This window comes from Patiria miniata, unplaced genomic scaffold, assembly GCF_015706575.1.
Source record: "Patiria miniata isolate m_02_andy unplaced genomic scaffold, ASM1570657v1 HiC_scaffold_6, whole genome shotgun sequence".
NCBI lineage: Eukaryota > Metazoa > Echinodermata > Asteroidea > Valvatida > Asterinidae > Patiria > Patiria miniata.
The window spans coordinates 11,043,108-11,115,196 of NW_024037073.1; the positions used below are offsets into that span (position 1 = coordinate 11,043,108).

The 72,089-nt window shown below is 41.2% G+C and overlaps 1 protein-coding gene across 1 annotated transcript; it reads right to left on the minus strand.

Annotated features, from left to right (window-relative positions):
- Positions 1-33,208: 33,208 nt before the first annotated feature.
- On the minus strand, positions 33,209-34,654 carry LOC119742856. Its single transcript, XM_038219070.1, has one exon. The coding sequence runs from the start codon at positions 34,652-34,654 to the stop codon at positions 33,209-33,211; it is 1,446 nt and encodes a 481-aa protein (XP_038074998.1).
- Between the last annotated feature and the right edge of the window lie 37,435 nt (positions 34,655-72,089).

The window sequence follows — 72,089 nt, forward strand, 5'->3', positions numbered from 1 at the left end:
CCAAAGCATCAAATCTTGGGAAAAAACTGTAAACAGGTTTCTGAACACTGCCTCACCCAAGCTCCTTAAAAGTCGTAGGGAATTGCTATTCTTGCGATTACCCAAATATAGTATAGGCCGTACAGTCACGATGGGATGGCATTAAATCCAAACGTCACAATTACAACCTTTGTCTTCGGCATTCATACATCATTATGCAATAGCATAGCAAAATAATGCTTATAAGACTCTGAATGATGGCTTGAATTTTAGCGTGATCTGTCTGGCTCTATCGGATGTAAAAACACAACAAAATGTGCAAGCTACTTGCTTATGCCTATTTTTGTTATTACCTCTCTGTGCTTCACAAACCAACGATCCAATAAATCTAATTAATGAGTGTTAATTAAACTGGAATTCGGTCTTTTGGCCGTGAACATTTACTAAACTAAACTATGAATAATAATGATAACCAAATTACTTACCAAGTTACTGACAACTGATGTTGCTTCCAATGACTTGGAAATGGCTGTTCAGGTTGTAGCAATGCGTAGGCTTACAGCAACGCATTCGGTGCTACGTTTGATCCACAGCTGATGTCAGCAGGTTTGCAGAAATAACACTGTATGTGCCAGCTATCAACAGATTCCTTCCCTCGCTTGAACTTGCTTCTTCGTTGTTGTTTGTTGTTTGTTTACGGTTGTGATGAAAATGAGAGTAATTATGAAATATCATCAACACAGTTTGATAAGAAAATTCCTCTGAACGAACTTCTCGCACAGCGCGGTGAAAAATGCAGCAAATTACCACTGCGTACAGCTCTCACGATGTTGCGCAGTAGGGTACGTCCGCATACACATTTGTGTATTCACTTGCCAAAGCCAGTTGGATGTGGTTGGCAATGTTTACCACCTTCCCATGGTCATGCTTGAGTAAATACATGCCGGGTTTCCCGATTCTGGCAGCAAGACCCGGGGAAAACCCCAATCCACGCAATTATTAACAAAGCCGAGCCGTACACATCGACCAGAGAAGAGGAAAAAGCAATTAAGGTTGTGAGTGCTGTTCTTGTAGATGTTTTCCTGCAGCTCCCTAGAAAAACCGATGTCCTCCTGCTAACAACTTAGTGAAGAAAACTAAATGCTTTTTATACACACTATGTTCTCCTTTTTCTTATAAGCCTGGGTTAAATTGAAACTGCATGGTATGTGCCAAAATGACAGGGGAAAAGTTACATCATTTCTGAACCTGAAGCATTTAGCAAAGGAATTCAGTCATTTTTTTTCATATCAGAACATAAATTGACAGTATAGAATGCTAATGCAGTCTTAGTACAATGTACACAAAGCTAAACAATATGATCAATATACGTGAACAGTGTATGTACGGTGAGCAGCGTTAGTGTTGCTTATGCTACCCTGGATAGATCATTTGTAATCATGTTGCATATTCTCCTTCGTCATGGCAATATGTAAATATCAATTGGGGTCATGTATTATTCCTAAGTGGCGCAGTGGTTTCCCCTTTATGCAAAGCTTGCGACGTGCGACCTATCTCTGATGACCAACACTCCAAAAGGCCAATTCAAAATGTTTATAAACTGTTCACCATACGTTAGTTTTTACTATAAAAGAAATATGAGAGGCTGTTGTATAGATCATTATGTTTTGGTTGTGAGTGTATAATTGGCCTGAAATTGGTGGTAGGGTTGATTGGTAGGTTCAGGTCAGATGTGGTAGGTGGGTGGGTAGGTGAGCCACTGGCCGAATTGTTTGTCAGGTTTTGCCAGCAGCATGACTTTTTTTAGGGGGGGGGGGCGATGTTATTGGACCTGGGTCCAACACGGAGATTTTGCAGGAAAACCTTTCACATTAGCAACAATCTAACACGGCTTTCGTTGGTCCAGCACCATACATGAGTTAAATCAAACCCTGGTCGGTACCCAGCCTCACCCCAGGGCCTACTATATTTTCAATCATCCAACAAGGAATATATTTTTTGCATTCGGCAGTCATCTTTGAAGGGTGTTTTGTTATGTTGATTAATTAACAATGAATGTACAATAGTTTCTATTCATGCGTATCGCCGTCAAACAAAATCACACGCCTCAAAGATGACTGCAGTGCAAACCAATGGGCGGGCCGCGAAATATGTTTTCCCAAACTAGTCTGGTTCCCAGACCTGACAATTATTCCCAACGCTGACGTCTAAATTGTAGTTCAGGCAGCCTCCGTGGCTAAAAATAAACATGACGACATTAAAGGCCCTTTTTCAAAGCTCGGCTTCGTTTCCGAACTCGCTTTATCACTTATAGCTTTTAATGTTCCGACCAAATTTTTAAATAAATCACGTGCTTTATATAGTTATGATATACAGTTTAATATTTCTGTCAGAAAACATTGACTAATGTTGACCTGGAATCTTCGAAGTAAGGCACCCAAATAGCACCATTATCAGTGGCGTAGCACGGTCATTTTTATTCCAGGGCGTAAAGAAAATTTGAAAAGGCCACTTGCACATCCGTGGTGAAATGTAGACACGTTTTTTTTCTCCGGACAATTGGCCTCTATAAAATCAAAAGGGGGGGGGGGGGGGCCTGGTACCATCTGTCGATGGGGGCGCTGTTCAAAACCAACAATTATGCACACTATCGGACAATATATGGTGCTTTTCAGGGCGGTACATGCGTGAAATTAAAAAAAAGGCACCCGGAACGGCCAATGGCACACAAAAAGGGCACCACTTCTTTTAAAAAGGGCAATTGTTCAGAAAAAAGGCACTTCTTGAAAAAAAGGGCACTCTTTACAAATTATTGGGGGGGGGGGGCTACGCCTATGGCTAGCAGGCGGAGCCGAGTGGAAACCACGCCGAGTTTTGGACGCAACAAAACGTTCGCCTCTCGTATACGATCCGAGTATACTTGATGCACAAAATCGTCGGTGAATTCCACGTTTTCTAAATGAAAGCAATTTTATTAATTATCAACTTAATTTTTTTAAGTTTTTAATAAGCAACTAGCAGTTAACAAAACCTTTAGTATACTCGGAAATACTCGGGCGCCATTCGACTGTCGACGAAATGAATTCTGCAAACTTCGGATATTTTCGGAAAAAGGAGCAATTCCTTCCGTTTTAGTCACGTGACATATATTTGTAATACAATGTATTACAGACGGATACCTGACCTAAGTTTCATCAGGAATAGTCAGAATCTTTTGGTCTGGGAACCAAACTATTCCCAAACGAGATCGGACAATATAAAAAGAGGGCGCTCCCTCTGCGTTATGCATATTCATGATGTCCAGGGCTTTAGAGAATAAGTTATATAACAAGGAATAATGCTGTTTTAATCACCAACAATTGGCAGCTCATTCGTGGACTGGTTGGAGGTAGTCCTGACTTCTAATCAGGTGATCCGAGTTCAAATCTCGGTGATCGTTTGTCACTTCTTCTCAATTTACCTTTTAAATAACTAAAGGGAGGAAGGAACATTTGTCACAAGACGTAAAGCCTATCTTTGGTTTGTGTTGTGAAGAACAAGACATTAGAAATGCCTGTAATGGAACAATCAGAAGATGGTAAACGGATGTCGTTCTGGAAAAAAATTCGCCGCCAAGTCAAACGCCACATGAAGCCTCACTGTATTGACTCCCGGTAATTTTCAAAAAAGTTCCCCAAAGTTTTGGTTTTCTTCGTATAAATTAATGCGGGGAGAGTATATATATCAATACTCAAATGGCGGTTGTTAGGTGGTGGTGCTTTCATTTCACTCATAAAAAAGAACTGTTGTTGCTTCAAACCTTAAAGTGCTGCGCAAGGATCACAAAACTCGTGAATTAATCGGCATATGCAATGGGGGGGGGGGCGTTTTGAACTGACTTGCAACCTCTTAAGTACATAATATCTTATAATACTCATAAGTAACATATCTATTCTGCTTCAAATGACATCATTGATCTGCTCACAGGTTGCATCAAAATCGATACTGAGGCTGTCCTAAGTTTTGTCAACAAAGAGTCATTATCACGATCATGTTCAATCGGGCATTATCATCATCATGTTCAATCGAAATATTTTAATCAACATAGCAATTGTTTCATAAAATAGCGCTGCGAGGCGAGGATTTGCCATACGGACGAATAATGACGAACGCCTTGACCAAGGCTACATCTTACCCCGCCTGAAACGGGTGTTGTTGTTTTCCTGGATGGACTGCGAGTAAGAAAGGATTTGCGCCTCCATCGGCAGTTTTTGTTGTAAACAGACCCCTACAATGTGGTATCACAACTGAGGGCATGTCTTTACTCCAAACACTCTCTCTGTACGGAAGCAATGATCGCTCTCACCGGGGACATATGTAGGTAACTGGATCTTGTTCTTCTATAATAATAAATGCACGAATGGATACCTTGAATTTTCTTTATCACTTATTTAATAACAAAATCTGTTCCTCAAAATTCGCATGCACTCTCTTTCAAAGAAGAATGGACAAGGAACTGAAGATTCATGTTAAGAATGGACGAGGAGAAGCCGATTCCCTCTTGCACGAATCTACAGTTACCAGGGTGACCGTAAGGTCAGAGCCACACTTTGCTAAATTCACATCAAAAATCTGTCAGATTTATCAAAAATCTGCCAAATTCCCCAGAATTACTTGAAATACACTATAGTACAGGCATTATGTGAAAAATTAAGGGGTAACCTCAAACAAATTGCAACAGAAACCATTTAAAAAGGTTATTACTCAGAAAAATCTCCTCTATAACATATTAAAAGTCTTAAGAAATCCGAGTGGTGGAAAGTAGTTTTCTAATGTGTTTCTTAACCACACCCAGTACCACTTTTTTTGCTACTTTATAATGGAATATTTAGTGATGCTGCAACAATATATTTAATATTAAACACAGAGAGTTGATCTTAATTTATTATTGAGATGCCCATTGACTTCAGAAAAGATCTGTAGATGATTTATATTCATTCTGCTGATGAGTGCCTTATGGTACGAAACAGTCTGTTCAGAAAGAGAATATTCTGAATTTATTGCATGTTTATAGCTCTACAGAGATGTATCGAGCACTGTGAATTGTGATAGAAGACGATTTCATTGGAGATATATATATATATATATATATATATATATATATATATATATATATATATATATATATATATATATATATATATATATATATATATATATATATATATATATATATATATATATATATATATATATATATATGCAATAAATTCAGAATATTAGTTAAACAAACTTTGGCATATCTCTTTCTGAACAGACTGTTTCGTACCATAAGGCACTCATCAGCAGAATGACGAAAAATAGAATACAAGTAGCATCTTACCTTATTTCGAATCAAGCGCGCGCACGCGTTACGCGCGTTACGTCATTGAAGTTAGTACGCGTTTACGTCACTGAAGTAAGAACACATCTGTCTCGATGCCTGCACTTGGAGACGATTTCGCTTCTCTTATTCAGTGTACCTAGATCTGGCCTACATATGATTATGTACTTCTCTGCTATACACAAATTGCATCTCTTGTTTACGTTAGAGTATGGCAGTGCTTTCAGAACTATGTCCCATTTGATTTCATAGTCTTTCCCTTCGTCCTTTAAGTCCCATATATGTTTACTTAGCTCTGTTTGCGCCCTCTTGCTCTCGGATCTGAATGACTGCTTGTGGTTCGCCAGTCTCGCCTTGAAGGTTGTGGACGTCAGCCCGACGTATGCCTCCTTCCTGCCTTCGCTCGTGACGGTGGCCTGGTACACTATGTTCTTGCTGAGGCACTCCCCGTTCAGCGGGCATTCGGCATTGCGGGGACAACTGCATGTTCTACCACCGACGTCGTCCTCCTGTTTTACCTTCCGTTTGTTGATTGACTGGATCGTTGCCTTCATGTTCGGCATGCAGCTGTACGATAACTTTACTGTGTTCCGGTTGAGCACTTTGTGAAGCTTATGTTCCTTGGGGAAGCATTTGTCTATTATCTGAAGGAATTTCTTTCCAATGTTGGTACGTACGTTCTTGTTGTATGGCGGGTTGTACCATGTCACCTCCCTTTTTCTAGTCCTTTTCCTGGTGTTATTGCCCGGTGTGTATGTCAACCGATACTTGTGCCCGCTTTTTTGCAGAGCCTCCTGGTAGGCCGGGGCAGCTTTCTCGAATGCCTCCTTGCTCGACGAGATGTTGGAGAGTCGCTTGTTAATTCCCTCTGGTATCTGTTTGATGACGGCGGGTGGATGGTTTGACTGGACATGTACATAGAGAGGTACATTACCTGGTTTCATGTATGGCTTGTACCCTCCCGTTCGCAGGTCTAATGTGATGTCAAGGAAGTTTACTGTTGCCTTGTTGGCTTCGATCGTTACCTTTAAGTCATTTTCCCGGAATACTTGGCATATTTCCTTCTTGATGTTTTCTATTTTCTTGGGGGTCTCTTTGAATACTGCCAGACCGTCGTCCCTGTATAGTCCCACTCTATTTCCGTACTTTGGTTTCAAGATCGACAGTAGATATGCTACGACCAGCTCGCATGACTCCGCGCCGTCGAAACTGCCCATCGTGACATCGAATTTGCTGTCTGCATTACGCTTTTTCCACGGTACCTGGTCGTTGAATACCACTGTCTGTTTCGCGTGGATGATGATGTCTTTCTCCTTGCTGCTAATGTTCTCGTAGTTTTCCGCGAACCCTAGGGCCTTCAGGAGAAGCTTTTCCGTTATCGAGGGGTAGAACTCCACAATGTCGAAATTTATGAAGCTCGATTCTTGCTTGTTTGGGATTTTCTTATACCAGTCCAGTACGGCGTCCGTGCTTTTCCACAGGTTGAATCCCGTCGCGCTTATGACTTTACCGACGATTCTGTCGAGGATCACTTTACTTATATGTCCTATCTCTGATTTGGTTGGGCTGATTAGTCGACATGATGGTTTGTTATCGAAGTTGTCCTTGTGGTCCTTCAAAGTAATGAAGACTTCCCTCTCGGCCAATTTATCTATGCGGTCGCCCAGTCCAAGACTTTTAGCAATTCTTTTCGCTTCGCGATTGATTTCCGCTACTTCCTTTTGCTCGGTTTTCTTGTATGTTTTGGTGACATTCGCGCTGACAAGATTTACATAGTCATCTTTTTCCATCTTGTAATAATTTGTAGTCTTATCAGCCTTGACGGTAAGCTTATCATCATTCCTAATCGTATTTATGTCTTCGTTTAATTTGCGTTGGAACTGGCTAGTGGTCTTCTCAAATTCGACGTTTTGAATCAGACTCACCAAATTGTCTTCGAATTCTCTCAGTTCCGGAATGACTGGTGGTGTTTTCCGCGAGTTAAATCCGTACGTTTCCTCCTTCTCCGCCTTGTCTTTGTTCAGCTCCGGATTCAGAAAGAAGAATGATCTCCATCTAATCCTTTTGATGAACATTTCCGTTTTCTCGATCAGGCGCTTGAGGTATGCTGTTCTCATTGGAAAGAAATTCCTTCAGATAATAGACAAATGCTTCCCCAAGGAACATAAGCTTCACAAAGTGCTCAACCGGAACACAGTAAAGTTATCGTACAGCTGCATGCCGAACATGAAGGCAACGATCCAGTCAATCAACAAACGGAAGGTAAAACAGGAGGACGACGTCGGTGGTAGAACATGCAGTTGTCCCCGCAATGCCGAATGCCCGCTGAACGGGGAGTGCCTCAGCAAGAACATAGTGTACCAGGCCACCGTCACGAGCGAAGGCAGGAAGGAGGCATACGTCGGGCTGACGTCCACAACCTTCAAGGCGAGACTGGCGAACCACAAGCAGTCATTCAGATCCGAGAGCAAGAGGGCGCAAACAGAGCTAAGTAAACATATATGGGACTTAAAGGACGAAGGGAAAGACTATGAAATCAAATGGGACATAGTTCTGAAAGCACTGCCATACTCTAACGTAAACAAGAGATGCAATTTGTGTATAGCAGAGAAGTACATAATCATATGTAGGCCAGATCTAGGTACACTGAATAAGAGAAGCGAAATCGTCTCCAAGTGCAGGCATCGAGACAGATGTGTTCTTACTTCAGTGACGTAAACGCGTACTAACTTCAATGACGTAACGCGCGTAACGCGTGCGCGCGCTTGATTCGAAATAAGGTAAGATGCTACTTGTATTCTATTTTTCGTCATTCTGCTGATGAGTGCCTTATGGTACGAAACAGTCTGTTCAGAAAGAGATATGCCAAAGTTTGTTTAACTAATATTCTGAATTTATTGCATGTTATAGCTCTACAGAGATGTATCGAGCACTGTGAATTGTGATAGAAGACGATTTCATTGGATATATATATATATATATACATGTATATATATTCTATCTGCAATATGATATATATATGAATCTATATATAACATATAGGTTCAGTCTATTCTGCTACCATTGGTTTCACGCACACGCACACTGCGTGGCGATCATCAGGCAAATTTACTCATTATTCTAGACCTTGGTATGTTTCCCAAATTTGCGATGTGCCGATAAAAATTTGCATAAATGCCATTTATTAATTTGCATAGATTAAAGTTAAAATTATGGCTGTCATGTGTGGACATGTCACAATAAAATTTTCCCTGATAATCCAAGTCCAGTTCAGTAATTTCACACCACGGTGCATTGCTATAAGGTTCCTTAAAAAAGGAAAGAAATCCAAGTGGTGGAAATATGCCTAATTTGCATAAATTCAAAATGGCCACTAATTACATAATTTTTGATTTGGCCATAACTCTTGTCCTGCATTGCTTTTTGGAGTACTTTGAACAACAATTTGTCCTTTGACATTGATTTCATCATCATTCCAGTCCGAGGTACCTTATGAGATCCTATGTTTCCTATGGGGTATAATATTTTTTGTTAAGGTTTCTAGCTCTTGTCAAAGTTGGTATAAGTGTTGGAAAATGTGATATCCCTGTGTCGCAGAGCGAACCCTTGCGCCGCTCTACTCGGACCAAAAATCAAGGAATAACTCAAGAGAACAGAGGATTCAACACAGGAGTTACAAATCACAAAAATCAAATTATATATTACGGGAAAGAAATAAACCAAAAAACCGCAAATCTCAATCCGAAAATACGTGGGCGAGGGTTTTATACCCCTCCCACTTGGGCGCAAGCCCGGAATTGGTATGCAAAGGGAAAAGGAATTACGATTTGCATAATTCACCTAGCACCCACCTCCGAAGTTACATAACACTTTACGGCCGTAAAAAAATTAGTGATTGATGAATTAACTCAGAAAATAAAAGGAATAATTTTAACAGTCTTGTGACACCCTGTACATAAACACATTCTAGGGACAAAAAATCCCTACTTTAAATCCACTAGTACACTGCATAGGGATATCACATTTTGCAACGCGTATGCCAACTTTGAGATGAGCCAAAACCGAACAAAAAATATCGTTCCCAATTTTTTGTAGCCAACATCTTGGGGTTTAATTTTCATCCAAGTTTGTCTCAATGTCGGGTGATCCACTAGGTCAAATTCAAGGTCAAATTAAAGGTCAAAATGTCATTATACTTAAAATAACCCCGACATGAAAAAACAATGGTAAATTTGGATTTCTCAAGATGTAACCTTTCAAAAGAAATTAAGATTAACACATTTGGCTCACAGATTATAGAAATATGGTCATTTAAAAATGGCAGCAATGTCCATTTTGACCAAAATTGCCTGGGCGGTAGCGCGAAAAACTGTTTGTCCGATGGTGCTAAAACTTAAAATTGCGACTTTTCAGCCGAAATTACCCCATAAACTAAATATGATCCAATTTGAAGAGGTTGGGGTTTCAAATTTGAAAGTTTTGGGGGGTCATTTGACACTGAATAGCCCCAATGTCAAATGACAAAATGTTGTTAAAAGTACCCCGAAAAGCAACTTAGGACGAGAGTTATTACTAGATAGCATATTATGTCATATTTTTGGCCACTGCATTTTTCTTTGCTGAAGAAGGAATTTTTCTCACAATTATTTGGATAGACTTTACCTTCCTAAGCTGGAAATCCATTGGTAACATTTTTTTTCTATCTACCATGTGGCGGTCATCTTGGAATTCAAAATGGCCGCCATTTCGAGCCTAATTTGTATCTAACTTCGGACCTGATTGTCATATGAAGTTCAGTTTGGTGGCAAACCCCATGTTTTTGATACCAAGGAACCCACGAAAATCATTGTTGATGGGGTATACTCCCAGTGGAGTACCCCATCAACAATTGTTAACTTGGGTTCCTTGGTATCAAGAACATATGCAGTTTGCCACCAAAATGGACTTCATACGACATTCAGGTGCCACCTTATTATTAAATGAAATCAAAGATGGCCGCTATTTTTGAATATCCAATATGGCTGCCATCCATTTGGGATGCCTAAATGTGCTAATTGGATTCCTTGGTATCAAATTTATGGGCTTTGCCACCACCAATAGTGACTTCATTTGTGACGACATTGAAGTCCAAATTTATTATGCAAATAGTTCGAAATGGCGGCAATTATGAAATATCAAAGATGGCTGCCATCAACTGTAAGTACCCCGTCCACAGTGATTTACTTGAGTTCATTCAAATACATGGACTTCATAGGACATTCAGGTGCAATGTTATTATAAATAAGATCCAAGATGGCGGCTATTTTGAAAAAAAATCCAAGATGGCTGCCATCCATCTGGGATAGATCATCAGCAATGGGTCATTAAGATTACTTGGTATCAAATGTATGGGGTTTGCCACCGAAATTGACTTCGTACGCCATTCGAGTCCAAATTTATTATGCAAATAAGCCGAAAATGGCGGCCATATATTTGAAATATCCAAGATGGCTGCCATCCATTTGGAGTACACCATAAACAATAATGTACTCAGGTTCCTTGGTATCAAAAACATGGGGTTTGCCATCAAAATAAACTTCATGTGACAATCAAGTCCGAAGTTATGATACAAATTAGGCTCGAAATGGCGGCCATTTTGAGATCCAAGATGGCCGCCACACGGTAGTTGGGAAAAAATGTCTCCAATGCATTTTCGGCTTAGGGAGGTAAACTCTTTCCAAATATGGCAAAAATTACTTCTTAAACAAAAAAAAACAAAAGTACATAACGGCCTATATACTATTATGGCCGCGCCAAATCATATGAAAATCATGTAATTAACGGCCTTTTGAATTTATGCAAATTAGGCATATTTTTTTACCACTTGGATTTTTAAACAACTTTTTTAGGGACCTTATAGCAATGCACTTTGGTGTGAAATTTGACTTGGATTATCAGGGAGCACTTAATTGGTCCACACTGGTCCAAATTGGTCCAAATGTCCACACATGGCATCCATTATTTTAACTTTAATTAGGCAAATTGATATACGGCATTTATGCAAATTATACGGCATTTGGAAAATTTCGGAAACATAGGGATCTTGGAATTTACCTAGGACTTAAATAATGAGTAAATCAATGTAAAAGGACTAAAACTGTTGTTTAAAGTACCTCTAAAATCTACCTAGTATGAGAAATATGACCAAATCAATGCGAAAGTCCTAACATATGCGGCCATTTTGGATTTATGCAAATTAGGCATATTTACACCACCTCGATTTTTTAAGACTTTTAGTATGTTATTTGAGGGACCTTATAGAAATGCACTGTGGTGAAAAAAATTCTGTTGCAATTTGTTTGAGGTCAAACCTTATATTGCCTGTACTACTATAAACACTAAAAAGCACATGCAGATTGGTGGTATTGCCTTAATAGACCGCTTGCAGACGCGTTCGATAATCGACGCGCGAAGGCGCGCGAGGCCATGTTGTGGGTCAAGCGTATATCTATCCATGCACATTTTGTCCCACAACATGGCGTCGCGCACCTTCGCGCGTCAATTATCGACCGCGTCTGCTAGCGGTCTATTAAGGTTCAAATTACATTGTAAACAATCTATAGTCACATTAAGATGTTATGAAATTATCGCCTAAAGTTCGGGCAAAACGCGGATCCGGCCAAGACACAGTCCGTTTCCCAGTGAACCTCGGCACCTAGACAAGACATTCTGTCCCATTACGCTAGGGTTTGTTTGAAAAGAATTGAAGCTTTTTTCAAACAAATGTACCATTTGTTGTTCAATTTTGCTATTTTTCTGTCATATAACCATTTTTGCAGAAATCTGCCAAAAAATCCATTCTGTCAAATTTTGTCAACTCGTTTTTTTAACAAAAAATCTGTCAAAGTTAGCCGAAAATCGGCTAAAACGGTCACCCTGACAGTTACGAGTCTCTTCTTCGACTATTTTGCTGACGTCACAATTACTTTGTCATTGACAAACTTTCCCTTGCCTCCTTTGCTTTGCCAATTATTAGACTGCCACACTCTTTTTCGAGTCGCGAGTGCGTAGTCGTTGTCTTTGGATACTTGTGTAATAGACAACATTAGTGAATAACTACATTATTGTAGGTTCATAAATTCGTTACTCTGCAATATAAAAGACTGATTGGGTGTCCATTCTGTCATTGTCGTTCCCTGTAACAGTAGTGAGCACTATAAACAGGGGTGGATCCAGGAATTTTCGCGGGGGGGGGGGGGGTTCATCAGCAAAAAAATCTGAAAATGTACACAGGTTTTTTTCTCCGGACACTTGGCCTCCGTAAAATCAAATTCCACGATTATTAACACTAGATAACAGAATGGTGTACCGTATTTTGAACAGGCGGACATTAGACAATTGTAATTTTTGGGGGTGTCACAGGGGGGGGGGGGGAGGGGTTCGACTTATTTTTTAAGGAATTTGTATGATAATTTTTCTTTTCACAGAGCTGGGGGGGGGGGGGGTTGACCCCCAAAACCCCCACTCAGGATCCGCGCCTGATAAATCAGTGAAAGATCAAACGTTTCCCTCTTACTCACAGCACATTCAGAGCTACTAGCTCATCTAGCGATTCGGACGTTGATAGTCAAGCAGTCAAATTTCTCCCTCACTAGAAAAAGCCCCAAAAGTGGCAGGAAGAAAGTATTCCTATGATAAATTGATCGCCTCCAAGACATTCTACGAAGGCATTCAATTAGTTATTATTCAAGGAAGTCTCCAAAACAAAGTACATTGTCATACATCTACTATAAAAAAAGAAAGAAGATAAGCCAGTACAGGCTTATGTAAAATCACCTTTAAACAATCTAACGGGCCTCCCTCCTTTACTCGATTGAACGAGTCCTCAAATTGAAATAACATATTTATTCTTTTTTCTTTATACGGTTCAGATACTTGAACGCAACTGAGAAGAAATGTGCCTGGGCATTTAGAGCCTTCAACGACTGGAAAACGCAGAGGACCGAACATGTACTAAACTCTAAGCTGAACTTGAGTTTCATACAGCGTGAGGTACTTGAGATGGCAACTGATGAACTTTTGTACAGGCTCACTCCTTTCGTACTGGAGATGCGTAAGGTCAATGGGTTGCTAAATACAGGGTATCTCAAAATAAAGTATACACATCCTGACCTCTTTATATACAGTACATTTCTGATGATTTACATTTAAAAATGGGTATACTTTATTTTGAGACACCCTGTATAATGTAATGTACATGTAATACAACTACCGTGGGTAGTTCAGAGAAGGGATGACCAACGCCAGGAAACTGCTGATTAAGCATGGGCGTCGCCAGGATTTTTTTCTAGAGGGGGGCCACATTTTTTTTTGCCAAAAAATGCTTGTATTTCTCAACACATTCTCGATTTATCAGTTTTAGAGGGAGGCAGGGACATTTTGCCCTCCCCCACCCAACTCATTAAATTTACACCACTTTGTCTTCGCGCCTCTTTTTCTTATCTTTTTTTCTTTTTGTTTTCTTCCTTTTTTTTCTTTTTTGCTTTTCTGGGGGAGCGGGGGGGGGGGAAGTGCCCCCCTTGCCCCCCCCCCCCCCTCACGACGCCCATGTGATTAAGGTTTGCAGACTCCTTGATTCTTTGATGAAGACGATGTTAAAATAAATCGGATGTTTTCCGTGTAATTTCACCAATTTGTTATTAAAACATGCATTTTAGTGTTTGCTATTGCACGTGAGTTGATTTAAAATGCCAGCACTTGTTGCAACTTAATAGGAAATGTTGGACATCCGACTTATTGATAAAGAACTGTTTTGAATGATGAATCGCTTTATTTCTTTCATGCCAAGGACAGCCTTTTTCCGTAATGAGGGTTTAAATCTTCCGCGCAATTTTTCTTAGTGCACAGTATTTTCTTTGCTAATTCTTCCATTTTGTTGTCTTGAAGCTTTTTTTTATATAAATCAGTGGAATCAAATTGTGCATCGAATCTTTCGACATCACACCTGCGTGATTCTGTGGGATGCTCTCAGAAAAGAAGTTGTTCACATATTTTTATTTTTTTTTTGTCAGGATAAGTTTTGCCGGACAGCAAGGATTTTAGTAAAAGAAAAAAAACCAAGACGGACACTATGGTTCGCCAAAAGGTTTTTTAAAAAGGGAAAGCATCTGATAATGTTACTGTTTAACTCTTAAACATAATTATTAGTTTCATCTTGGGCAATTGGAAACAAGATTATCACAACTAAGATTGATATCTTTACAAGGTTGAGATTGGCGGCAATCTTGAAAATGGCTCTAAGTTTTCCGAGTTGGGTAAATTTTTGCACATAGGCCTAAATATGTGCAACACATGGAAGTACAAAAGCAAAATGTTTACCACCAACTGAGCGATTTCTCCAAACAATGTCTGTCATCTGCTTCACTAGCTGCTAAAAACAATACTAAACCATTTTCATATTCAAATGGTATCAGCAGGCTTTCTCGATTATCAGATTCAGTCAGATTTCAGATTTCTCCAAAATGATTCTTGAACGATGGAAATGTGTGTCGGGGAGATGTTGAGTTTTGCTCAGTGTTGTCCAAGACCTTGGGAGACAAAAAAAATCAATGGCTCGCTCAGTTGGAACTCCAACCAAACCCCTTGTACATGGCCGCCGCCTGCATGGCTACGGGCCGCCGGGCTGGTATGGTCGGTTCGCAACTGATGGTATAGCAATGGATACTGCGATCAGTATCTAGCATGATAGGTCTTTGGGCTTGGGAGATTTAAATAACAATGTGCAAAACGAAATGTACGTATATGAATCATGGCAGTGAGCTACCCACAATTCGATGCAATGGCTGCGTTTTCTTCAAAAAGGTTTTGAGAAAGAGATTAGCAATCAATTGTGCAGTTGGATTGAGGGTTGCAGACAAATGATAAATACCCCCAAATTCAGAAAAAGTACTCACAACTCTCCAACGTGCTCGAGACACACATCAAATTAAAGCTTATTTCATCATCTTTCCGTTTTGTTCAATTTTTGGAGGTAATCAAAATAGTTTTTGGGAGAAATTCCACCTCTAAAAAAATAGTCCTGACTCCTATCGCCATTTTAAAAATTGATGCGTACGCTCCATTGCAAAAAAAAGAGCGCTTTTAAGCATGCAAATCGCGATTTGGCCGGCGTAGGCGATTTTGGACCGATTTACTGGCCTGCAACCATATCTCCGACTTATTGGAGAATTATAGCGCCCTCATTTTTCCCCGAGTCTTTTATCCCATTCCACAATCCGAGTCACGTTTGAGTGAGACGACTCCTGATTGATTTATTACAATATTAACTGAGATTAAGTGCCCTCTGTGAATGGAGGTGATAAACAGACCAATTGCACAATCACACTATTTCCCCATTGTTTGTCTCTACAAGAATTTCACAGGCGCTTGTTTTGGGGGTCGCACATACGCTCGATCGTGCCCACGACACGAGACACACACAACATATTGCCATTTCGTAGGCTGAAGTTTCCACGGGCTGATCGGGTGGACGTAACAGAGCAGCACTCAAAAGTGTATTCAACAGATTTGTATGGGGAGAGTGATCTGTAAGCAGGAAACAAACTATAGTGCGACATTTTATTATTGGAAACAATTAAAAACAAAACAATAATATATAATATAGAGGGAGAAAATGTGAATTCTTGTTAATCTTTAATTGGTAACCAACAAACTAGTCTTTCAGCAAAAGGGTGTACACTGGTTTTCCTCTCCAGAATAATTCTTTGCTTTGACAAAACCTTACCGGTCGATACAACGTATATCTCAATAGGGGCTGTTTTGGGGGAGAGGTTTGATGTTACATTACTGGTGTGTTTTGATCGAACACGGATCTGGTTTGTTACATAAGATGTGCAGTTTGAAGAGTTCCTTGAGATTGGTCAAAATATCCATCTAGGACAGTAGAAAAAAGAGCAACTCTAAAATTCAGTGTAACCCTTTATAATAAAGTCTGTAAGACCCTTTTGGGGATATGGGTTCTGTTTGGGTTTTAAAATCCTATTAAGGAACAGTGTAAGAATGTTTTCACTGCTTCTCTACTAGTCCAGCTGATATGTGACAAAATATCGATGAATTGTTCACTTTTGCATAAAAGCGTGAAACTTGGCACAGATGTTTATATTCATGCGAGAAAATGTTTTAGATGTGGAGCCATCGCAAATTTACCCTTTTAGGGGCGTGGCATCCATTTAAAAAAGGGGGCGGGACTTGTTGTGCCCGCAGTGAAAATGGTTTTTCCCACTTGTTACAAAAGCAGGAAACTTAACAAAGACATAACTATATAGATTATTAGTGTTTTCCAGATTAGGAACCACCACAAAAGTACCTTTTTGGGGGCGTGGCAGCCATTAAAAGAAAAGATTTTTTTTATTTATTATGCCCACTTTGGAAAACATTGTGCCCACATTTCATGAACGAATAAAACGTCCCACAGACGTTTATATTCATGAGAAAAAAATCCAGATGTGGAGCCATCTCGAACACACCCTTTTAGGGGCGTGGCAACCATATCAGAAAAAAGGGGCGGGTTTTCATTAAACCCACTCTGGAAATATTGTTCCCAAATTCATAGAGAAATGTAACTTTCCACAGACATTGGCATTCATGAGAAAAAACAATTCTAGATGTGGAGCCATCGCGAACACACCCTTTTAGGGGCGTGGCAGCCATATTGAAAAAAAGGGGCGGGGTTCTCATTATGCCCAACATGGAAAACAATGTGCCCACATCTCATAAACGAATGAAGCTAATTCCAACAGACATTAATATTTACGATATGATTGCCACGCCTCTAAAAGGGTGTGTTCGAGATGGCTCCACATCTGGAATTTTTTTTCACGACAAGTCCCGCCCCCCTTTTTTTAAATGGATGCCACGCCCCTAAAAGGGTAAATTTGGGATGGCTCCACATCTAAAACATTTTCTCGCATGAATATAAACATCTGTGCCAAGTTTCACGCTTTTACGCAAAAGTGCACAATTTCTACATATCCGCTGGACTATACAGGGCATCAACGGAATATAAAGCTTGGATTACCTTGTTTTAATTTATATTAATTATCATAAGTTATAAAGTTTCTTTTTGGACTTTTTTTTTTCATCAAGAAATTAAAATAGTTGAAAATTCCGGAGTCCAGTTGGGCTTTGCGGGAGGAAAAGAAATAAATTTCCTTTTGGAATATCTCTTAAACTCTAGGTAGGCCTACTTTGTTTCAAATTTGAGGAATTGTTAACTAAGTTGTATGAGGCGGTAGACTATTTTTTTAATAAAAGACATGTATGTTTATTAATTGCTTGTAATGATTTGCTTAATCCCGTTATGGTACGCTTCAATGGAATCACCTATTTAGAGAATGTAGTAAGACTTTTCTAATATGCAAAGAAACTCATTAAAACCCGCCAGCAATCTTCCCACGTGATCGTGCATTTGTGCGTGTGTGTAGGTTTTTGTTTTATTTCATTTTATAGTTGCAATGGCTTGAATATTGTACGTATATTTGATTATTGGACAATTTTAAACTAAAGAAAACAATTTACCACCAAAATATGATTGCGAAATTATTTTATTGAATTTACTTCCTCTCACAAGCCTACGAAAGCAAAGCGCGTACATTTGAGTAGAGCAACAGAAAAGCCTTAATATAATATTTTAATGGCATTATAATTAAATGTACAAAAATCGTTTAAACCCCAAAAGAGCAGGGCACAAACAGCCAACAGGCCCCTCCCACCTTTCTACAATTTCACCTCAGAGCATTTGGGGTAGGGTCGGGCCTTTCTGCCGGAAGTGTCTTGCGCACGTTTAGACACAACAGACAAATGAAAAGCAGATGTTGTATTTGCGTGAAACGTCAAGTTTTGAACGCAGTGTGTCGAAAACTAAACGTTTACTTGTTTACACTTGCGGCCTAAGCGTCTGAATATAATCAGATGTGTTGATAATAATCAGATGTGTTCGAGGTGTTTATACATGCATACCAAAATTCCAAACGATTTGGCACAGAACACTTGAGATGTGAGGGGGATATCCTTTACCTTCGGCTGTGAGAAGGTTTGAAATTAGCACTTTTGAGGTTAGAATATATCTACTCAATATATTTCTATATTCAAACTATTGTATTTACTCTGCTACTGATTATCGTATAAATGACTTTTTTCCACAATGCAAACACCTGATTTTGGCTAAAACAGTTGAAGCATTTACGCTTAATTAAAATAATTTTAATTAAAATAAAGCTATCCGTTGAGAGAGTATACACTAAAACCTGTCCAGCGCCTCACATTTGGCTAGTATACTGTATATCCCACTCTTTTCAAATTCGTTGTAATTTATGCCGGTACCTCTTAAAACAGCCACTTATCTTCCAATCTTTCTGACTTTTGAATATTTAAAATTAACAGAATCAACAAAATATGTGCATGATCGCCCAATTTTATCCATTTGAGACAGCTATCAATTTCAAAATACTTCAGAACGATTTCATAATTATTTACAGTATTCAATTTCTTTTTTACGAATATATGAATGCATGCCGACAAAATAATAACGATTAAAGGCTTACTAATTTGTAAAGAGAATAATATACATTCGAAGCTCATCGATGAGCAAGCAGCGGACTAAACTACTGTGCGATGCAATATAATTATTTTCACAATATATTCCTTGCACGTGATATGTCTTTACCACTATAAAGCTAACTCAAATGATGATTACAGACTATTTTTGCAAGATAACTTTGAATTTGACATTTGAAAATTATGCAATTTAAGCGACAAAATACGTTAAACCAAAGCACATCTGAAAACTTAGCCAAAACTATTTTCCATAAAATATATGTATTAGTAATAATGGGGGGGGGGTATTGATGCAACACGTACCCGCTCCCCAACCTTCTTACTTCAGTTAAAGGCAAGTGAACTTTTATTGTAAATGATTTCTTTTTAAAGGTATTGCTTCCAATGGCGAACATCTGATTATGTTTATGATCTGTTGCAACGCCACGGTTGTGAATGTGACCGACTCCTATAGTTGGCCAAGTTGTGGTTGGCTGATCATTTAAACCGATTTTAAACTTCATTCAACCATTAAAAACACACTGAGCAAACACTACATGCTCAGTTTCAGGAAAATCGTTTCCTCTGAAATCCTGATGATGTACTATGTGCATTTTGAAAGCTGTTACCAAACAATGTAAATCTTTGACACCTACTGCTACGCATACATGTATTAATAATGCTAATTATTTGGGAACACGCATAAGGTCGAAATATGTACATCGTATACTTTGTATGCATCATAATCAATATTCCATTCCTATATTAAACGACAACCACCTTTTGTTGTTATTTTTGTTTTCAGAATCAGTACTATAGATACTCTTTGATGTTTATCAAACTGCTACACGTCACGACACACCCTGAGGGGGGATATTACAGCGTGTATTTTGACCTCTTTTTCGTTATCAAGCTTGTAACAACAGATGTTATCAAGCTTGTGAATAAACATATGTAGCATGCGGCTCTTTGCGTTCTGTAATGAATTATACTAGAGAGTTAGTCATTGAATTAAACCGAAAAAAATTTAGAAAAGTTTCACACCCAGACAATGGCTCATAAAACAGCCGGTTTTTTTTGTAAGTATGATTTTAATATTAAGTTATTTTTCAGCAGTTTGACATCTAACTACATTCCCGCTCACACTCTGACCACACACTCCGACCTATTTGACCTGATACCTTTCACGGTAAAAATGACACTTTTCTTGGTCAAATTGACACTTCGGAAGAAGAATAAAATCCGCGGAATCCTTTGCAACGCCGCAAACTCGAAAGTTGGAACCAGAAAATTGTCAAGAGAAGTAAGCCAATAACTTGTTTTTATATGTATCCATTTATACATTTAAACATACATATTAATACTTAAATGTATTAACTCACGTCAGTAATGCAACGCGTTTTTAAGAACAGAAATCTCTTTAGCAATTATATTAGTAATCATTTCCTAATATGCATGCTTTGCACTTTCACAGCTTTCGACGAAAAAGAGTACTAATAGCTGCTTCATCAGCCGCAGTATATAGTGCAGCCACTTTTTTGGAGTTGGGTATAGTTTTTTTATACTTTATACTTATGCAATCCATGCAATAACATTATATTAGTAATCTAAAAAATAAGCCACTTTGACATTGTTGAACACATCAAACCCCAGACATATAAACTCACATGCGAATTGTGTCACAAACTATCTTCAAAGTGCGAAATTGGAATGAAAGATTTGAAATTGCATCTTAATACGGGACGATGAAGCATCAAGAAGGCAACTTATTTCATTCCTTTGGAGCAAACGCTAAAGCTACCATGCATTATCCAGCTAATTCAAATGATGCTTTCAAACTATTTTATCAGCTAAACAATGAATAATTTTCATCAAATTAAAATTTAAAAAGTATGCATATAGGCGATTAAATACGTTTAAACCAAAGCGCATCCATTCTGTTAATACTTATAGCAACAACTATTTTACCATTTATACTATTTATTTGCAATAATTGGGAATGGTAGTGATGCAACACACATACACCACAATCTATTTACTTCAGTTAAATGCGATAACGTTTGCAAGTGTACTATTATTGTAAAGAATGTCTTTGTAAAATTATTGCTTTTACATTTATGCATCATAATTATTGTTCCATTCATATATTAAACAACATCCACCTTTTTCGGTAATTATTTTTTTGGTCAAAATTAGTGCTACAGATACACTTTGATGCTTATCAAACTGCCACCAGAATATAACTAAGAATCGTTTTCCCCCTCCATTTTCGTTATCAAGCTTGTACAACTGTAGCTGCATGTATTATTAAGCTTGAGAATCAACATGCATGAGTCTTCATGATCGTTTCAACTTCAGTTGATAAACTTGCCATAGCCATCCCTCTGCTAGATGAAATCACTCTGTCACAGTGGAATCCCCTAGCGTTTTGATTTTATATACCCGTGGTTAGAAGTGTTTTGTTTATTGTTCGTTGTTTATTTATTTTCCAAGGCATTCATTTTCCTCTTAATCTTGAGTGTGTCTTCTGATGTGTGCCTGCAGTGTCATTATATTTGCTCCCGTATTTTCAAGTTTTTTGCAACATTCACTTTGTGTTAATGATTGTGGCCTTTTGCATGCACTGCCTGATTTTATTTGCTATTTAACGTTGGTAGAGTACACGTAATTATGGGGAAGGTGCGTTATGGAGGATAATCACCATTCCCAGGGTCAGGGTGGGCCGGGTGCTTACACGCATACCCCTCCCCCAATAGAAAAGGTCCACATTTATAAACTATTGTTTGCGTAGCTTGGCAACCTATTTCACAATTGTGCCCCTCCCCTCCTTCTAACGGAAGACGCCACTGCGTATGTATTGCCCCCCCCCCCCGGCCCTCCTCGCTTTTGCAATTTACTAAGGTGCAAGTCGGTCTGATTGTTCAACGTCGAGAGCGAATTCCCCACACCACTTGAAATCTTGATCAATATGTTTTCTTCAGTTTCAGCCTAGGTTTGGAGAAGTCGTGTTTTAGCACCCATCTAATCTCTTAGAGTACTTTTTGTTTAATGACCATGATCCAGCTGTGCCTTATGTAGTCAACAGGCGATTGCTGTTCATTATGCTTTAGTTCTCTGTTTTTTTCAGAAATTCAATTAATTGTGCGGTTACATCTCGCAAATGGGCGTCGGCATCAAGCATAAAGTATTTCTGTACGAATTCTTCGTATGATCCTTCAGTGATTATACTTGTGATGATTCTATAATTTGATAACACCTTACGACTACTTTTAAATGTAGAGTGATCCGAAGTGTCACACGTTATGTGAGACTAAAACACAATCTCGGACTTGGCGGTTGTCCACACAAACTACTTAATGATCAATGAGTAGTAATTTAAAGAGTCTTAGATACATGTGTACATGAATACAACCTCCTTTCCATTTCCCAGCTGTTTTAATTATTTTGTGCCCAAGAAATGGCCCAGGAACTACAAATGAACGCCCAATAACATACTTAAATTTTGCAGAGTATTTGTAGGCAGTAACACGTCCAAGGGGCGGATCCATGAATGTTTGCAGAGGGTGTTTCATCAGCAAATCAATGCTGAAATGTAAACATTTGTTTCTCACCCTTGGCCTCCGTGAAATCACTAGGGGGTGGGGGAGGGGGGGGGGAGGTCGTACCATACTTTCAATGGGGGTGCTGTTCAAATCCGACGATCATTACCAATATCATTACAGAATAGTGTACAAATACCACTGTAACCCAGGTGGCTCTGTCCAAATTTTGTGCACAGGCAGATATTATCAGTTTAATTGTTTGGGGGGTGTCAAAGCGGGGAGGGGGGGTTCACATTATTTTTTATGTATTTCTATGAACGAAAAAATTAGCTGCCACACTCTCAAAAAGATATTTAGAAATAATTAGGTAAAAATGGTTATGTAAAATAATACATAATTTCGGGAAAATTCGCGGGAAAAAAGTACTTTGAAAACACTTAAATTGTAAAATACATATTGAATAAGTAAACAGTCAGTTTACCTTAATTATGTAAAAACGTACTGCAATAAGGTTAAACTTGACAAGGCAAAAACGTACACGCGGTGACGCGATGCAGCACAGCACAGCGTAAGTGAAGATGGAGAACACCGTGACGTCTGTACAACGATGGGAGTATGCTGCAGCTAATTTCGGTCTTTGAAGGTAACATTTTCTAAAGCTCTTATGATTGTTATACTGTCCCAAGGCCCCAGAATTGCCAGGACACTTTGCACGATAAAACATAACAGGATATTCTTAATATCATTAGAGCATAACTTGGCCACTGCGCGTATATTATGCATGCCACTCGTACGTAGGCTAGGCCTACATCATGACTGCATGGGAACAGAACATCTCGTAGGCGAATCAACTCGTACTCGATACAACTCGTTCATGAACCAGCTCGTAGCGAGACAACTCGTACGCTGGCCAACTCTTATGCGGGCCAAAATTAGCCAATTTAAATAAATTGAACGCTATACCTTTCCCAGTGCGTAGTCAAGAATCGTCGACCACATATAATTTTGCATACGAGTTCAATTCTGTGTACCAGTTGGACCACGTGCGAATTTGTCCACCTACGAGTTTTCCTGTGTACGAGTTGGTTCGCGTACGAGTAGACCTGTATTCGGCCTATGTACATGTACATATACATGTACTGTACATATATTCATACGTGCATACTCGCCATGGCCAAGATGTGTGGGTTATGCATCCTGTTATATCTTGCTAAGGATTGGGGACGGTATGACAATCAAAAGAGCTTGAGGAAAATGTTATCCTTTAAAAAGACCGAAAATAGCTGTTGTCACAGAAGTCATGGTTTCTCCAACTTCACTTATGCTGTGATATGCTGCACAGTTAGGGAGAGGATCATTTAGAAAACATAGTTTTACATGGTAAGTATTATTTCACCAGAAAGTTGTGTAAAGTTTACTTAATTGTCGTTTACCTAATAAATGTGTTAATATAATTGCACAGAAGTCAAGTATACTTTTACACAACTGTCAATACAAGAAAACTTTTACCCAAAAGGCATTAGGCCTATCTAACTTTTTACATAATTGCAAGAGAGTTCAAATGGTAAATTTTTACAAAGCTTGTGGAAGTTTTTCTGTCAAAGCTTGTGGAAGTTTTTCTGTCAAGGCTTGTGGAAGTTTGTCTGAGAGTGCAGTAGTTATTTTGTACCCAAAGGTTGTCATTGTGTTCCACATGGTAATCAACTTGGCACTCGACGATAAAGCTGCATCTTTGACTACAATCTTATAGTTTTCTCTTTGTTTTGTCGCTACCAGTGACCCAACTTTTATCTCCCAACCGTCATTTTTTGTTGCCTTTTCTGTTTCAATCAACATGTCTAAGTACGCTTCTATGCCAAGGGGATTAGGCTTGAGGGCGATCTGTTCAAGGCGCTGGGTACAACGGTGAGACTTCTGGATTAACTCATCCACAGCAGCTTCCGCATTGGCCAGATCAGCTTCGACTTCCTTGATCACAGCTTCACGGGTTTGTTTTCGCCCCTGGGCGTCTAAGTATCGGTTCTGGATGTCAGCATAAGTCTGTTTTACTCTCACCGTTTTCAACTGATATCTGAAGTACTCGTTAACGTGGTCGTCCGAGGAACAATTGCCAGGACACACAGTGCAATAGCCCCCCCACGACATTGCATGACAAAAATAATTGGATGGAGCGAAGGTACATGGGTAATGGCAAGTGATCTCGCAACTTCGACAATTTGTGGCGGGCTTTCCCTTATCTTTAATTTTTTCAGGTTTTTTAACTTCAATCTCGTATTCGAAATCCTTATTTGCCTGTATTTCCTGTTCATGTTCTTCAAGCATTTGTTTATCTTTGTTTAACCGTGCCCTGTGGTCAGAAGCCAAGTGAATCTGAGGCTGCAAACCTTCAAGAGCAATCTCCAGACGTTTTCGTTCCTCCAGAACCTCTACTGTGAGAGTAAGACTTCGCGGCTTTAGGTGGTCAAGAGCATCGAAAAACTCTTTCATACTTGTATATCCCATTTTCCAGAACATTGCATCAAACGACATTCCACCATCTCCTCGACCAGCCAATAGTGCCGAGTTATTGAACTTGAACGTCTTACCGAAAGGTAGCTTTGCCTTTTTAACTGCCTCGAGGACTGGCGGTGATTGCCCGTCAGAAAACGTGATCAGCAGCAATATATTTGGCTCAATATCCTTACCAAAAATGGCAAGGATTGACTCAAAGACATACCTCTGTGTTGGCGTGAGACGTGCTTGTGAAGACTGAACAACGAAACCTACCGCATCGATGTGATCTACACCATGGGCTTCAGGTCGAGAGAAAAACTCCTTGATCTTATCCATAATAGCTCTATCGCGCTCAATACCTCTGGTATCCCCGAACCCTGGCGTGTCAATTATTGTCAACGTGTAGGGAACGTTGATGTGACCATTGTTGTGGATTGTGTAAGATGAAATATTTTGTGTTTGACTGTCAGCCTGTGACTGTGTCTCATTCTCTGGTTCATCTACCAGCTTGAATATGAAGTTATCTTCCCACTTCACCCCTAAGACGTAATTGATCATGGTATTGATTAAGGTACTCTTACCTACGCCTGTAGCACCAACGACTATTATTACCTTGTTATGCCAGGGCATCCCGATCGCACACCGCAACTGTAACTACGGAATGTTTGTGTCGAAGAAACTGACTCCACCTTCAAAGGAACCAAGAAAACATCAGGGCGCCCATCTTCCGAAGATAACCTTTGAGAGCGCCGGGAAAGCTGCTCGGCATATCTGACCACACTTTTGGGGTTGTCACTGGCGCTGGCGGTACTCATAGCGTAGACGCTTTGTCCAGATCTAACCAACATGAACAAATAACATATACAACATGTACAAGCGATTCAAATGGCTCATGCAGTCTGGGTTTTGCTGGCCCTAGTTGTGGAAGCCTATATACTCCATTGCACCTTGAATCTCTCAGTGTCTGTAACTTTTGAATTAGAATTGACCAGATTTGTTTGACTCGTGACTCGGACTTAGTGGGTGGGTAGATTATAGTACCAGTGCACTAAAAACTGAATGTCGTCACGATGACGTTATCTGTAGATTTTTTTACGATTTTTAAAATATTATCAATTTTATTCTGCTTTAAAAATTTAACACTTTAATTTCTCTGACTGGCCTCAAACTTGGTACAGTCTAAAAACCACAATAAAATAACCAGCACTGCCAAGTGACATCATGATCTGGTTTTGTTTTTTACGGGAATTGATAGAATAATTCATGGTCTTAGTTTTGATATAACGTGCAAAATCGTGCGACCCTTCTTTCCTGTTGAACCAGCAAGTGATTGGCGGCAAGTGATCACGGGTCTTGTGATGTGGTCTTAAAAGTGTATATTTAAAACTGTAGGTCCGATTCGATTGAAACGTTGTACATGCATTTAGCCAGGGAGGAGTTATTTATAAAAAAGCAAAATGCCGAAAAGCCGTATGTTCTGTTGCAAACACAGATCTCCCGTTTTTTCTCCTTTTTCACACTTTTTCTCCATAGGTTTTGTACACGTTTCTTCCACCAGTCCACTTTGGCACTTTTTTTTTTTTTTTTTTTTAAATCTGATTGTTTTAAGACTTAGAACATACTTAGACCACCACCAACAAATGGTATTAAAAGAAATTTGTGATCGTGACGTCATCGGGTGTTGGGACACGTCACATTAAAGATGCATTTTTCCCCATAGGGTTTGTACACGTTTTATTAAAACACTCAACTTTGGCACTTTCGTAAATCCAATCGGCGTTAGACTTGGTTCACACTTAGACTACCAACCACAGCTAGTCCTAGAAGAAATTCGTGATCGTGACATTGCCAGGTGTCAGGTTACATCACATTAAAGATGCATTTCCTCATAGGTTTTGTATATGTTTTTCTTCAAACGTTACACTTTTGCACTTTCGTATCGGGGTACATGTACGTCTGACTGACTTTACACTTGGCAGACACATGGGCGTTTTCGAATCCCAGTTCTTGACAACACTCGGGTTAACCCGACACGAGAACAGCGGTCTCGAACGTGACGAACAGACCCGAGAGGGCGTTCGCGGATCGATTTTTTCACTCCCCGGTTGATGGAGGGTTCGGCGAGGTGCAGCTTGAACAAAATGGCGGACTGTGCAGATTTGCTGTTGTTTTGTGGGGGTTTTTTTTTGGGGGGGGGGGGCTAATACACTAATTATTGGAATAAGAATACCATTATAGTGCAGGTCTGCAATTTCATCCCCTCATGTCCGGTTTTGCAACAGTCGTCCTCGTTCATTTGGAATAGGCCTAAGTACAAATTCAGACGATTGTGGGCCATTTTGCATTGCTTTATATCGATGCGACACGCACCCGCGCGTTCGTAACAACCAGCTCGAGAACACGTTCTCGTGTTACACACGTGTTGTCAAAAACAGGGATTCGAAAACGCCCTTAGAGAGACCAGCAGCCGAAAATATTTCCGATGATTTTCGTAACGATGACGTCATCATATTTGTCATGTGATATCATATTAAATCTGCATTTTTCAAATCGCTTTAACTTCTGTAGTACAAGTCTGATTGGGTTGAGACTTGTTATGCACATACACAGGGATTAGTTTGAAAATTTAAGTGACGTCATCATGACGTCATCTCATGTATTGTGACGTCACATTGAAAGGGTAATATTTTAAGGCCTATATCTACAGAACCATAGGTCCGATTGGATTGTAACTTGATAGGTACCAATGCCGAGATGTGTTGTAGATGATGTCATCATCAAATGTCATGTGACGTCCGTTAAACGGGCATTGTTCTTTATAGGCCTATATTTACAGACCTATATGTTCGATTTGGTTGTAGCTTGACATGTACGTATAATGTGCTGTTATAGATGACATTGTTAGTGATGTCACTGTTGTTCATCACGTGCACAGAGTATTTCAAATATCCGAAACAGCTTGTGTTTGTCCACAAACACATTTCTAGTTTTCTTTCATTTTATAGTTAGACTGACTTGAATAGCATGCATTTATTTGATTATTGGACGGTGTTAAACTAAAGAAACACAAAAATCCCACAATTTGATTGCGAAATCATTTTATTGAATTTACTTCCTCTACAAGCCTACGAAAGCAAAGCGCATACATTTAATGTATTGAATATTAAAAAAATCAAATTTTGACCTTAAAAGAGCAGGGCAGAAACAGCCAACAACCACCGCGCACATTTCTCCAATTTCACTGCAGAGCATATTGGAGCCGGGTCGAGCGTTTTTACGAGTTTTCTGCCGGACGTGTCTTGCGCAAATTTGGACAAAAACATTCTAAAAAATCAGATGTTTCGTTAATTAAAGTAAAGCTATCTCTACCAGTGCCTCTCTTTTGGCCAGTACTTTATATTCCACTAAATTTTTTTCAAATTCAATCTATTGTATACTACTTAAAACATTCAATTATCTTCGAATCTTTGTACATTGTGAACTCCCATTTTGTCTTTTAAATAATTTTAAAATTAACAGAAATAACAAATCGGTGTATGATCTACCAATTGTATTCATCTTTTTAACAAATATATGAAAGCATGTAAACTAATTTTAACGATGCCTGCAAACTATTTTATAAGCTGAACATTGAATAATTTTCATCAAATTGAAATTTGAAACGTATACGAAAAAGCGATTAATTAGTTAAACCAAAGCGCATCCATTATGTTAATACTTAGCAAGAACAATACACCACATAATATTTAAAACACACTCCGAAACGCTGTATTATATTAAATGAGTGATAACTAATGTTCAGGGGGAAAACGAAATATATAAAAAAAATATGACGTGTTTCCGCCCTCTTTTTTCGTTATCAAGCTGGTAAAACCTGCTATATTATTAAGTTCATCAATCAACGTGCACGACTCTTCGCGTTCTGCAATGAATTACTATAGGCTATACTTCAAACGGAGCAATTGACTCAAATAAAAATTATGGGATGGTTAAACACCCAAACAAACGACTCAAAAACCCTTAAAGCCGCAAGACCAAAACAAATTACGCCGTGGACCAACAGGGAAATTATCATACCACCCAGTTTTGTTATGTCAATAACCCCCTCCTGCAAGCCCAAAGCAATTTTAATCCCATTAAATGGTGAATTGGAGTTCCAGACAAGACTTAGATGGCCATTTTATGTTATCTTAGAATTTGTATGTCCGTTTATATCCGGTTATCTATTATTCTTGGGTCAATACTTGGAATCTAATACAAATTTACACGGTGGAACCACATTGATATTTTTATCACCACCCAGTTTTTATGTCAATAACCCCCTCCTGCAAGCCTAAAGCAGTTTTAATCCCCATAAATGTTGAATTGGAGTTCCACACAAGACTTAGATGGCCATTTTATGTTATAATATAATTTGTATGTCCGTTTATATCCGGTAATCTATTATTCTTGGGTCAATACTTGGGATCTAGTAAAAATTTTCGTGGTGGAACCAAGTGGAGAATTTTATCACCACATGTGATTATAGGGCATTAACCCTGGCATGCCTGTACACCCACAGGATATAGGTCATTCACATGGCAAGGGATTGTTTACAACCTCACTGAGCGGCACGAGGGGTTGACACAAAGGGATCGGCGGCACTTAAGGGTTGGACACTAAGATCTCTAATTACTGTACAAAGGCATTAGGCGCCATCTTGACATTTGTCTTTCAACACTCCTTACTCCGGAGTCGCTAGGGTCTGGCTAATGGGAGTCTACGGGCTTGTGGTGTATAGTAAGGGTGAGGATGACATGCAATGGACCGATCCAGTTAGCACCGCGCCATGGTGTTTTGACCAATCACTGCCGTGATTTATGTCCGACGTACGTGCACAAAAGTCCGACATGTGTGCACGCGCGTATGATGCGCACGGAAGGAAAATTCAGGGTGGCATTGGAGATGAGCACGTGGTTATTTGCCCACGTGCGCATTGGGCGGTGCTAACTGGATCGGTCCATTGGCCCATTGACAAAAATTATGCCCATATTTGAAAAATGTGGAGAATTTTAACATCCAGTGGCTAGCTGTTTCGAGGGTAAAACATGCGTTTTTTGCAACTATCATTATATTAAATTACTTTATAGCAGTTTTACATCAGACTACATTCCCGCTCGTTTCTGAATGTTTCAATACCTTTGATTCACAATTCCATTTGACCTGATACCTGCGATATTTACTATATGAACACTTTTTTAGTAGTTACGACCCTTTTCTTGGTCAAAATGACACTTTTGCCAAAGATTCCCGGGTGAATCCTTGGCAAATTCGCAAAAATAAGTTTCCCTTAGAACCAGAAAATTATAAAGAGAAGTTGATTTATCGTTTTACATATGTATGTAAACATACATGAATATACAAATGATTAACATGTATTTAATACAACGCGTATTAGTTCCGAACATGTATATTTAACATTTTCGACGAAAAAAAAGATAGCTGCTTCAGGAGCTGCAGTAATAGTGTAGCCACTTTTTGTGGGTTTTTTTGGATTTGAGTTTTTTATATCATTTTATTATTTTCTTTATTTTGTAGGTTTTTGTTTTTATTTCTAGTTAGTAGGCTATGTCATATTTACGCAGGCATTGACTCAAATGAAAAACTTAAGTTTTAAACTTTCTTAACAATCTTTACTACTAACATTTCTTTGATGCAGTTTATCAAAACTACTTTCCTACTCGTCGTTGACTATTTGTCCGTCAAATACTTTGATATCGAAATCCTGTTTATTAAATCTACCTCAACTTATTCGCCGACGTTATTGACCATATACATATCATGTATAGACGCACAGTCATCATCGATGTAATTCATATCCAAATATATACATTCTGCATGCTATACTTTTACTAATTCCTTGTAAAATATTGTTCTCAATTCATTGTTACTAAGTACATCGTTATACACATCCAAATATTAAACCACACAATGATACATCTCAATGTACATTATACATTAATCCAGGGAATTATGGTTATAGGGCAATGACTGAAATTGCGGATGATTAATCATAATTATCATGAATGAGTTTATCACAATGCTTTAATCTTGAAAGCCATCCCTAAATATAGACAACGTATAGACCCAGCTCATGTACTGTAACAAATTTTTGGCATTTTTTTGGGGGGGGGGGAGGGCTTCCCATTGGTTTTGGGGATTTTATATTTCAAAACAACTGCCAGTCCCACCAGACTGTGTTACGTTACCCTCTTCACTGTGAGTAAGTTTGCTTCCTTAAACAATACTAACTATTCAGTCACTTTTGTACAACATATTCCTTCTTAGATATCTATGCTATCACATTATTAACCATTAAAATTAATTTCTAAAATATCAAGCACATTTTATACGTACAACACCAAACTGCAATGCAATCTTAACGTTAAACTAATGTTACCAAAGACATCCACAAAAAAGCCACTTTATTGAAATATCAAATCACAGACGTAAACAACTATCATGATCAGTCAATGAACACCTGCAAGTGTGTCACATACAATCCTAAATGTTTAAAATTGAAATGAAAGGTTTTAAGTTGCTTCTGAATATGGGACGATACAGCATCAAGAATGGTAGAAAGTATTGTTACTTTCCATTGGAGCAAAAACAAAAGCTATATTCAACTCACAGGGAGTGGAAAAGAAAGGGTTCAAGAGGAGAATAATTCAGTGTGTGGGGGGGGGGGACAGGCGCCCTTGTCTGAATCTTTCGAGATAGGTTCACTATTTATGTCATTGTGTTCTTGAATTAAATTGTATACCCTTCTCGGGCAACCAGATGGTGATGCCGCGATTTAACATTCTCAATCTTAACTTAACCACGTGATAAGACAAACTGACGAGGGTTAAAGTCGCAAAAAAAATTTCTTCGGATGATAGAGTCACATTGTTCATCTCTTTCGCTGGCCTTTATACAGGCCCACACTTACTGGATGGCATATTTTTACGATCATCGTTAGTCACTCATGGGTCAAAGAACCAAACATTCTTCATCCTCGTCGTAATCATCATGATCATTTCAAATTCAGACGAAACACTTGCCATAGCCATTCCTTTGCGAGGCAGAATCACTCTGTCGCAGTGGAACCCCCTACGTTTTAATCTTACATATTATACCCTTGTTTAGAAATATTTTTACGGCATACATTCTCCTAAGAGGATCTTGAGCGTGTTTTCTGATGTGTGCCTGCAGCGTCATTATTTTTGCCCCAGTAGTTTTAGGTTCTTTGCAGTATCAACTTAATGATTTTGGCCTTTTGCATGCACTGCATAATTTTATTTGCTATCTAACGTATGTAGACGTAATTATAGGGAAGGTGCGTTATGGAGGATAATCACCATTCCCGGGGTCAGGGTGGACCAGGTGCTTACGTACACGCCTCCCCTAATAGGAAAGGTCCACGTTTTAAAACTATTCTTTTCGTACCTTGGCCAACCTATTTCATAATTGTGCCCTTCCCCTCTTTCTAACGGAAGACGCTACTGCGTATATATTCCCCCCCCCCGCGCTTCTGTAGTTTACCGAGGTGCAAGCTGGGCTGAATGTCCAACGTCGAGAGCGATGATCGATAATTATGTTTTCTTTAGTTTCAACCGAAGTTTGGAGAAGAAGTTGTGTATAGCACCTATCTAATCTCTTAGCATATTTTGGTTAATGACAACGGGCGATTGCAGTTCAGTATGCTTTAATAGTTCTCTGTTTTATCAGAAATTCTAGTAACAGTGTGGTTACAGCTCGCAAATAACCATAGTGGGCGTTTGCTACTCCAATATTGTTCTTAAACGTTGGCATTATTCTCCGCATGATTTGGTAGTGATTAGTCTTGTAATGTTTTTACAAATTTGGTAACACCTTATGACTACTTTTCAATATAGAATAATTTTGAAGCGTCATGATTTTTTGTGAGACCAAAACACAATCGTGGACTCAGTGTGTTTTTCCACACAAACTATGATCAATAAGTAGCTATTCAAAGACAAGTGTCATACATAAACGTGTGCATCCTCCTTTCTATTTCACGGCTGTATTAATTATTTTGTGCGCACAAAATCGTTCAGGAACTACGGATTAAAACCCAATAGATTTAGATTTGCAGAGTATTTGCAGGCAGTAAAACGGTGCGGGTTGAGTGTTATTTTTGGTAGGAATAATAGCAGCGTAAGATTTACTGCGATTCTTTGCCACCCATGGGCGGCTGACAGGTAATTTGCATACAGCTCTAGGTCCTCTGTAGTCCTAATTCTCTAAAAATATTGTTGAACATGTCGCCCCAAGTACTGCCCCATGCAGCTGCATCTTTGACTACATTCTTACTGTCTTCTCTTATTTTTATCGCTTCCAGTGACCCAACTCTTTTCTCCCAGCCTTTATTTTTTGTTGCCTTCTCTGTTTCAATCAACATGTCTAAATACTCTTCTATTCTTACTGGATTAGGCTTGAGGGCGATCTGTTCGAGGCGCTGGGTACAACGGTGAGAGTCCTGGATTAACTCATACACAGCAGCTTCCGCATTGGCCAGATCAGTTTCGATTTTATTAATCATTTCTTCACGGCTTTGTTTTTGCCCGTAAGCGTCTCTGTATCGGTTCTCGATGTCAGCATAAGCCTGCTTTTCTCTCACCGTTTTCCACCGATATATGAAGGACTCTTTAACGTGGTCGCCCGAGGAACACTTGCCAGGACACACAGTGCAATAGCCCCCCCACGACATTGCATGACAAAAATAATTGAATGGAGCGAAGGTACATGGGTAATGGCAAGTGTAGCGGCAATTTGGACAATTTCGTGCGGGCTTTTCCTCATCCCTATTTTTTTCAGGTTTTCTAACTTCAGTGCCGTATGCGAAATACTTATTTGCCTCAATATCCTGTTCACGTTCTTCAAACATTTGTTTATCTTCGTTTAACTGTGCCCTTTTGTGAGAAGCCAACTGAATCTGAGGCTGCAAACCTTCAAGAGCAATCTCCAGACGTTTTTGTTCGTCCAGAACTTCTACTGTGAGGGTAAAACTTCGCGGCTGTAGGTGATCAAGAGAATCGAAAAACTCTTTCATACTTGTATATCCCATTTGCCAGAACATTGCATCAAACGACATTCCACCATCTCCTCGACTTGCCAATAGTGCCGAGTTGTTGAACTTGAACGTCTTACTGAAAGGCAGCTTTGCCTTTTTAACTGCCTCGAGGACTGGCGGTGATTGCCCGTCAGAAAACGTGATCAGCAGCAATATATTTGGCTCAATATCCTCACCAAAGATGGAAAGGATTGAATCAAAGATATATTGTTGTGTTGGTGTGAGACGTGCTTGTGAAGACTGAACAACGAAACCTACAGCATCGATGTGATCCACTCCATGGGCTTCGGGGTGTGAACAAAATTCCCGGATCTGTTCAACAATAGCTCGATCGCGCTCAATACCTCTGGTATCCCCGAACCCTGGCGTGTCAATGATTGTCAACGTGTAGGGAATGTTGTGCTGTTCGTTACTGTGTATAGTGTATGATGATATGATTTGTGTTTGACTATGTGCCTGTGACTGTGCCCCAGTCCCATGTTCATCTACCAGCTTGAATCTGAAGTTATCTTCCCACTTCACCCCAAAGATGTAATTGATCATCGTATTGATTAGGGTACTCTTACCGGCGCCTGCCTCACCAACGACCATTATGACCTTGTGGGGGGAGTACATCCCCGATCGCACACCGGAGCTGTAACTACTGAATGCTTGTTTCGTAGAAACAAACTCCCTTTTTAACGGAACTAAGAAAACATCAGGGTACCCATCCTCTGATAATACCAATTGAGAGCTCCGGGAAAGCTGTTCGGCATATCTGACCACACTTTTGGGGTTGTCACTGGCGCTGGCGGTACTCATAGTGAAGACACTTTGTCCAGACCTAACCAACATGAACAAATAACAGATACAACATGTACAAACAATTCAATGGCTTATGCAGTTGGGGTTTTGCTGGCGCTACATGTGGAAGCCTATATACTCCATTGCATCCTAAATCTCTCACCGGCTGTAACTTTTGAATTAGAATTGGCCCAAACATTTGAGGTTCTAATTATCCCTTTAATGCCAATGAATTTGCCAACCCACAGTGTGAGCGACATGCATGAAAATGTTTTCCATTTGATAGCCAGTATCCTGAATCGATAGAATTGAATTGTTTGTACTCTGCGATCAGTTGAATTAGACTCGCCTTGTCTCGTAAAAAAAAAAATTATACTAGACTTCCAGAGAAAAATACTCCCATGACCTTGTACTTTTAAGAAATCATCGGTTTCATTACCAGAGAGGATTTTTGAAAAGGAGGGTGTGGCGTCTTTTAGATGACAATAACAGCAATAAACAAATGCCAAAAGTTAAAAACTTTGGTCGTTGCCTACGGCGCTCCATGAGTGTCATCCACTTATCTTTATACTGAGATGATTTATCACGTCACGTTGACATTAACAGAAGCACAATAATTTTGGTGAATTCTTTAAGCTTAATCGATGCTTCCCGTATAGCTTGATAAATATAGGTTTTTAAGCATAAACATAGCTCCAGATGAAAACTGAGGAATTTATAATAGGCTACATTTTGGTATGCACTCAATGTTGGATAATTTTAACTATAATGTGTCGATATAAATGTTGGTTATATTCCGTCAATATAAGATTGTGCTTAAATTCATTTTAAAAAAAATAACCTATACACTGTTAAAACTGCCCGTACATTTACGGACTCCGTAAAATGAAATATTCCGTTATTTCGGCGTAATTATACGGACTTTCCGTAAATGCAAATAGTAATTATGCTAATTAGCGTGATTACAATCAACCACATCGGCCCAAACACCAACACATAATATATTACATTTAAGTACATATTGTTTTTTTTCACCAACAAAAGTGTTCACATGTCCAAACTCATGTTAATGGTCTGTATATTTTACGGGATGAAAAAACTTTTCCGGAAATTTCGCTGCAGGAAAACGGAACGCTATTTTCTTTTCCAGTTCTGGAGAAGAATTTGCCGAGAAGAAAACAAGAAGATGATGAAGAATAATAGTAAATTCTTACAATAACGATAAGTGTTGGCCTAAAGGCCCATCACCTAATTCTTACACTAGCAATAGGTGTTAGGCTTCGGCACAACAGCAAAGTCGTTTGGGCTCATGGCCCAACACCTAATATGGCCCAACTCCTAATAATTGCGCAGATTCTACATTAGAGCTCTAGTGCACAGTACACACATGTACAACATGTCGTAAAAATTCAACTTTATTTGGTCTTCGGTCATTCACCTGAGTCCCACATGTCATAGACGTCGATTTAAAAATATTGTATTACAATACACTGCATCTGAATCGACCAATGATATTCTTCGTCCTGATTTCGGAATGAAATGACAGCTGACGTGCGTGGTCGCATAAATCTGAATTGATACTCATATTAGACGTTCGACCGGAGATTGGATCCATTGAGAACGGGCGAAACTAATACTACAGGTTAAACCTACACCGGTTGGAAATATAAAATGAAAATAAAAAAACCTGGCTCATCCAATTCAGCTGGCTGCATTTCGAGATCTACCCGATGTTTTCCAATAATTAATATTCCCCAATACCGATGTTCCCCGAAATCCTTAGGATTAGGGTAAGGGTTAAGGTAAGGGTAAGGATTTCGGAGAACATCGGTATTGGGGAATAGGGATTTGGTAACATAGGTATGCACTCCTGCATTTCGACAATTTTACATTATCAATAACAAACGTAACATTTTCGTCACCCACGTAAGTTGCGGAACAAACGTACAAATTACCTTGAAACTGCAAAATGTAGTTGTTGAAATATAACCGTAGTATACAGGCGAAGGCTGACTGCACAGTTTTGACAATAAATATAATTTTTTTTCTCAGGCAGCTTAGTGAATGGATGTGGACATTCCGGACAAAAGCGCCAAATTTTCCATACATGCTCCCTAATGCCTTAGCTTTTCATTTTTTGAAACTTATCCAAGTATGGCGGCCATCGTGGATTTTAATGATGGCGGCCATTATAATTTTGTATCTACCAATATCTCATCTTCTAAACCACTTAGGATTAAAGTTTTGGTGTCTAAACATACATTTCAGGGTAGAGGAATGCAACTGTACCATTTGGAATAGTGTCAAATGGTTAGTTTGTCCGAATACAGTATTGTGGTCATCTTGTATTTGAAACATGGCCGCCATTTCTCTCGGAATACGTGTATTGCATCTTTAAGCCACTAAGGATCAAAATCTTGATGTCGAAACATATATTTTCAGGGTCATGGAACGCAACTAAACAATTTGGATTAGTACTTCATGTATTTGGGATCGTGTCAAAATGGTCAGTTTGTCCAGATACTTAGTACAGCAGCCATATGGTTTGCCGTAAAAGGACCAACACTGGCCCGATTCGGGCTATGTACCTTTTTGCCATTATGGTTTGAATTGAAAGGGCCGGCACCGGTACCATTCAGGTTGTGTACCGTCTTGCCACCCCCCCCCCCCCGCCATAAAGGGGCCAACACCGACCCGATTCAGGCCTTTTACCGTCTTTTCATCATGGGTTATCGTAAGGACCTGCAATGGCCCGGTTCAGGCTGTGCGCCGTCTTGCTGTTATTGTTTGCCTTACAAAGACCAGCACGGGTCCGATGCAGGCTCTGAACGGTGTTATCATTACCGTTTGCCATTTAATAGGGCAAGCCCTGGACAAATTCCAACTCTGTGGTGTATTCATATACCGTCAACACGGAACCGTTTTGGCGCAATCGAGCAAGCATTAGCCCGCTTCTGGTCTTGTACCGTTTAAACTGTACACAACTGCCACAACAAACCCATAATCAGCTGGTATCGGCCCAATGCCGCCCTGCTTTCTGGGTCAATGCACTCTTTGAACCTAGGCAGGTAGAAATCTCTGGTACTACAGGATGTGATACAACTCTACCTCTCCATAACTTCATGCAGCTGAACCACTATTGTAGCTCCATTTGATTAAGGTGGGTCTGTAATCGGCTAGTCCTTTAGCGGCTGGTAGTTTTCCATTGAACCCATGTTGATGTAGCACCTGTTTGGAGGGTTTTCCGCCGTTGTTATAGTATAACCATGACAATCGGAGGTCGTTTGCTCCCAGTTGTTGCTTCCAGTGTTGGAGTCTTGCTACTTCCCTAGATGCTGTGAAGGAGTGGACATGGCTGAGGAAGCTTTTCTTGACTTCAGCCTTTTGTGCCGAAGCTTGCCGTCCCTGGAGGAGACGACACTCGTCATTTATCAATATTTGGACATCTTAGCAAGGCTGGCAACTTCCCTTCGGAAATCCGAAGAGGAAATGTCAGCAAGGATGTGCAAGTTACTTGTGTTGGTGGGTTTCAAGCATTCAGTGATCAAACTGCATGTTTTTAAGGCTGGGTCAGGGTTCATGTTATGGGCTGATCACTCCCAGGCGGGGCACGCAATACTCTGCTGAAGAATGGCGCGGAGCCAAAACGGTTCATATTAGCGTGTGTGGTTTGGATCTCCTTTCGGAGGTTGTTCAATTTCTTTATGATGTTGTTACGGGGAACTAAATTTGGATGACTTGAATGACAGGATACGATGGAGGATCATCCTAAGTAGACAGGATGGCTACAAGAGACCAAGGTGTGTTACAATGGTGTTCCGGACCATTTGATGTTAAGGGGTCGGTTGGCTTCGCTATTAAAGGGAATGTACCTCATTGACTTTTGCTGTAATTTTCAGAAATGAACTATTTGAGGGGTTAGTATAATAGATCAAATACTGTTACACTGACAAGTTTGAAATTTTGTGTTCGAAAATGCTGGAAAAACCAAGAAAAACAAAAACGTTCAAGTAGTCCGGTTCCCTGACTGCACTAAAGATGAAATAAATCAATTTATTGATGCCCGAAAATTGTAAAGTAAGGAAACCAGTCTAGCTGGCCTGCACCCGTTCATGAACATGTAACCAATAGCAGACAAAATTTGGACTGAAAAAAAGATAAATTTGGAGCAGTAGTTGAAAAATAGTTACGTTTTTCCAACGGTGGTCGGCCGACTTTCATTTACCAACATCCTATTATGGTATTTCGTAAAACAATTGGTAGTTTTGTTTTCCAATGTTTGCAAATATTGTATATTCCCATTAACGTTCCTGAGATGAAACGAGCAGACCTGGGTCTTAGCGAGATTGGCACGGAGGTGATAGCGCTCATAGTATAGAAACGGCTAAGTGCTGAGGTTAGTGTGTTGCTTCTATGGCTACGAACGGAATCTTTTGAGAAGTAACACAAAGATCATCTGGGTAGATGAAATGCTCAGTGTCCTGGTCTAAATTAAATTTTGATTTGTTTTGTGTAGACATTATACAGCAAAGGAGCTAGCACAATGTCTTGAGGTAGGCCATTTTCTTGCCGTCGACAGCGTTTTTGTTTTGTTCTGAACAACAAAGAAGCTGTCTTTGAGAAGGGCTCGGATATGATCCGTAAATGCGAGGTATTGGGCCAACTCGAAATCTTTTTAGAAGGCGGCAGTGGTTTATTTGTAGTTTTGAAACCCATCCTCAGCTTGCTGTGCCAGATTAAGAGTTGGCTTGTTGTTGACTTGCAAGTCGCAATCCAGGTTGCTGAGGGAAAAGGGATGTTTCAGCAACGGGGACAAGCTTGTTTTGGATCAGGCACTCGAACATGAACACAAACAGTAATGGGTTCTTGTGTAAGCCGTGTTACGATGTGGCCTCCAAAGCTTGCAGTGAACTAGTTTATGTGGCTTCAAGAATCAAAGTGTATGCGGTGCAAGACGTGCATGCAGCACCTTGCTAAGTGTAACAAAACTCTGCGGTTGCAAGTGTGAGAATTAGGGCCAGCACTTTTAAACTGTAAACTTCTGTGAGTGAAAACATTTATTCTCACATGATGTTGTTTTACATATACTTCATACAGTATTTTCGGTGACTGCAGTAAATATTGTAGCGTAGACCTAATTGGGTTCTTGTCCCCCAATTTAGCAAAACGCCAGAAAAAGGGGACGCAGTTGACTCAAGGCTTGAAGCAAAACTCAACTTGTTTCTTTTTAATTCTCTAAAGACCGGCTACCTGCCGCAATGCTTCCAAAAACACAAATGAACATTCTTAGCATACAAAACGATTGACTGACTTACTTGACTTAAATGCTCAGTCCCATGGGACCCGTGCGCTCCCCTGTTGTAGACAACCACGAATGCCCTCACGGTTAGATGCTCGGCGTTCGGCTGTTGCTATAGGAAGGCCGGTGTCCTCACGAATTTTTGAGATCCACTTCTTTGGAGGTCTGCCACGAGGTCTTGGGTTTGTGAAGTCCTGCCGGTATGCTCTAGCGATATAGCTGTTCGGTGGCTTTATTGCTACATGGCCAAACCACTTCAACCGCTTTCGCCTGATGACTTCTGTGATCGTGAGTTTCACTTTCAGCCATTCCCGCACTGTGATGTTGGTGTGTCGATCTCGAAGAGTCACTCCGAGGATAGCTCTCAGACAGCGCATTTCGAAGGACTCTAGCTTACGCTGGTCTTCTGCTTTGAGGGTCCATGTTTCTGCAGCGTATGTTGCGATAGGAAGGATGAGTACTTGGAATAGTCGTACCTTTAAGGGGGTACTGATGTTTCGGTTATTCCAGATTGGTGTTTTCAGTCTCCCGAATGCTGATGAGGCTAGGGAAATTCTTCTTTCTATGTCTTCAGAGCTGCCTGATACCATGCTTCCGAGGAACACAAATTTATTCGTGGAGTCTAACTGTATCCCATCCAGAGTGATTGTTTCATCTGATGGGGATAAGATTCTACATTTCGCTCCATTAATTTTCATGCCCCATTTCTTACATGCTTCATCTAGCTGCTCTGTTGAGAGTCTGAGTTTGTCGAAGGTGGCTGCCAGCAGGGTTGTGTCGTCCGCATATCTGATGTCTATGCAGCAGGAGTCAGTGAGGTTTAAAGAGGCGTTTAGCTCTTTCAGTTCTTTCATGACAAACTCGAGGAAGATGTAAAATAGCGTGGGGAAGAGAAGGCATCCTTGTCTTACTCCTACCCTCACCTCGAACCAGTCCGTGATTTGACCCTCTATCACTACTGCACACTCGGTGTCGTTGTACAGACCTTCTATGATGCGTATTATCTTCGGGTCCACCCCAATGGCCAGCATCATCTTCCAAAGGGCTTTCCGCCAGATTGTGTCGAAAGCCGCTTTGAAATCGACAAAGTCGAAGTGCAGAGGTACATGGTGTTCTCGGGCTTTCTCCATCGCTTGTCTGACAATGAATATTGCACCGACAGTACCTCGACCCGGTCTAAATCCAAATTGGCTTTCTCCTATTGCTTCTTCCGTTTTCCTCTTCATCCTGCTGAGAAGAACTTGACTAAAGACTTAACAAGACTTTTACAAGAGATTACAAGACCATTTATTGCACAGAATTGAAGTAATTGTGACCCTCTTGTAATTGATTCACCAAGTCCATATCTACCCACAACTTCAGGCCATGTTTCCTGCATGTTAGATCCGACCTTTGCATTGAAGTCTCCAAGGAGTATATAAGAGTTGTTCCTTGGCAGGGCGTTGATTTTTCTTTGCAGTGAGTCGTAGAATTCCTCTGATATTTCGTCACTTTAACTTGCGTCAGGGGCGTATATCAGGAAGATTGTCAGGGTTCCATCAATAGTGTTGAATGTTGCACTCATGAGTCTCTCTGAGTGGCATTCATAGGATGTCATGCTGCTCGCAAACTCTTTCCTAATAATAAGTGCGACATCTTGTCTTCTGATGTTATCTTTTCGACCGGATTGTATAATGAGGAACTCTCCGTGTTTGAAAGATTCCTCGGTGTTCACATTCCAGTAGGCTTCTGATACTCCTAATATGTTGATGTCATATCTTGACATTTCGGCGACCAATTGTTTCAGAAGGGAATCGCCGTTTAGTATTCTCCCATTCCATGTAGCGAAAGATGTTACCGGGAGATTCTTCGCACCCTCTCTCTTACGAGTGCCTGGGACTGAGGGCCATTTCATAGGTTGTGCTGCCATGGGGAGTGAAAAGCTGAATACTTTGGCACTTGCTAAAGGAATTCCCAAGAGAGCGTGTACAGATGGTCATTTCTGTACAAACGGCACGCTACTATGCCGCGCATGGGTGATTCACCTGTACCTGAAGTTACCGTTGGTTGTCAGTTAAAAAAACCAAGAACTCGTCCGCTTCCTTCAGATACTCAGAGTACTGCTGCTGCTCAGTACTCCGCCCCTCGCCAGGTTTAGCCTGTCTGAACGCACTGTCTGAAAAAGTATACATTTGTAACAACTTAACCCAGCCCTGGAATTTATCCAAACCCTTCCCGCGTACCAAACAAAATAACCCAATTGAAGTGATCTATTTATAGCAACCTATTGCCGGAGCGCGCGCCGGCCCAGACCCAAAACCAGGCCAGTTGCGCGCCGCCGGAGGCACTCCGCCGGCGGCGGTGGCGCCGTCTACTACTGGTAACTACGGCAAACAAACTGTCTGCTAAACTGCCCCTCCCAAAAATGGCCTATTCTCCTGAATAGGGGCCAAATACGTTTTTTTTTCCCCTTGTTAATATTTTTTTTCTCTAAAAAATATTTGAATAATGTTAGATGAGCATGATCAGAAGAGACGAAATCGAATTACAATTAACTACAACACTGTTCGCAAGTTTGTCTAAATAAGTGTCCATTAGCTTAGCTACGGTGTCTGCGAGAATGTTGGTTAATGTTGATTTAGGCCGCAATTTGGTTCCTAATTCAAGCAAAAACACAACAATCATCGAGGACTCCCCACAATAAGTCCATTTCAGCTTGACGTTTCTAACGTGGGCCATCTACCGTGGTCCCTCTCCTAGGCCGTCACGGTGCCATGTCCGCCACCAGATGTCCCCCGGCTCCCGGAATCCAACGGCCTCGGTTTCTCTGTATACTTGAGTGCCGTCTGGTTCCGTCCTTGTCTCCCTGGTGGCAGTGGAGAACTCCTCCGTCATCAGCACTGGCTCTGTCTGGGCGGCGGCCTCCGAAGTCTTCACCTCTGCACGCTGTAACTCTCTTGGTGGTGAGCACCTACTCAAGCCTGCTGTCACCCCCCGGTTTGCCTGGTACCATCGCCCTTGAAGATACAGCCTTGCCTCGGACGAGTGATTTATCGGAGAAATTCTCCTCACCGGGGCCGGCGCGGCAACGCCCCCAACAGCTGCTCCCTCGCCCGCCATCCCTCCACCGGTTGCTGCCTCATGGGATCTGGCGTGTCGAGCCAGGTAGTCGGCCTGCCGGTTGGTCTGGGGGCATTGTTTACAACGAAAAGACCGCCCTACATGCGCCGCTTTCTCGTGCCTGCGTCTATTGTAAGACGACGCATACTGTTGTCCGCAAACTCTGCAGTTGTACGTTGTATGTTCCTCCATCACTGTCTGTTCCTGTCCCAGCTCGCTATGCGTATGACGATGGTCGTTAGCGCCCTCTGCAGGCTCGCTAGTGTTAGGGTAAGGGTAGACTTGCTGCAGGTATCGCGGGGGCTTGCGAACTGCTCTGCCCCGGCGTGTTCGTGGTGTGCTTGTCTTTTGTTTTGAGCAAGTCGTTGTATGCTGTTGATTGCCCGCTCAGCCGGCGGGGCCAGCCGCTCCGGCGGCGGGGCTGCCCGTGCCGACGGCGAGGCTACCCGCGCCGAGAACGGGGTTACCAACTCCGGCGGAGGAGCCACCCGTGCCGGCGGCGGGGCTACCCGCGCCGGGAACTGGGCTACCTGCTCCGGCGGGGGAGCCGTCCGCGCCGACGACAGGGCTGCTTGGTTGGCCTGAAGACGATACCAGCTCAAACTCCTTTAATCCACAGTCCTCTGCACTAGCTCCTTTGCAAATGTTCAACCTGTCTGCGTGAACCTCCTGCGGGCTAGAGCGAGGGGTTTTCCGAATCCTGTTCACCACATCAGACAGTCTTTCCAGTGCGACAAAGGGACCAGTCCAGCTCAGGCTCAGCTTCGGGCAAACTCCCTTCTTCCTGGCCTTGCAATGGAGCCACACCACATCTCCCCTGTTGTAGACCACCCGCACTGCATTCCTGTCATAAAGCTTCTTCTGGGCCCTCATTTGTGTACTGCTAGCCTTCCTGGCAACCTCGTGTGCCAACTTCAACTTCTCTTGAAGATTTTGGGCGTACTCAATACGCGCCTCGTCTGGGGTGGCAGCCAACAGTAGGTTAACCGGCATCCTCACCTCGCGGCCCAACATCATTGCGTTTGGCGTCTCCTTTGTAGCGTCATGCTCTGCCGACCGGTATGCCATGGCAAGGAGGGCTAAATGCTCGTCCCAGTCAGTTTGGGATTTGTTCACCCATTAGCATGGCTTCAATCGTCCGGTTGAACCGCTCGATCATTCCGTCGGACCTTGGGTGAAACGGAGTGGTGCGGGTCCTTCAAAGGCCGAGGATTGAGCACATTCTTGTGTAGACCTCAGACTCAAACTCCCTTCCTTCGTCAGAGTGGACTTCCAGGGGAACACCAAACCGGGCGACGAACTCGTCCACGAGTTTGGTTGCGACGGTCTTTGCAGTGTGATCTGGGACTTCATAGCATTCGGTCCACTTGGTGAAATAGTCTCCACCACAATAATGTACCGGTTACCTCTGTCAGTGGGAGGGAGGGGCCCCATGACGTCAACCGCTATTCTTTCCATAGGTGCGCCCACCTGGTATTGCTTCATCTCTGCTCTCTTGGCCCTAGCTGGTGGATTCCGTCTCTGACACTGTTGGCACCGTTGGACCCAGCGACTAGCGGACTGACACATAGAAGACTAGTAGAAGTTGCTTCTACACAGTTTAGCAAAGGTTTTTGCAACACCGAGATGCCCTCCGTTTTTTTCGTCATGATAATGCCTCAGTATGGCAGGTTGCAGTTCCCGGGGTACCAACATTCTCAGTCGCGGCTTTTCAGTTGGTCGACTTGGCTCCCACCGGATACACAGAGCTTCCTGCTCTACCACCAACTGTTCAAAGCGAGCCCACCAAAATTTGATTTCTTCGCTCAAGGGTGCCACACTCTCCCAGGACGGCCGTCGACCATGCGCCACCCACTGCAGCACTTCCTTCAAGTCATCATCGCATTGCTGTGACCTGGTCAGCTGCTCATGACTAAGCTCTGTGGCATTGACATTTGGAAGTGATCTAGAACCCCCTGGCTCTGCATCTTCCCCTGTTTGATGTACTACCTTCAGTGTCGGTTTGGGCAGTGAGGCTACTGTCTCCGGGGGTTGGGCTGTTTCCACCTGTGGAGAGGCTACTAGACCCATGGGCCCAGTTGTCTGCTCCAATGGTGGGGCATCCTGTAACGGCCGGGCAGTTGCCTGCACCACGCTGCATCCTACATGCTTCATCTGGGGCTTCCGCAAGTCTTCAATGTTCACCATGGTGCCAGGACTGATTTCCTCCTCCCAGATTAGCTGGTATTTGTTTTCCCGCAAGAAGTCCAGTCCCAAGATGGCATCGTCACTCACGTCTGCCACCCAAACGCAGTGTAGGATCTGACTCTCCCTTATCTTCATAGGCAGGTTCACTCGCCCAGCGACGCGCAGTTCACTTCCATCAGCCTGCCGAAATCTGCAATCTGCATGCATGAGTGTGGGCCTCAACTTGGGGTCCGTCCTTTGAAACAACCGTGTAGAGATGAAACTCTCCGTTGCACCCGTGTCAATCAGGAAACTCACAGCCATGTCCATAATCTCCCATCTGACATAGAGTCCCAGTTCATGAGAGGATGTCGGTCGTATTGAAACCCCGGGCGGTGGTGGGACTTTCAACACCGGAGGTGGGGCTACAACTGAGTCTCCTTGGGCAAGGAACATGCAACTTTCAGCGCTGGGCCTTTCATTGCAACCATCAGATAGTCTGCCCTCTGCTCTTGATTCCAGCAGTTGATCTTGCTGAATCCTTCGAAGTGCACCAGGTAGTCCTCAATACATGACGATCCGTCGTACTCCCGAGCCTTTACCCGCGGTGCTGCTGCGGTGCGTTCCACGTTTGCGTACTGGCCTACTGCATTTGCAGCACTGTATCCACTAGTAGTGGTAACAGTATGCAATGCCGTGTGCCTGCCCGCATGACGAGGTTTGCAACCGCTGAATGCCTCAGTTGGGTGGGCTGGAGATTGGGGATAGCCAGAACGGTGCTCATCACTGACAGAGTCGCTGCACGCTGCCCGCCACTGTTCACGAAGATCCTGCACCAATTTATTTTGGTGCTTCTGCGAGCTTCGTGGTTTCCGTCGCCTGCTGCTATCATCCTGGGTAAAGGAGCCTGGTGTCTCTGGTACGTAGCGTTGCCGTCTTCCGGCTCGGGATGAGGATCCACGAGTAGCTCGGCAGCTGTCCAAAAGTGACCGCTCTAACCGGTTGATCTCGGTGGAAATGTCGATAATGGCTTTCGCGACATTTCGTGCGGGCTGCATCGTATGGCTCGCCATAAAGACTTCTCTATTGAAAAGACACGAAAATAATCCCACCGCTGCCACCAATTGCAGCGTAGACCTAGTTGGGTTCTTGTCCAAAACGCCAGGAAAAGGGGACACAGTTGACTCAAGGCTTGAAGCAAAACTCAACTTGTTTCTTTTTAATTTTCTAAAGATCGGCTACCGGCCGCAATGCTTCCAAAAACACAACTGAACATTCTCAGCATACAAAACGCACTGTCTGAAAAAGTATACATTTGTAACAACTTAACCCAACCCTCGAATTTATGCGAACCCTTCCCGCGTACCCAAACAAATGAACCCAATTGAAGTGATCTATTTATAGCAACCTATTTCCGGAGCGCGCGCCGGCCCAGACCCAAAACCAGGCCGGGTGTGCGCCGCCGGAGGCACTCCGCCGGCGGCGGTGGCGCCGTCTATTACTTGTAACTACGGAAAACAAACTGTTCGCTACAATATCAACGGTATTCTGTTAGAGATTTTTCCTTCAGTTTGACAATTTTGTGTGTATAACTAAAATCATCTCAGCCTCTTCTGAATAAAAGATTTGTATTTCCTGACTCTAAAAATGTATGTTTAGACACCTAGACTGTAATTTGATAAGAGGTAGTAGCTGATATATCAGAAAGTGCAATTTTTATTTGGCGGCCATCTTTACAATCCAAGAAGGCCACAAAAGTGTACAGACTGAACATTTGACATTTTAATAAATGGTATAGTTGCATTCCTTGACCCTGAATGTTTGGACGCCAACATTTTAATCCATAGTGGCTTATAGAAGAACAGACAATGGTAGATATAGGTTTTCACCGGTGGCCATCTTTAAAATCCAAGATGGCCACCGCAATGTATCTTGACAAATTAACCATTTAGCACTAGCCCAAATGATTCAGTTCAGTTCTTTGACCCTCAAAATATATGTTAAGACACAGATATTTAAATGTTAGGTGGCCTAAAGATGCAAAACATGTAGTTCTCAATGCTGGCGGCCATCTTTAAAAATCAGATGGCAACAATTCTGTATCTGGATGAAAATAAAAATGTATGTCTAGACACCAAAACTATAATCCTAAGTGGCTTAGAAGATGAAATATGGGTAAAAATAGGTTTTCAATGGCAGCCATCTTTAAAATCCAAGATGGCCGCCATATTGTTAATGGATAAGTTGGTCCTATCTAAAATTGAAAACCAAGGCTAAGAAGCATGTATTGAAAATGTTGCGCTTTTGTGTGGAATGTCCACTTCCATTCCAAAAGCTGGCCTAAGCTGCCTGACTATGATAAAATGTGAAAGTTTGGGTATGGGCTAAGACTGTGTAATTTGCTATGAAAATATTCAATGTCACGGTTACCATAAAATAAAAAAAATCTTAATCACGGAGAAAAGTCATAAATAAGTTACAGTATTGGATCGTCGTCAACAGACGTAAACTTTACCTTCTTACAAATCCGCGAGACCCGCGAGGAAAAAGTCGATTCAAGTTTTAATCGAGTTGGTTCAACAATATTAAAGCAAGGCCAAACAGCTATACTGACGTTCATGGTCGTCGGTTTCTGCCACATATGGAATCGTTTGTCTCATTCCTTCTTTTAGATAGAGGGGGCAATTAGTTTATACAGGGCTCAACGCTGATGCACTTTTAGCCAATCAAGAGTGGCATTCAGTACGCGCATCACGGGCGCGTTCAAGGCAACGCAAGAACATGTAGATGGATTTGGCATGTAAACAGATGATAATGCGCGACGAAACCGCCCATTTTATTTTTTTTTACACAAAATGTGAAACGTCCCTGTATTCTTAGAAAATTAACTTGTAAAATAAGACCCACACTTCCTTTGGGTAAAGCCGTAGAGCTAATCGACATCAAGGAAGTGCATCAATTTCCAATAAGTGTGAGTGTTTCCCAACCTTTTCTTTCGTTATTTTTAGCGGCGTTACGCCACGCATCCGCTCTGCGTGTGTGGTCAGATGGTCACCGTTCTACTCTTGGGTGAATTGCATGAGCTCTGCTCCAGTAAGCACACTTAGGCCTAGCCTTAGCCTAACAAATCAGGCCCAATACGTATGAAAAAAAAAATTTATGAAAAAAAGTTTTCACTTTGTGGAACATGCAAGATAATTTCAAAGAAACCTCATGAGAAAATGAGTTGACAGTTTATGTTAAATTAAATCCTTCAAAGAAATGAAACAGTCTATATGACCAAATATGGTAATAGAATGTCCCAAAACGCGACCAACGAAACGGTACGCGTTACACGGTAATTTCTTTTTGAGAGTATCATGTACTTAGAGGAAGTTTGCATATTGACCTTTCATTCATGTATTAAATGAATATTTTTGAGCTATTCTTTCATATGCTGCGTGCACAAATTGTATAACGAAGTTCAGTGTGTCACGGCTCGGCGCGAAAAAGCAGTGTTGAGATTCACTTGCATGAAAACTCATATCATTGTGCGTGTTTTGGTTGTAAACGTGCGTGTCAACTTCAAGCATATATGTTCCACTACAAATGTTCAAAATTTTGTTACTTTTTTTTCACGAAATGATTTTGAACAAGTGTTGTTTCAGATACCAAGTGCACAAAAATTGTGCCGAGTACTTCAAATGACCAGCAGCACAGTGAATTCAATAATGACACCGCTCGGCATCAAACTCTACACGCCTATCTCTGTTTTGTGACAATATGACAACCGCTAGTGGACTTAAAGCAATGCATCAATCCTTTGTTGATCCCAAAATATGCCTTATAAATAACCCCACACTGAATTGTACGTGCGGGCAGCGAACTCACAACATCAGCCATGATGGAAGCATGTGTACGTAAGCAACATGCATAGCAAGCACCAAAGACCCAACCTCGTTTCCAGGGTGTCGAGCAGTACGCATTGCCATCGAACATTTACGGATAGCCCGGAAGTACGTAGTCTTTGCCCAAGACGCAAGTGATCGATAGTGGACGGTGCATTTTGCGCCCTCTAATGGCACAACAATAAGACTTGCGGGCTTCGCTCGTACCCCCGCCCTGCAAACAGGACGCTGGGATACTCTGATGAATTCACGCTCTGATTGTATAGTCTTTTCCTGACATGTGACCTGCGTGTAATTATCACGGTCATGACTCTGCAAGGTTTGAAACGGCCGTTAACTTAATTCATTACTATTTTGTTCCAGTTTAGAGATGTTTGGTTTTTTTCGTTGAAAAGCGTATTAATGTAGGCAATTCTCTAAAACTTATCTGTGTTGTAAATTTACATAATCCCGTCACTTGCTAAGGCTCAGTTTCGAATCACGAACGGTCGGATTTGCATTATGCGACGCTCAAAATTTTGCCCACATGGTCCGCAATGAAACAGAAATCATATCCGGTGTCACGGTCTCACTTCTCCGGCGTGCTAGCTTCTCCAAAAGGGAAATTTCGCTTCAACACGCATGCACAAAACTGCGCAGTAGTGTACATTTTCGTCACTGTATTTAGTGTGCTGAGTTCTTCGGGGTTGTACTTGTACACGTAAGATCTTATTTGTATGAATGGTTACAGGGTACCAGTCCAATCCAGAATTTTCGTGGCGCGCACTTTAACAAAATAACAAAAAAAAGACTTGAAATGCACATTTATTTTAAGCCGTGGTTGCAAAACTAAAGACAAAATGGACCACGAACGAGCAAGGAACACAGCGAGTTCGTTCTTAATTATTCCCCCATGAACACACACACACATGCATGACGCTGGGAACACAAATCAGAATGCCTGCAAGACCATGGAATGACTTGACCCACAGGAAGTGTTACATAACACATTCTTGAGTGTCCCACAAGGTGTTGTTATTAATGGCTTGGTAGACTTCAGAATACAGCCCCAGGAAAAGTAAGCAAAGCGGACACATGGGCATGAATCGTGCCCATGTAACGTGCACTGTAACGTGCTCAATTATCCGCCGAATCCACCTGGAGAAGTATGCTGGAGAAGTGAGTCCGTGACACCGGAATGGATTGTGCGCATTTCTATGGGAAGTTTCTAGATAGCATCTGCGCACATTGTCCAACTGCTGTCTTGAACAGCTGCAGCCAGATGCTTTATACATAAGTCATAGGCCACTTCCCTCACAAGATTCTGTGAAGCTCATCAGCGTATCCCAGCGTCCTGTTTGCAGGGCGGGGGGTACAAGCGAAACAGCGGGCCTGCTTGCACTAACTTGGCCATTTGGTATCAGTGGTTTAACTTTTTCTTTATTTTCTCTGTAAGCTTCCCTACGGACCAATCAGCAATCGAGAAATAGTTCGATGACTTGCCCGACGGTTGTAAACGTGCACAACCCGCACGGAAAACACAAAGCGAGTAATTTGACTCCATATCGTAACAATTGAGTCAATTTGTCCGTGTAGTGAGACACTTTGAGCCAAAGTGTGTCACTATACGGACAAAATGACTCACTTCTTACGATAATGAGTCTAATTACTCACTTTGTGTTTTCTGTGTGCGCTACTCTATCGGGAACCAATCAACGGTCGGGATACTGCGGTGATCGATGCACGGAGCTTGTACAGACGGTCTAATTAACATAAAATGGCCACGCCTGTTTTGCTACGAAATGACTAAGGCGTTAGTGAAAGAACGTAAAAAAAAATCAATTATGCAAGGTCGCTACAGAACATTGCAACTATCGCTATTCACTGGAGCTTCGACTGAACTGGTTCATTTTTCAGACTATTTCAATCGAAAATGAGAGTGATTTTCACTTTAAAACGCCTAGTCCCTAATTTCACTCTTTGGAATTTAGAGAGTTCCCGACTTTAAGGTCAGCTTTACTAGTGACCAGTTTTGACGTTTCGGCATTGATGACGGCGATTTTTTGACTGACATGAAGTTTAGAATTTCTTCTTTCGTTATAATTTAACAATCCAGTCATACTGAGCATATTTTCCAAGAAACACAACGTTCAAAACAGCCAATCGCGGGGGGGGGGGGGGGGAGAGAGGGAAGGGAGAGGGTGCATGAATTTCACTGCTCTGTTATAGCGTCCATGTACGTAATGGGATTAACCTTATTAACAACGGCGATGCTTAGGCCTTCGCAACAACACCATTGATTTAATGGTTATTTGACTTTCTAACACCTTTTTATTTTCGTTGTTACCTAAAAAGAGTTAATTTTAAGACAACATAAAATCTTCCGATTCATATTTTTCTAGTTTGGCCGTTTTCGTTCGAGCGTTATATTGCTGATTTTTTAAGACATTTTAGGGGAAGCTCAGCTTATTTCTAAGAAAATTAAACTATAAAAAGCTAACAACTGGTGTTTTAAGAAGAGATGTTTAGAATGTTAATACAGTGAAACCTAAATAAGTCAAACCTCAAGGCAACAGTTTCAATATTCGACTGAAGCAGAGTTTTGAGTTCAGCAGGGCTGTATATCATTGTTATACTACTGAAGGCAATGTATTCTTTGTTTGACTTAACAGTTGTTTTGAGTTTTCAGAGTTTGACTTATCAAAACTTTACTGTATTCAACTTTGTCAAGTCAAGGACTCGTGTAATATCTTTAACTTACCTCTTTAAGATGAAAGCTTGAGCTGGAAGACGATTGGTTCTTGGAAAGCCTAAAATAGCAAAATTAAACATGTATCACAAAATGCGATAGTCGATAGCATTGTTGCGGGGAGACATGAACACGATCTTCTGAGTTTTGACTTTTAACAATTTGTCTCAGATGAAATTTCCTATTTCAACCCAAATTGTAAAGAACGATACTAGCAGTTTCCAAACTATCCTCCAAATTATTTCCATTGGATAAAAATAATAACTTTCAAATTAATTTGACAAAAGGCGAAACCTACATAAAGCAGATGATAAGATTATTTTCGTTCAGTATGATCACTCGTCAGACAGAAGGCTCTCGTAGCCGAGTGCTAGTCCACGCTGATCCCTCCGACAGAACTTCGAAGTTTGAAAACCACCAGGCAGGCAGTCCAGATGGAAACTTCTATGCGGCGTGCTCTTTTATGGTCAAATTGGGAGCTGAGGTCCAGGGGGCGGAACAATTCTGGAAATTACAGGATTTAAATTACAAAGATATGCTAACTGCAAAGTCAATAATGACCCCTGCATTTTAAGGACAAGTTTCATTTTTTTCGCTTGTCATGACATGCCGGGTTTTCCAGATTTGAGACACCAGAACCCATGCAATTGTGTCGGTGTTTTTTTGCATGTTTAAAGCCATCAGGGGATGTGAATTTCTACACAAAAAGAGTCAGATAATGTCGATTAAATCTAAAAGGTTTTTCGTGGATTGCTGATGGCTATTTTTTCCTCTTCATTGTCACTTTTTACTCCATGTTGCGAAAAAGATTCGTGGCTGCCCCCCTAATTTTATTTTTTTTAAATTAAGAAAAAAAATGAAGACTATTCAATCAAACCACAAATTTCATTGCAGGTATTTTTTTTTCTTTTTTTTTTTTTCGGCCTGGCGGCAGGGTGGATTTCTTTCAATCTTATGCCACTCGCTGTTTTTCTGCCAAAATCATTTTATTATGATGTCTCATGAAATCTCACTATAATCGTTTCAATTTTTAAAAGTTTCAAAAGTTTCAATAAACGTTTTAAACCAACGGGCCAATTTGTCCGTGCTGAAATGTATTTTACGTGGTTCTGGCATTTTTCAAATGGATTCGTTTTCCCTTTTTCAATGGGAATGCCGGACAAGTGTAAGGAAAAGGTTATACATCGATAATGATGATGAACTGAAATACATTTTTGTTTTAAATGACATAACAAAACTGGTATAAGATATTTCTGCTCAAAATATGTGCCATTTTTTTTCCATTTGGAGGACCGCAAAATTAATTTCTGTATAGTCATATAAGATAAAACCGAGCTGTGAAGTAACAATCTGCATGGAGGCCTAATTGCTCCTCTGTAATAGTTTGATTAAATTACACCAATTTCAAATTTGAATTCAATTTACGTCTTCAAGCGGTTTGTTCTTATGGATAAACTGAAAACTTCAACTTGAAACAAAACATAGGAAAGCAGTTTACAAACTAATTCTATACAATTCCTTTTTTTAAAGTAAAATGCACGAAAATAATTATGCAGACGAAAATACATGGTAATCAAGTGAAGAACAGAAGAAACTTAAAATGCTTGTAAAAGCAAGAGTATATTTTGAACCAATGGACAAAAAACTTATAATCTTGAAAGATTTTGCTTAAATAACTCGGGGGGAAAGGAGCCAGGAATCGCCTCAGATTGCACCACAGAGCATCTAGAATCCAAAATTTCCGGGGCCCTTCAGCGGGCCCCGGACATTCGTGATCCGCGCTCGCATTAGAATGCGGAGCTAATGCCCTAACGCATCGTTGCAGCAGTATACAAAATTAAGTCAACACAAATTATTTTTCAAAAATGAAGTGCAAGAAAATATGAAGACGAAAATACATGGCTTTCAACTTTGATGTACACAGTAACTTGGAATTTGTAAAGGCAAAAGTATATATTTTTTAAATCCTTATAAAAATTTGCTCAAATAACTCAGGGGAAAGGGGCCAGGATCGCCTCAGATTGCACCACAGAGCAACTAAAATCCAAAAATTGTCAGGGCCCGTAAGCAGGCCCCGGACCAAATACCTTAAAGCTATAGTCCATCATTTGTAATTTGTGCATTTTGTTCGTTTGAAGCAACACAATAGTTCAAAATCTAATGAAGGATACTGAGCAACTAACCTGATGAAGTTTCAGCTAAGCTTCAGCTGTACATTCCGAGAAAAAACAGCATTCTAAGATCTCAATTTCAAATCAAAAGTTACTGAATCATGTTTTGAATTGTTTTGAATTGCAGCTATACGCGACGTCGCGCACTGATCCGACGAATTATAACAACCGCGCGCGCGTGTGCGTCGTTCCAATACTTGTGCGCGCTGCGCTGAATAACAAAACGAACTACTAATTTAAATTTTCCTACGGTGCTTCTTAAGAATTACCGTTGGAAATGCCTTCTTTCGTTGATTACTTCAAAATGACAGCTTTCTGGAAAGAAAAATTTCACAGGGAGTTTAGTTCCCTTACTATCTTTCATCCAAGTTTGTTTTTCAACAATAATTACGCCAGTTACTTTTCGGATGGCTGCAAATGATGGACTATAGCTTTAAGGGCTTCGCGCTCCGCGCTCGTAAAATTTCTCCAAAGGTGTACCCCCTGTCTAAAAAAAATTCTGGATCCACGCCTGCTATAGGCCTAGTTAATTTGTAAGTGTACTTTTTTATTCTTTGAGCCCACCTAAGACAAAATCCTGGGTGCGACATTTTTTCCCAAATTATAATCTGCCCCCCCCCCCTGTTAAAATCATCTTCCTACGTGCCTGCTTATTTGAGGAATGACCGTCGCCATAATGGTTGGGTTTTACACAAAATTGGCCAATGGCCATGCAACCCGGGGGAAGCTAGCCTGATTTATATCTATAGAGAATTTGTGATGGCAACACTTTTTACTTTTTTCTGTCGCAAAACATTGTGGGTGGTTAAGGGTGTAGGCCCATAACGTCCTAAAATCGCTGAAAATTGTGTTTTAGATTGTTTTCTTATCACAATTCAAAGGTCTGAAACCTGAAAAGATGAAGAAGAAATCAGTTGCTTACATTTATGTCACCCATTTTCCGCCTTAAGGCTAGTTTTTTTTTCTTCATGCGACTGCGATGCAGATTGGACGTCATGAAACATTAACATATGTTCAACTTTTACGACTTCGCAGCGCGTATACTTGCATTGACGTCACAAATTCACTCGCGCCGAGTATGAACCGGGCTTGCACATATATGCGTATGTCCGTTTTGGGTTCTGACCCTGTAGCGCTCATTGAACAAGACATTGACAAAATGGGATCCCACCAACCCTCTGGGATGGACAGCTCAGTTTGTAAAGCACCGGAATAGCAATCCGGCGGTCGAAGCTTCACTAACACCGTTCTAGTCTATTTGTTTGCTGAATTTTAAAATTGTTATAATGCCCTCACTTTCCCTTTCTGATTTATTTGTGCAACATTGTTTTACAACAGTGTATTCCTTTAAAAATCTATTAAGAAAAAGTAGGCCCAAAAGGAGAGGGATTAGTCTTATGTTTAAATCGTGCGTAAATTCCATTTCTTTAATTCTGTTTTGTTGAATTTCGCTAGACAACAACACGACGAAATGGTTTGATTCCCGCGTTGACACTCATAAGCCAATGAAACGCACTCGATTTCCCACTGACTCATTTTAGCCACAGGTTTTTTTTTTTTTTGCGAGCACAATCTTGTGTTTTTCCCGGCGATCGAGCAACGCGCATTTCCGTTGCCTAGGAATTATGTGACTCGACCGGCCATGGTTATTGTTCAACATTGTTTGTGTCTTTGTTGTTGTTTGGTTCAGTGTTGTTTTGTTGTTTTCTGTACGAGAGTGTACGTGTGTTGTGAGGTAGAGAGAGTTAAGGTGTGGCAGAACGATTTTGATCGTCGGAGATATATAACATCAAGAGTGTGAGCTGAGAAATTGTGTGTGGTTGACCGGTACCGACTTCCCTGAGATCCCTGAGGCATCAGGCGACGATCGGCTGGTGAATTTCAGTCCCAGTACGATCAGATCGACAAATTGGCAAAATCACTTAGACCAATCGATCCTCTACAACCGGTCCCGATTCATTGCAACGCTCAGCCAGGACATACCTTTCCAAGACCTTTTCCCAGTGAACATAACCGTAAGTTACATTATTTGTTGTTTAAATACGTGTAAATCCAGAAGATGATCGGTCTTTGACTTTAGTAGTAATAGAATTGCAGTAGTGAATTATGATTATGAGATTCTGTCGATTGTGTTTAAAGCAGAATTGTGTTGATGTTTATGTAAATTATTGACGTGGAAGAAGATTGTCGTTGTGGGGGCAGAATTGTAGATTTACTATTGTTGAAAGTTCTGACTGTATTGTGTTTGGTCCCGGAACTTGTATGGATTTGGTTAATTATTTTGTTATAGATGGCCGCACCCCTTGGGTTAGAGATTCCCCTCCCTATTCTGCACTCAATTGTTTGTCCGAGCCCAGTCTGGCAGGCCGTTACCTTGTACTTGGTAGGTGGTCCTCCAAAATATTCCATCCGGGGAATTTAAAATGGGGTTGTGGTGTGGTGAGAGTGCATGGTCGAGACTAAGACTAAGGAGTTCGACTGATGACAACGTAGGAGAAGGACGTGTCCACACAGGGCTCCGTAATTCTAATTGTAAAAAATCACCCTACCGTGTGCATAGCTTATTACACCATGCCACCGAAGCAACGTGGTGGGAAAAGGACCGGCCATGCGGCGCCCCCCGACCCGCTCCCTGCAATATCGAGTGACGAAGAGACCGATACCCGTGGTGACAGAAAGGAAGACCATCATGACGAGTTCGAAGTCTTCGTTCGCTCTACTCTGTCTAAGTTATTGGAGGGCCAGCAACAACTTGAGGTCAAATTGGCAGCTTCTATAAGATTTCAACAGTGAAAGGATTGCTGAGCTGGAAAAGGCCAGGGCGGGCCTCGAAACGTCCGTTGGATCCCTGAAGTCTGAGCTAGTGGCGGTGAAAGAGCAGCTTACTAAGATGCGAGTGGACCTTAACAGGCAGGAGAGATTCGCCAGACGAAACAACCTTCGAGTAGTTGAAGTTCCCAGGTCGGTCAACGAAATGTGCTCCGAGAAGATCGAGAATATTTTCAAGACCAAGTTCGGCTTGGCCACAAATCCCCCGCGAATTGAGCGCGCCCACTGCGACGGGCAAGACCAAAATGGCCGACCCGCTCACATCTTGGTCAAACTACTATCCTATCAAGACAAAGTGAAAGTCATGAAGGAACGCCGCCGTGCCTTGGAGGGGTCCCAGCTCTTCATCGTTGATGATCTAACTACTGAAGATTGGCAAGAAAAGAAGCGCTGGAAAGCTGAGGTAGAGGCTTTGTACGATCAAGGAACCAAGTTGCAATTCTTTGCTGGTCGGTGGAGATCGGGCAACGGACAAGTTTTCACGTTTCGTGATGAGTAACTGAGCTCAACCCACTTTGCGGGTTCATCATTCGTGTATTCAGGTTTGGGGCTGAGTGGGGGCTGGACTGTTACTTCTCTTCTTACAAAAGTAATGCCAGAGGCGTGGCTATTCTTTTTAACAATACGTTCGATTTTAAAATTCTTGGGAAAAGATTTCCATATAAGAAGTTCACGAATTTTCCTCTGTATTGACTAACAAGCCCCCAGATAGCAATTTCATGTCATCAAAGTCAATTTGAGCAGTGAGAAAATACAAGCATTTTCTTAGAAAACACTTAGAATTGTTCAGTCCAATCTCATAGGGTTTGTACACAGGGTGTTGAGTGAACTTCGTGTATGGAAATCTTTCCATTCTTGGTTCCAATATGGATGTAAATGGAATTTTTTTGGCTCTAAGTCTTAGTTTGGAAACACATAACCATAATATTACGCTGATTAATTTATATGGTCCAAACAGGGATGATCCAGATTTCTACGAGAATATCAATAATATTATTTCTGAGTTTGATAACCCTCACGCAATTATTTGTGGCGACTGGAATTTAGTTTTAGACGGTAATTTAGACTGTGATAATTATCTTCATGTCAACAATCTTTTAGCAAGAAACAGGGTGTTTGGTCTATGTAGGGACCTCAGCATTCTACACTGAAACAGTCTAAGCAGGATTTCTTTTTAATATCTTCTAAACTTAATTAGTTCCAACTTTGTTTCATCTGAAATTGAGCCAGGTTATCGGACAGACCATTCCTTGTTGATATTTGTTCCTTGGTTGATATTTGCAGCAATGAATCTTATTTCGAAAACAAGGCTGCTCCCGGTGATGATAGTCTGTTGGATACATTGAAGTCTAAACAAACTAGCCTTGATAATCTTCGTAAGACTAAATTGGATGGTATAATGATTAGATCTAGAACAAGGTGGATGGAACACGGTGAAAAACCATCCAAATACTTCCTTAATATGGAGAAACGTAATTGTATTAACAAGACTTTTTATCGTGTTATTAATGATGATGGTACCGAATTAAAATCCTCTAGGGATATTATACAGGAGGCACGTTATTTTTATAAAAAACTGAACTCGTCTTCAGAAGGGGAACAACAGTTAAAGGGAATGTACATCATTGGATTTTGCTGAAATTTTCAGAAATGAACTAGTTGAGGGGTTAGTATAATAGATCAAAGTATTGTTACACTGACATGTTTGAAGTTTTGTGTTTAAAAATGCTGGAAAAACCATGAAGAACAAAATAATTCAAGTAGTCTGGTTCCTTGAATCCACTATTATGAAATGCATCAATTTACAGATGCCGGAAATTTGTATGGTAAGGGAACCAGTCTAGCTGGCCTGCACCCTTCCATGAACATGTAACCAATAGCAAAAGAAAATTTGGACTAAAAAATGGTAAATTTGGAGCAATAGTTGAATAAATAGTTAGGTTTTTCCAACGGTGGTCGGCCGACCACCGTTGCAAATTTATACAAAATTACCACTCTTCTTGATAATGACTACACACCAGGTGCCATAATTTTACAGGATGCTTTAGACCGTCATATACCTACATCCCAGTAAGGTATTTTGTAAAAAAAAGCTGATAGTTTTGTTTCTCGATATTTGCAAATGTTGTATATTCCCTTTAATTTACAATCTATTTTTGAGAATTTGGACTCTCCAGTCCTTTCAAATATGGTACGTGACAGCATAGAGGGGCCCCTGTCCCATCGAGAAATATTAAATGTTTTGAAGAACATAAAAATGGCAAGTCCCCTGGCTCAGATGGTTTTAGTTTTGAATTTTACAAGTTTTTTTTTTTTTCAACGATTTATCGTGGTATTTATTACGGTCCCTCAATTGTGGTTATGAAACCGGTGAACTTTCTGTTACTCAGCAGTACGGTATTATTACTTTGTTGCCTAAAGGATATAAACCTCGTCAATTTTCAAAGAACTGGAGACCGATCTCACTATTAAACACTTCGTACAAATTAGCTTCTGGATGTATAGCAGAGAGACTTAAAACATGCCTCTCCTCTCTTATTCATGAAAATCAAAAGGGTTTCTTGCAAGGACGTTATATTGGTGAGAATATTCGTTTAATGTATGATTTGCTTAATTATACAGAAAAACATAAGATTCCTGGTATGTTTTTATTGATTGATTTTGAGAAAGCTTTTGATTCTGTTTCGCACGATTTTGTACTCAAAATTTTGAACCAGTTTAATTTTGGTCCTTTCTTTACAGAAATGGTTTTGGGTTTTTTACAGTGGAGCGACAGCTTCGGTGTTAGTAAATGGATTCTTATCGGAAACTGTTAAAATAGGGCGTGGCTGTCGACAAGGTGACGGTTTGAGCCCTTATTTGTTTCTTTTGTGCGCCGAAATTTTGGGCATGATGGTGCGTTGTAATAGGATTTTAAGGGAAAATTCAGGTAGATGGCAGAGAAGTATTAAGTCAAGTCAGTATGCTGATGATACAGTATTATTTTTAGACGGTTCAAAGCGTTCTTTTGATAGGGCCTTCAAGATTTTGGGCGATTTTGCTAGCATTTCTGGTCTTAAAGTAAATATTGAAAAGATTAATGCTGTGTGGATTGGTGGTAATAAGGGTCGACAGAAAGGTCTATGTGATCATATTAATGTGTAGTGGGTTGGTCCTCAAGATTATTTTAGGGCACTTGGTATTGATTTTTCCACCAACCTTGATAGTATGACGACTGTGAATTATAACAGCGTTTTTGATTCTACTTGTTGTTTAATCGAACAGTGGTCTAGAAAAAAATTAAACGGTCTTGGTCGTGTCACCATAGTGATAGAGTTGCTAGGAATCAGATGATTCAGTCATGGGGAGTTGAGATGATTGATTTGCGATCCTACATTTAGTAGTGCTCTTAAGTGTACTTGGATCCGTAGATTATTGCACACTTAGGCCTCAGGTTGGCCCAATTTGTTTTATAAGATTACTGAAATGGAGAATGTGCTTTTTGTGGAAGGCGGTCATTCTAGTATTGTACATTCACTGAAGAGAGCAGCTCATCCAAACCAGTTTTGGATTGACGTTCTCAATGCTTGGAGTTCTTTTGTGTAATGCCATGTGCCAGTTAATCAGAATGATCCTCTTAACAATGTTTTGTGGAAGAACCACAAAATTACGATTGGTAACAATTGCATTTTTTACAAACACTGGGCAAACAAAGGGGCTAACTTTGTGTCTGACCTACTTGACGATAAAGGTGCTTTTTTGAGCTTGGAACGCTTTACGTTAAAATTCCGTATTAGGACTAACTTTCTAGAGTATGGTGGAGTTGTCAAGGCCATCAAGGGTTTAAGTCAAATATTTGCTTTCCTTTTATCCCGTTTAAGTTTGAGATACCTTTGTCAGAAAAAAGGTTTTACCCGTATTTATCATATTTTTACTACAGTGAAAAAGGTTGCAAGTAAGTTCATTGACAATTGGGAAACAAAATTGAGCATCAATTCCCTGCCACTAAATGGTCGGTATTCTGCAGTATGCCCATTGCGATTACTTGTGATACAAAATTACGATGGTTTCAATACAGATTGGTTCATAGAATCCTAGGCGTCAATTCTTATTAGGTAAAGATTGGTAAAGGGGAGAACGACTTGTGTTCCTTCTATCACGTAGAAAAGGAAACTCTGATTCACTTATTTTGCACTTGTGAGATTTCTTTATCGTTCTGGACTCAAATTAGTGATTGGAATAAGAAGACCTTGAATATTTATGTGTTTGTAGATTACGAGATGATTTTATTTGGCATACTTAACAAAAACTGGAGCGCCCTTAATTTAAGTCTTCTCCTATGCCGTTACCACATTTACAAAATGAAGATGAATGGCAGTAAACCGTCTCTTTTAGTATTTAAGAATGAGCTAAAACGATACTATATATTGGAAAAATTTATATTTACTACAAATGGTGATCTTGCTAAATTTAATGCGAAATGGGATCCATTCTTTCTTTTATGTAATGATTAATATATCATTTGTTTATACTTATTGTAAAATGCAAGAGAAACGTTTTTTCTGAATAAATAAGTTTCCCCTGAGGGAAAAAGGGAAGAAGTTTTGTCACAAAGAGCATTTTTAAAGGAGTCTGGGTTGGTGAGCACCACTGTTGAGTCCAGGAGGTCCTTCCAATGTTTGAGTGTTCTTGGTAAAAATGGAGAAAGACAATATGTCGGTTCTGGCCTGAGGATTTGAAACTGTCTATTATGAAATTGTCGTGATCTTCCAGTTTTGGGGGTGATGTAATTGGTGTGGTCCATGTCCATTAGTCAATTCAGAATTTTAAAAACCAGAAGGTGCGGTGCTGTTTTCTTCTTTCTTCCAAGGGTGTCCAATCCAGATCTTTTATGATAGCAGAGATGCTAGTGTCACGTCCATATGTGTTTGAAACGAACCTTGCACAGTGCAAGGCTGCCAAGAAGAAGAACAAAAGTGACACAAAACACTGTCGCCAATAGGGCGTGTCTCTCCAACCCTGCACAACGAGACACATAACACATACCATAACGCAGTCTAGTTGCATAATTAATCGCCGAATCTGTTCACGTACAATATACCATTTTTGGCTTCGACAGAGCAAGGATCTATTACATTAGCTAGCCTTGGACGTGCATGTACATTGATTTGCGGTCGATGTTTTTATATCAACAATGCGTATTTTCGCTGCCTTGAAGTATTAACAACATTTTAAAAAATTCGTGCACTGGCGTTTACTGGCATGTCCAGCCACTCTAGTAAGCGTACAGTTCAGTGGTTGTTGCTTGTCGTGCGTGCGAGCTCCGACAGCGATTTTTTTCGCACACGACATCGGACAATATCAAAAGAGGGCGCTCTCACTTATGCATATTCGTGATGGCCAGGGCTTTAGAGAACAAGTTATATAACAAGGAATAATGGTGTTTAAATCACCGACGATTGGCAGCTGATTTGTGGACTGGCTGAAAGGAGCCCTGACTTTCGATCAGGCGGTCCTGGTTCGAATCGAAGTGAGCGTTTTTCAATTATTCTCATTTTACTTTTTAAATTACTAAAGTGAGGAAAGAACATTACTCACAAGACGTAAAGTCTGTCTTGGTTTGCGTCGTGGAGAACAAGGCATTAGATTTGCCTGTACGGGACCAATCAGAAGATGGGAAACGGATGTTGTTTGGGAAAAAAAATCGCACCCCGCCAAACGGTACACATCCATTAACGAACTCCTAACACAGTGTAGCCAAACGTGGCGTAGTGATAACTTGATAAAAACTGCATCGCGTTTAGTCATGAAAGGCTTCCGTTGTGATCTATATATTTTCTTTTAAAATTTCCGCTGTTTAGATAAAACGTGCACATAAGTGACATGGAAGGTCATTCATCTTTATAATTATGTTGTCTCTCTGCACTCAAAAAGAGTTGGGCAAACGGTTAACTATGTCGCCCAGTGCTTGTCAACAATACCAAATGGTTACACTGGGGGAAATAGTTGGTCCATCTGTCCATCGAACTTACCAACAAAAAGGTAATATTATCTGGCATGTTAGGCACTATAACATGACAAAAAGTGTTTTTCCTAAACGTTTTAACAGTGATTTCCTGGGCGGACAGGGACAGCAGGATCTTCCATTGTGAAAAACGGGCGAGAAATAAAGTAACACCAGTCAGTTGCCGTGTCACGCGTAGCTCTTCTATTTTCTCGTCCACACAACGATGGCCGTAAAAAGGGCTTCAGAAAATTCGCAATTTTCATGGCAAACCATAACCGATCCAAACAAACAAAGTTGATTTAGGTAGTTAAACACCTACTTCATACATCTATCAAGGTATTTTTTTCTCAAAAAAAAAAAGGATTTCGATGCCTCTGGACGACAAGGGCGGATCCAGAACACAATTTTTTGGGGGGCCAAAACAAATTTTGGTCCCCCCAAAAAGTGGGTCTAAAAAATTACGGCGTGGGGTTCGGGGCCCGCTAGGGCCCCGAAAAATTTTTGGATTCTAGATGCTCTGTGGTGCGATCTGAGGCAATTTCTGACCACTTTAACCAATTTGTTTGAGGAAAAGATGGTGGTGTACTCATTGCCTGCCTTTATTGCGATGTCACATTAAAAAAAAAAAAAAATGGTTTCGTTTTGGGGGGGGGCCATGGCCCCCTTTGGCCCCCCCCCCCCTGGATCCGCCCTTGCTGGACGATGTTATTTCACGGACAAATCGACTAAAAACTAGATCATGAAATTTCTGGTTTTTTTCGAGAACGACGAAAGTCTCCCAAATGTTGAGGTTATCAAACGAAAGAGTGAACCTTTAGTCCGTGGGATGGGGGGGGGGGTCCCAGTGTACCCCCCCCCCCCCAGAACCCACCACAACCGATATTTTTTTTATCCTTGACATGCTCCCTATAGAAAAAAAAGATGTTAACAGTGAACATTTAGGGATGCTCTCTCTCAGGAGGCCAATTATTGGAATGTCCTATGATTGAGCTTAGAAGACATTTTCTTAGCACTAGGGTTGGAAGGGGACGAAACAAAATGCCATAACCTGAGCAGATCTTGACCGATCTTAATTAAACTCAGCACACTTATTCTTCATGAATAGGTCTTTCTACGGTCAAAAAAAATATGTGTACATGTCTACTTTGCAAATTTTCCGAACGGTTGTTCATCATTAACATTATAGCTTACTTTTCGTCTTGAAAGCCACCAAATCATAAAATAGAAGTTATTAAGTTATGATTGTCCAACTTCTGATGAGCTAATTTGAAAAGTTAGGTCTTTGCAAATTGAAAATTATGTTTCCATTTTTTTAATAAGTTAAACAACGTCCTGCTGAATCAAGGTTCTGGTATTCTTAGCCTTTGGGTTGTTGGTAGGTGTACGAGAGATACATATGGAGACTACCCTAAGAGTATAAGTTTTATATCAGCGCGGTTCAGCTGGATGTGATTCATTTTGTGTTTAAATCCTGAAAGAATCAGTTTAAGATTAAACAAAGAGACGAGACTTAATTTTTTTAGTTTGTGAAGGTCTTACAAGAGCCGGGGGAAACTCCAGGTTTGGAAAAAACCACAGTACACTCTGCTCTTCGTCAGGAGTACGAGGGATTCCAACACCCAAAGAGTGTAAGATGACTGGAGCAGGAGATGCCACATGATGTAGCTGATCATTGGAGTATCAGTGTGATAGAAGGAAGGTGTGAAATAAAGATTATCGGACCAATGGGACTTCGAACCAATGGGACGTTGGACCAATGGTACTTCGGACTATAGAGACGTCCCCTTTCGGGGTGTTGTATGATGAAAACTTTAATGCCATGCTCACGGTCAGGAGCGTTGAAAGTACAACTCTCATTCAAGGAAGGGGGTGATCTTTTGCATGTGACCCTAATTAGTGGGCCTTTTAGGTATAGGAGAACCTTTGTTCGGGGAAGTCGAAGAGCAGTAGATTATCTTACCCATGCTGCCAGATGATGAAGGTGTCATCACTTGATGATGAAGGAGCAAAACATGTGGTCCGTGCTCTGCCGTGATGATGGTGGTCTGCTCAATTTTTTTTTCCATCAATATATAGGCCAGAATTTATGACATAAGAGATGTTATTGACTTAGATGACACACAGGTAAGCAGAATACCATAAAATGTGTCTGGTGTGGGGTCTGTAGTATCCTTGTGTGTAGGGTCCAGTTAAAGTCTTTCTATTCACGAAGCTACAGGTCAGTTGACGCTGAGTATGTTGATAAAGAGGGAAATGACTCCGAATTGGACTACTCTGACAGCGTTTGACTGGAGGGTCAGGTCTAAGGTGAAGATGGCATGGCAAACTCTCAGAATTCTTGATGCGGTGTTTGCTGTTGCTGACAAGTGGATGAAGCATTTTGGTGAGGTGTCTGTCTGTGTTGTTTGTGGGGTCGGGGGCCATGACGCGGCTTGAAAAAAAATCTAAAAAAGATTAGGTATTTCGAGCTGTTGGGTGGGAGTTGCCTGTACAAAGATTGGGGGAAGTTGCCAGACCCGTAGAGGATGAACACTGTGCATTGGAACATCTCCTTGGATGGTGGGGGTCCTTGTAAAAGGGACGGTATGAACCCAGATCTTGTCTGGAGATTTTGGGATTGGCTGGCTTGTGTTTCCGGAGGGCTCGGTGGATCTGCAGGTGGACCTCGTCAGCGATGGACTTTTAAAGATGACAGAGGCTGCACTGGATAATCTTTTGGACTGCAATGATTGAAGGAATTGGGCAAAGTAAAACCTAAGCCCACGACCGTGATCTCTTTAGGAGACTAGAATCTGTGACTTTGCCGTCTTGGGAGTGGACATGGGCTGGAGTCGCCCCCCGCCCCCCGGCAGTGACCGAAAAGTTCAAGAAGGGAATTTGTCACTTGTGCGAGCCCTTCAACAATTCAACAAAACTACAGGACAGCCCCCCAGCAATAACCACTCTGGATCCGCCCTTGTTGATATTTACATGTGTTATGTTGACTAATGTACTGGTATTGTGCCGTCCAACGATTCCTCAGGCTGGTATTGTGCCGTACAACAATTCCTCAGGTTGGTATTGTGCCGTTCATCAATTCATCAGGCTGTTATTGTGCCGTTCATCGATTCTTTAGGTTGGTATTGTGCCGTTCATCGATTCCCCAGGCTGGTATTGTGCCGTTCATCGATCCCTTAGGCTGGTATTGTGCCATTCATCGATTCCTAAGGCTGGTATTGTGCCGTACATCGATTCCTCAAGCTAGTATTGTGCCGTTCATCGATTCCTCAGGCTGGTATTGTGCCGTTCATCGATTCCTCGGGCTAGTGTTGTGCCATTCATCGATTCCTAGGGATGGTATTGTGCCGTTCATCGATTCCTCAGTCTAGTATTGTCCCGTTCATCGATTCCTCTGGCTGGTATTGTGCCATTCATCGATTCCTAAGGATGATATTCTGCCGTTCATCGATTCCTCAGGCTGGTATTATGCCGTTCATCGATTCCTAAGGATGGTATTGTGCCGTTCATCGATTCCTCAGGCTGGTATTGTGCCATTCATCGATTCCTCAGGCTGGTATTGTGCCATTCATCGATTCCTAAGGATGGTATTCTGCTGTTCATCGATTCCTCAGGGTGGTATTGTGCCGTTCATTGATATCTCAGGCTGCCATTCATCGATTCCTCAGGCTGGTATTGTAACGTTCATCGATTCCTTAGGCAGGTATTGTACCGTTCATCGATTTCTCAGGCTTGTATTGTGCCGTTCATCGATGCCTTACGCTTGTATTATGCCGTTCATAGATTCCTCAAACTGGTGTTGTGCCGTACATCGATTCCTCAGGCTGGTATTGTGCCGTTCATCGATTCCTCAGGCTGGTATTGTGCCGTTCATCGATTCCTCAGGCTGGTATTGTGCCATTCATCGAATCCTATAGGATGGTATTGTGCCATTCATCGATTCCTCAGGCTCGTATTGTCCCGTTCATCGATTTCTCAGGCTGGTATTGTGCAGATCATCGATTCCTCAGGCTTGTATTGTGCCGCACATGGATTCCTTAGGCTGGTATTCTGCCGTTCATCGAGTCTTTAGGTTGGTATTGTGCCGTTTATCGATTCCTCAGGCTGGTATTGTGCCGTTCATCGATTCCTCAGGCTGATTTTGTGCCGTACTATGATTCCTCAGGGAGGTATTGTGCCGTTCATCGATTCCTCAGGCTCGTATTGTCCCGTTCATCGATTTCTCAGGCTGGTATTGTGCAGATCATCGATTCCTCAGGCTTGTATTGTGCCGTTCATCGATTCCTCAGGCTGATTTTGTGCCGTACTATGATTCCTCAAACTGGTGTTGTGCCGTACATCGATTCCTCAGGCTGGTATTGTGCCGTTCATCGATTCCTCAGGCTGGTATTGTGCCGTTCATCGATTCATCAGGCTGATTTTGTGCCGTACTATGATTCCCCATGGAGGTATAGTGCCGTTCGTCGATTCCTCAGGCTCGTATTGTCCCGTTCATCGATTTCTCAGGCTGGTATTGTGCAGATCATCGATTCCTCAGGCTTGTATTGTGCCGCACATGGATTCCTTAGGCTTGTATTCTGCCGTTCATCGAGTCTTTAGGTTGGTATTGTGCCGTTTATCGATTCCTAAGGCTGGTATTGTGCCGTTCATCGATTCCTCAGACTGGTATTGTGAAGATCATCGATACCCCAGGCTGGTATCGTTCCGATCATCGATTCCTCAGGCAGGTATTGTGCCGTTCATCAATTCCTCAGGCTGGTATTATGCCGTTCATAGATTCCTCAGGCTGGTATTGTGCCGTTCGTCGATTCCTCAGGCTGGTATTGTGTCGTCCGTCGATTTCTCAGGGTGGTATTGTGCCGTTCATCGATTCCTCAGGCTGGTATTTTGCCGTTCATCGATTCCTCGGGCTGGTATTGTGCCGTTTATCGATTCCTAAGGCTGGTGTTGTGCCGTTCATCGATTCTTCGTGATGTTATTGTGCCGTACATAGATTCCTCGGGCTGGTATTGTGCCGTTCATCGATTCCTCAGGGTGGTATTGTGCCGTTTCATCGATTCTTCAGGCTGGTATTATATTGTGCCGATCATCGATTCCTTGGGCTGGTATTGTGCATTTCATCGATTCCTTAACAGTTGTATTGGACAATTATTAAAAAAAAAAAATTAAAAAAACACTGATCCAGGGGCAGGTCCAGGAATTTCCGCAGGGAGGGGCGGGGGGGGGGGTTCATAAGCAAAACAAATGAGAAAATGTAATCAGTTTTTTGAATGAATGTTTGTTGATCATAGATGGTGGCTAGATGCACTGGTCTGGTCTGTCTTTATAATTCATATTCACACACAAAATTCTGTATAATTCATATTCACACAGAGAGGTATTGTGCCGTTCATCGATTTCTCAGGCTGGTATTGTGCAGATCATTGATTCCTCAGGCTGGTATTGTGCCGCACATGGATTCCTTAGGCTGGTATTCTGCCGTTCATCGATTCCTCAGGGTGGTATTGTGCCGTTCATTGATTTTTCAGGTTGCCATTCATCGATTCCTTAGGGTGGTATTGTGCCCTTCATCGATTCCTCAGGCAGGTATTGTACCGTTCATCGATTTCTCAGGCTGGTATTGTGCCGTTCATCGATGCCTTACGCTTGTATTATGCCGGTCATAGATTCCTCAAACTAGTGTTGTGCCGTACATCGATTCCTCAGGCTGGTATCGTGCCGTTCATCGAGTCTTCAGGTTGGTGTTGTGCCGTTTATCGATTCCTCAGGCTGGTAATGTGCCGTTCATCGATTCCTCAGACTGGTATTGTGAAGATCATCGATACCCCAGGCTGGTATCGTTCCGATCATCGATTCCTCAGGCAGGTATTGTGCCGTTCATCGATTCCTAAGGCTGGTATTGTGCCGTTCATCGATTCCTCAGGCTGGTATTGTGCCGTCCGTCGATTCCTCTGGCTGGTATTGTACCGTTCATCGGTTTCTCAGGCTGGTATTATGCCGTTCATAGATTACTCAAACTGGTGTTGTGCCGTACATTGATTCCTCAGGCTGGTATTGTGCCGTTCATCGATTCCTCAGGCTGGTATTGTGTCGTTCATCGCTTCCTCAGGGTGGTATTGTGCCGTTCATCGATTCCTCAGGCATGTATTGTACCGTTCATCGATTTCTCAGGCTGGTATTATGCCGTTCATAGATTACTCAAACTGGTGTTGTGCCGTACATTGATTCCTCAGGCTGGTATTGTGTCGTTCATCGATTCCTCAGACTGGTATTGTGAAGATCATCGATACCCCAGGCTGGTATCGTTTCGATCATCGATTCGTCAGGCAGGTATTGTGCCGTTCATCGATTCCTCGGGCTGGTATTGTGCCGTTCGTCGATCCCTCAGGGTGTTATTGTGCCGTTCATCGATTCCTCAGGCTGGTATTGTGCCGTTCATCGATGCTTCAGGCTGGTATTGTGCCTTATTGTGAACTGGCACAGTTGTATTGGACAATTATTAAAAAAAAAAAAAAAAAAACACACTGATCCAGGGGCAGGTCCAGGAATTTTTCGCAGGGGGGGGGGGTTTGTCAGCAAAAAAAATGAGAAAATGTAATCAGTTTTTTGAATGAAATGTTTGTTGATCATAGATGGTGGCTAGATGCACTGGTCTGGTCTGTCTTTATAATTCATATTCACACACAAAATTCTGTATAATTCATATTCACACAGAGAGGTATTGTGCCGTTCATCGATTCCTCAGGCTCGTATTGTCCCGTCCATCGATTTCTCAGGCTGGTATTGTGCAGATCATTGATTCCTCAGGCTGGTATTGTGCCGCACATGGATTCCTTAGGCTGGTATTCTGCCGTTCATCGATTCCTCAGGGTGGTATTGTGCCGTTCATTGATTTCTCAGGTTGCCATTCATCGATTCCTTAGGGTCCATACAAACCAAATTAAACGCAAGTTGGTTACATTACATTTTTGAAGAAAAAAAATCATGGGCGCATGTGGAGTACAGGCGGGCGCAAGTTGGGTACATTTGAGAAAAACATAGAAGTATACAATCATGGCCGCAGGTGGAGTACAGGCGGGTGCAAATTGAGTAAAATTATGAAAAATCAAAGATGGCTTCCATCAATTGTTAGTACCCCGTCCACAGTGATTTACTTGAGTTCATTCAAAAACATGGACTTCCGACGACATTAAGGTGCGGCTGTTTTGAAAATCCAAGATGGCTGCCATTCGTCTGGAATACATCATCAGCAATGGGTCAATAAGATTACTTGGTATCAAATGTATGGCGTTTGCCAGCAAAATTGACTTCGTACGACATTCAAGTCCAAATTTATTATGCAAAGAAGCCGAAAATTGCGGCCATTTTGAAATATCTAAGATGGCTGCCATCCATTTGGAGTACATCGTAAACAGTAACTCCTTTGTATCAAAAACATGGGGTTTGCCATCAAAATGAACTTTATGTGACAATCAGGCCCGAAGTTACATGATACAAATTAGGCTCAAAATGGCTGCCATTTTTAAATCCAAGATGGCCGCCACGTGGTAGCTGGATACAAATGTCTCCAATGCATATCCGATCGACTTAAGGAGGTAAACTCTTTCCAAATATGGCAAAAATGTCTTCTTAAACAAAACAAAAATGCAAAAGTACACAACGGCCTTTTGAGTTTATGCAAATAAGGCACATTTCCACCACTTGGATTTCTAAAAACTTTTTTTCGAGATCTTATGACAATGCACTGTGTTGTGAAATTTTGACATGAATTATCAGGGAAAATTCAATTGGTACATGTCCACACATGGCATCCATTTTTTAAACTTTAATTTAGGCAAATTGATATACGGCATTTATGCAATTTATTTGGCATTTGGAAAATTTCGGAAACATAGGGATCTTAAAATTTACCTAGGACTGGAATAATGAGTAAATTAATGTGAAAGGACTAGAACTGTTGTTAAAGTACCTCCAAAATCTACCTAGTATGAGAAATATGACCAAATCAATGCGAAAGTCCTAACATATGTGGCCAGTTTGGATTTATGCAAATTAGGCATATTTCCACCACCTCGATTTATTAAGACTTTTAGTATGTCATTTTAGGGACCTTATAGAAATGCACTGTGGTGAAAAAAAATTCTGTTGCAATTTGTTTGAGGTCAAACCTTATATATTGCCTGTACTAAATTGCAAAGTCAATAATGACCCCCGTATTTTTTAGTGCAAGTTTTATGTTCCCGCCCCTCATGTTAGCCGGGTGTTTTCAGATTCGAGACACCAGAACCTATATAATTGTGTCGGGTAACGGTTGTTTTGCATGCAGCCACCGAAGGACGGGGATTCTCCAGATTAGTCCGGTCAATTTACGTTTTGACCTAGAACAAATTGCAATAGAAACCATTCAAGCGTCAATCTTCTTCAAGTGAATGTTCAAACAACATGTGAAAAATCTATTTTTTTTCTATGGAGTGAAAAGGTGTTTTTTCAGCACTTTTTGTAGATCAAATTTTGATTTTTTTGGTACCTGAACTATGGAGGGCGCCCTTTTTTAATTCGTCTGGTGATTTTCCTCGATGTGCGTACATTGTGACAGCTTATGCTCAGGACTTATGACCACATGCGACTGCGGTAGACGACGCACCGACGGTAACTCGAAAAAGTATGATTTCACATGATATTGAGTTTATTTTCGCTGTCTAACATATTAAGAGTTACTTTTATATTGAAAAATACGGAGGTAGGCAAAGTGGCCAGAAATTGCCTGAGATAGAGCCACAGAGCATCTAGAATCCAAAAACAGTTCGGGCCCCTTGAGTGGGCCCCGAACCACAAGCCGTAATTTTTGGGACCCACTTTTTTTTTGGGGGGGGGGCTAACAATTGTGTTGCCTCCCCAAAAACATTCTTCTGGATCCGCCCTTAAGTGTTTAAGGTTATAACAGGTTCTAACAATTTGAGGTTGTGATTTCTTAATTCGTCTGGTGATTTTCCACGATGTGCGTACATTGTAACAGCTTATGCTCAGGACTTATGACCACATGCGACTGCGGCAGACGACGCACCGACGGTAACTCGAAAA

Bases quoted from the DNA above. Each gene is read 5' to 3' on its own strand.
- LOC119742856 (XM_038219070.1), bottom strand. From the start codon at position 34,654: ATGGTCGTTGGTGAGGCAGGCGCCGGTAAGAGTACCCTAATCAATACG.